Source organism: Daucus carota, chromosome 9, assembly GCF_001625215.2.
Source record: "Daucus carota subsp. sativus chromosome 9, DH1 v3.0, whole genome shotgun sequence".
In the NCBI taxonomy this organism is placed as follows: Eukaryota; Viridiplantae; Streptophyta; class Magnoliopsida; order Apiales; family Apiaceae; genus Daucus; species Daucus carota.
Genome location: NC_030389.2, coordinates 2,091,159 through 2,146,370, shown reverse-complemented (window position 1 = coordinate 2,146,370; position 55,212 = coordinate 2,091,159). Strand labels below are relative to the sequence as shown.

At 34.9% G+C, this 55,212-nt stretch overlaps 6 protein-coding genes across 28 annotated transcripts; 3 read left to right on the top strand and 3 right to left on the bottom strand.

The window, feature by feature from the left end:
- The first annotated feature begins 2,842 nt into the window (after positions 1 to 2,842).
- Positions 2,843 to 3,863, top strand: LOC108200800 (zinc finger protein ZAT10). Its single transcript, XM_017369052.2, has one exon. It carries the CDS (start codon positions 2,932 to 2,934, stop codon positions 3,781 to 3,783), a length of 852 nt encoding a protein of 283 aa, XP_017224541.1. The 5' UTR covers positions 2,843 to 2,931; the 3' UTR covers positions 3,784 to 3,863.
- A 3,456-nt stretch (positions 3,864 to 7,319) lies between these two features.
- Positions 7,320 to 23,347, top strand: LOC108202595 (uncharacterized). Of its 21 annotated transcripts, none has more exons than XM_064084417.1 (10): positions 7,320 to 7,924; positions 7,958 to 7,992; positions 12,677 to 12,817; positions 12,957 to 13,024; positions 13,647 to 14,082; positions 14,260 to 14,458; positions 15,142 to 15,237; positions 15,679 to 15,761; positions 18,313 to 18,515; positions 22,790 to 23,347. In XM_064084417.1, the coding sequence occupies exons 1-3, from the start codon at positions 7,363 to 7,365 to the stop codon at positions 12,713 to 12,715; spliced, it is 636 nt and encodes a 211-aa protein (XP_063940487.1). In that variant the 5' UTR covers positions 7,320 to 7,362; the 3' UTR covers positions 12,716 to 12,817; positions 12,957 to 13,024; positions 13,647 to 14,082; positions 14,260 to 14,458; positions 15,142 to 15,237; positions 15,679 to 15,761; positions 18,313 to 18,515; positions 22,790 to 23,347. The 21 variants fall into 21 exon arrangements, with proteins under 21 accessions (XP_063940487.1, XP_063940488.1, XP_063940486.1 ...); XM_064084418.1 differs by having other exon boundaries at positions 12,638 to 12,817; XM_064084416.1 differs by having other exon boundaries at positions 10,163 to 12,817.
- A 2,697-nt stretch (positions 23,348 to 26,044) lies between these two features.
- LOC108200762 (LOB domain-containing protein 37) lies at positions 26,045 to 27,230 on the top strand. Its single transcript, XM_017369010.2, has 2 exons — positions 26,045 to 26,336; positions 26,637 to 27,230. Exons 1-2 carry the CDS (start codon positions 26,150 to 26,152, stop codon positions 27,080 to 27,082), a joined length of 633 nt encoding a protein of 210 aa, XP_017224499.1. The 5' UTR covers positions 26,045 to 26,149; the 3' UTR covers positions 27,083 to 27,230.
- A 4,413-nt stretch (positions 27,231 to 31,643) lies between these two features.
- LOC108200379 (QWRF motif-containing protein 2) lies at positions 31,644 to 39,954 on the bottom strand. Of its 2 annotated transcripts, XM_017368504.2 has the most exons (7): positions 39,809 to 39,945; positions 38,225 to 39,732; positions 34,957 to 35,076; positions 33,912 to 34,025; positions 33,689 to 33,778; positions 32,131 to 32,238; positions 31,791 to 32,026 (listed from the first exon to the last, which is right to left on the bottom strand). In XM_017368504.2, the coding sequence occupies exons 2-7, from the start codon at positions 39,635 to 39,637 to the stop codon at positions 31,967 to 31,969; spliced, it is 1,905 nt and encodes a 634-aa protein (XP_017223993.1). In that variant the 5' UTR covers positions 39,638 to 39,732; positions 39,809 to 39,945; the 3' UTR covers positions 31,791 to 31,966. The 2 variants fall into 2 exon arrangements, with proteins under 2 accessions (XP_063940935.1, XP_017223993.1); XM_064084865.1 differs by having other exon boundaries at positions 31,644 to 32,026; positions 38,225 to 39,954.
- Positions 39,955 to 42,766: 2,812 nt separating this feature from the next.
- On the bottom strand, positions 42,767 to 45,833 carry LOC108202109 (zinc finger BED domain-containing protein RICESLEEPER 2-like). Of its 2 annotated transcripts, XR_010287483.1 has the most exons (5): positions 45,312 to 45,833; positions 43,599 to 45,033; positions 43,431 to 43,494; positions 43,228 to 43,282; positions 42,769 to 42,996 (listed from the first exon to the last, which is right to left on the bottom strand). XR_010287483.1 is itself a non-coding variant. In XM_064084234.1 (4 exons), coding segments are annotated over exons 2-4 (1,092 nt in total). In that variant the 5' UTR covers positions 44,626 to 45,033; positions 45,312 to 45,833; the 3' UTR covers positions 42,767 to 43,281. The 2 variants fall into 2 exon arrangements, 1 of the variants encoding a protein (XP_063940304.1); XM_064084234.1 differs by having other exon boundaries at positions 42,767 to 43,282.
- A 2,421-nt stretch (positions 45,834 to 48,254) lies between these two features.
- On the bottom strand, positions 48,255 to 50,562 carry LOC108200723 (small ribosomal subunit protein uS14z/uS14y/uS14x-like). The gene is made up of 3 exons (XM_017368969.2): positions 50,401 to 50,562; positions 48,802 to 48,901; positions 48,255 to 48,560 (listed from the first exon to the last, which is right to left on the bottom strand). The coding sequence occupies exons 1-3, from the start codon at positions 50,460 to 50,462 to the stop codon at positions 48,552 to 48,554; spliced, it is 171 nt and encodes a 56-aa protein (XP_017224458.1). The 5' UTR covers positions 50,463 to 50,562; the 3' UTR covers positions 48,255 to 48,551.
- Positions 50,563 to 55,212: the final 4,650 nt, after the last annotated feature.

Sequence of the window (55,212 nt, the reverse complement as noted above, 5' to 3'; positions counted from 1 at the left end):
TCAAAGCAGATGCCCACAAGCCACAAACGGATGCTTCCTCCACATTGCTGAGTAAATTACCATTTTTTTTTTTTTCCGTCAAAAGAAAATACCATTCTTTTGTACAAATTCAACAGCGGTTGATTTTCTTCTTCTCCTAAGAGGTGTTCCACGGAATTATTTCCTTTTTTAAATCAGCGTCGGTTCGATTTGCGCACCCTAACGAATCCAGTTAAACATATTTTCGCTCATACATTCGAGTAGTCTATTCACTCTTGAACTATTCAGGAAATTGAACTCATATTTTCGCTCATATATTCGAGTATGTTAGTCTAATCACTCTTGAACTATTCAGGAAATTGAACTCGTGACCTCAACGTAGCAAATAAAATTTCTATATATTTGAATAATTTTTGTAGAATACTGATTCGACTATAGCCATAAAAACCATGCTTCCCCTTTTTAAAAAATAACAACAATTAAAATTAATAATTCTCGAGCGTCAACTGTATTTAATTGGCGTCATTAATGACATGGTACTTCAACACGTGGATCATTCTGGGTTTAGTTTTCTTTTCCTTGGCAAGCAAGACTAGTTTGGTAGGTATTTTAGCTTATAAATTAAACCAAAAAATATTCCCGTAAATTAAAATTCGATTCTCACACCTTCGCTCCCGACTACCGAGTAATTACATGCATGACCCTGAAGCGCACATGCAAAATTGTGTGCAAATATTCAAAATTCTGTAATTAATAAAAATTAATTTTTCATAAATAAGTTTCTCGAAAAGTCTTCTTTACTTGAGAAGCAATAAAGCACCGGAAGCTTAAGTGTAAAAAATGGTCACGTCAAACAATGCGAACAGCTACCGAACTGTCAAGTACTGTTTAGGCTGTTTTAGGTAAAATGTGCATGCAGATATAAATTAAGTAATATTCTCGAATTTTTTGATATTTTTTCATGTACGCAAAGGAATTATTCCGCTGGATAAGGTTGATGTGTGGGATGAAAAAGGAAAACAGATGTAGAAACTCTTGCTGCCACGTAAAAGAAATGTGGTAGCTTACCTTATAGTCTATTCTTCTGGTATATATCGTGAAGTCGTGACGGAATCAGTATTCCGAACTTATCCAGAAAGAACAAGTAAATTTTTTTTACTCGTTTCGAGTTTTTAATATTTTCTGGTTATAGATCAAGACTGAGATTATTTTTGTTATATTATATTATGAGCCGGCTTGAATTTTTAATATTTTCTAATTTGTATAATAATCTATCTCCGATATGACGATATATATCACAAAATTAACGGTATCAATATTCTGAACTTATCAGAATTAAAATAATTAGTAAAAAAATTTGGTGAGTCGATTTGCATATTTACTATAATTAATCAGGTTATAATTGACAGCTTGAAAATTTGTCCGCCTCAATGCGTATACATGAATTTATAATATTTCTGACTTATCTTATAGTCTATTCTCGGGATATGATGATATATATGTATATCATAAAACTATCGTGACGATATTGATATTCTAGGCTTATCAAAATCAAAATGATAAGAGACAAGTTCGAGTCGGTCTGAGTATTTAATATATAAAAACTATAATCAAGTTTCAAAACTACTATAATTGTTGTGTATATATATTTTTAAAAATCAGTCGAGACTAGACTCTGAATTAATAAAACTAGGCATATATCCAAGTTGGTTAGTTAATTTTCCAAAGATAGTTAGAAACGTGAGTCAATTGTGTGTATTCTATGCAATATGTAGCCATAAATTGAATGGAAAATTTGAAAAACAATTTCTTGTAGAAAGAGTGCGAGTCTATGTAAAACTAGAGATTTATATTGACTTTGAAGAAGTCATGACATTGAATGAAGATGGAGTGAGATCGAGCAAATTAAGCCACCGGTTAACAGCAAATATTAGTTGTGTGTAGACACCCACCACTCCCCCTCCACTTCCCCTCCTACACCCAACTTCACTCCATGACACTAACGTGTACTCAACTCCTACCAATAACCCAAAAAGGATATGCTTATCATATCTACATTATTTATTTTGTTCATATATTTACCGTCCTGTATTCGATTTTCACTCATATGAGATTTAAAAAAGACTATCAATCAAAAATAATAATTTTTAGAAAAAAAATTATGGATTAATTTCAAATTCCGATTTATATTTAACTTGATAATTATTCATGATCAGTTTTGATTTATAAATTTTAGTTTTGATTTATAAATTTTATGATTCTGGCTTTCGAATTTTAAAATGATTCCTAAATTTGTTAATGATGATGATATTTGTATATTAAAGTTCAGTTTTTACTGTACGTGAAGTCGTGAACACACACTAAACATCAAATTTTATAAATTTAAATAAGAGAGCGTTTAAAACGGTTCAAATGATGAATTTAAATGACTAGATTTAAGTTGTTATTACAAATTGTCAGTGTTTGAATGTCATTAATTACAAATAAAATCTAAATTCATACGTTCAAACAAATTATTCGTACAAATTCAAAATTTCAAATAATTCAAGTGCACTGTTACATTAACGGACTCCATTTTTTAATAATGATCAATCCGTAAAAACTACATCTATCAAAATGAGATAATATATAAAATTCATACCGAACAAACAATAGATAAATAGATTAAAATTACTTTTTACCTTTTAGATGCCACGTGTAGAAATGCCAACCTTTGTACTAGTGTATAGTCAAATATAATCTATGAATACATATGTAACACTACCACCGCCTCACCACACGCAACTTCTCTCGCCCCTTCTCGCTTCCTCTTTCAAACACTTGTCCACTCCACATCCTATATATATCTTTCTACCCTTCCTCACTCTCACTCATTCCCATCATTTCTATCCTCTTTCACATCTCTCTCCCTCTAAATCTCTCTCACAAAACTCTCTCTATATTTATCTCCACATGGCTATTGAAGCTCTTAGCTCCCCAACCACACCCACTCCCCCTCCCTCCTTCCACTACAAAACCTTACCAAAAAATCAAAACCCTAGCAAAACAATTGATACTACAAATGATGATAATCACTCTAGTGATCCATGCATGAAGAAGAAACGCACGAAGCGCCCGCGTTACGAGACTCCATCCACCGAAGAGGAGTATCTTGCTCTTTGTCTCATCATGCTAGCCCGCGGCACCACCGACACGGCCTCGATCAACAAGACTGCTGATACGAAGCCGGTCGAAGTGAAACCAAACCAAACATACCCGGTATATCCTGCTGACTCGGGTACCAACCATCAGAGTCAAAATTCTTCCACCGACCACTATGTGCCCTACAAGTGTAGCGTGTGTGACAAGGTGTTCTCGTCTTACCAAGCACTAGGAGGCCACAAAGCAAGCCACCGGAAGCTCGCCGGCGCCGCCGATGACGTGTCGATCATGAACTCCGGGATCCCGCTCTCCTCCGTTTTGACCCCTAGCGGGAGGGCCCACGTGTGTAACATCTGCCACAAGGCTTTCCCGACCGGCCAGGCTCTCGGCGGTCACAAACGCCGCCACTACGACGGAGTCATCGGAAGCGCCGCCGGCAGCGGCGTGACGTCATCCTCGGGAACCGGGTCGATCCACCTCCAAGGACACCACAAGGAAATGGACTTTGACCTGAACTTGCCGGCGGAGCCGGAAGTCGGGGTTCCGATGGAGATCAGCGTTGACTTTGGTCGGAAAAGTCAACTCTCCGGCGAGCAAGAAGCGGAAAGTCCACATCCGGGAAAGAAAGCGAGGTTTTCAAGTGGGTTGGGATTAGGATATTAAATAAGTAGCTTTTTAGGTTTTATTTTAATGCTTGTACATAAAAAAATATTGGTTTATTGGTTTATTTGGTTTCGGATTTAGTCTTTGTTAATTTTATTTGTTTATTCAAATATTCGAATAATAATGTTCATGTATTTAGCTATTTACTGTTTCAATATCAATGCAAACAGAATATGGCATCATGGTCACGGAGATATTTATATTTATTTATAAATATACTTATAAATAAAATATTGTATATTTTTATACACAAATTCGACATGCATGTCTACAGATATTAAAACTCGATTTTGTGTTAATACTAAATCTATTTTATATTGATTAAGACCTAGAATATATATATGTTATACATGAACTTCAATATTTTTATCGATTTTTATCGTTAGCTAATCTGAACTGGATTATTTTTATCGAAATTCGTATACATCGTGTAACTGTTTTATATTAATTTGTTTTTTTATTCATTGTTTATCCATTATTTTTATTGTGTAATTGTTATACGCGAACTTGATTTTATATGAAAATTTGATTTCTATCACCTAACAGTATTCTGTGAACTGTACGTATATGCATAAAAATAATTTATATTGATTAGGACTTAGAATATATAATATATTCAAAATCGATCATTTTTATTGAATTTTATCCTGGGCTAATCTGAGGTCGCAGACATCGTGTAACTGTTATACACGACCTTGATTTTATATGAAAATTTAATTTCATCACCTAATAGTATATATTCTATAATCTTTATATATATGCATAAAAATAATTTACATGAAAACTTGATTTCATGACCTAAATAAGGTATAAATGAGTAAAGATGAACCGAACTCTAGAATGCTCGTGTATCGTTTGTTAAAAAATTAGCGAATTCGAGTTCAAATTTGGATCGAGCCAAAAATATTGTTTGAGGATTGATTCATTAATGAATAATTTTGTTCACGAACGGCTCGCGAACCGCTCACGAACATGTCTCACGAGTTTTTGTTCACGAACCGCTCATAACTTACACTCACGAACATGTCTCACGATTTTTTTCTCACCAACAGCTCATTAATTTTGTTCACGAGCTTGTTTAATAAACTTTGCTAACGAGTTAGCTTATGCTCATAAATTTATTTAAGAGTTTGTTTGTTATTTAATTTAATTAAAAAAATAAATTAAAATTCTAACAATATTTTAATTTATGCTCTAAAAAATCATAAATTCATAATAAATCATTCATTAATAAAACTCCCACATCCATGGACCACGAGCCATGTTCACGAGCAGGGTCGTCTGGGACTTTTTTGAGGCCCTGTGCTGACTTTAAAAATGAGGCCCTTCCAAATAACAGAAGAAAATTTTAATATATTTAAAATAACAAGATATCATAAACAAAATTAGACTACTACAACTGAAAAATTGTTTGTTTACTGAGTAGTTAGACTTAAATATGTAGGTGGCCGTGTGAGATTTACTGCTTGTACAGTATACTAGTTTGTGGGGAGAGAGAAGGAATAAGAAGAGACCTGCATGGCTGGGTGTTGGGAGTTGAGAATTGATTAGTGTTTAAATGAAATAATGGTAAAAATTAAAAAAAGATATTAATATTATATTATATTTATCATGAGTATACTAAAAGATAGAAAGAAATAGTCATAAATTGGGGGTCCTAAATTTTCATGGGCCCTGTGCTGTTGCACTTGTTGCACTCCCTCAAAACCGGCCCTGTTCACGAGCCAAGTTCACGGCCCGAGTTCACGAACCATGTTCCCCGCTAGTTCACGAACTACGCTCACGAGCCAAGTTTACGAACTCATAGTTCGTACTTGTTCGCGAATTATCGAGTCAAACTCCACTGTACTTAAGTTTAGCTCGTTCATAAAACAAATCTTAAAATTACGCTCAAGATCGACTCGTTTATGAATCGAACCGAGCTCGAACCGAATTTTTTTCGCCGAACACCAAACAATTATCCGTTATCGAGCATCAACTCATTTACTGCCTGGACCTAATGATATTCGGTACGCATATACAAATACATGTTTGTTAGATTATTAATGTCACATGCACAATAAATTAAATCCATGTGATTTGAACTTGTTCTATAATTCTAAATGCATGTTAACGTGGGAGCTAACTGATACTGTATTGATCTATAATTATAATCGATCAATCAATCAACCAGAAAGTAATGATCTTAAAATATTTAGTCCACTTTTAGCTCAACTGTTAAGTGTTAACTTCGATGCACTTTACACACCTATCCTTGTAGTTATTGTAAGTGTGTTGGATCCTGATAAGTAGAGTAACTGGCTTTAGATAATTTGAGCTGTTGTTAGTTGTCTCGCATTTTACACATGTCTTTGTATATTATAATATATAATTATGTTGTCTCTAATTTTTCTTATCAATGCTATTTATTTTTAATATTATATAAATATTTAATCAACTTCATCATGAACTAAGGCTGTGTTCACTTGGATGGAATGGAATGAGGGGAGAATGGAATGAAAAACTATATAAAATTTTTATGGAGAAAGAAGAAAGTATGAGCTAATAGTGACTAAATATGAATGAGTTCAATTTATTTGTGTTAAAGATTGTAAAGAAATATGATGTAGAGATGGAATGAGCATTCCTTCCAAAACATGTGGGATAGAATTCTAGTTAAAATAGTATGAATGGAATGATTGAAGGAATGAAAATTGTATACATTTTTTTTTATCAACACTCTTTTTAAGTACAAAATTCATTCCATTCTCCCTCCATTCCATTCACTCCAAGTGAACACAACCTAAGGGTAGCCTGAATCCAACCAAAATTTCCAATTTGATGGTTTTCGTAATCAGGGATGGTCGGGTTGGATGCCGAGTAAATCTAACCAAAATTTCCGATTTTGTCAATTTGAACTTAATAAGAATTGATTTGAAAATACCGATATGTAATGATTGAAGGTCTGTTTGGAGTCAGTTTTATGGAGTGTTATTAAAAATTATTGTGTAGCTAAAAAAGTGCTAGTAAAAATAACTATGCTATAAAAATCAGATTATGATTTGATTTTTTTTATATTTAAGTTGAGTTAGGATATAAATATTTTTTGATATAAAAATCATCGTGTGTTTTTTTTTTTGAAATCAAGTAAATTCACTAGCTGTTATTTTTATTTAATTCATTTGTCCACATAGGCCTTGAATTATAGTTCAGCCTCCATTATTATAATTGAATTTTCCACTAAAAAATAAATATAGAAGAGTTTCGTAAAAGATTTATTTATATTTTTTGATCTTTTATTATCTTAGTGATTTATTTATTTTTTGTTTTCGAGGAGGAGCTTATTTTTTAAATTGTGATATATTCAGCTGCGTAATTTTTACCTTAAATACTCTGTGACTGATAAAATCTTAACATACAAAGAGTCCATATTTAAAATTTAGCCCGGCATCAAATATATGTATACATACACTATTTTATGATTCAAAGCCCAATGGGCCCATACCCTGCAACCCATCTTAAAACCAACCCACTAACCCAGTATATATAAATTCTTCGTTTTGGGGTTTGGATTTGATTAGTTCTCAGAAGCAAGCAAGGATGGGTATGGATGATCCTTATGGTGTTCTAGGGTTACCAAGCGGTGACGAAGGTGCGAAACTTTCGGAGGACGAAATTAAAAAAGCTTATCGAGCGAAGCTTCTGGAATTACATCCAGACAAGAATCCTGATGATCCCAATGCTAATCACAATTTTCTTAATCTCCAGGCTTCCTATGAGATTCTAATTGATAAAAAAGCTAGACTCGATTTTCATCATCGAATCAAGAAACAGATTAAGCGATCGAGGACATCACAACAACAAAATTCTTCGAAGCCTCGTCGGAGGAGGACGGTTGTGGATGAGAAAGAGCGAGCGGCACGGGATGCTCACTCTGCCGCGGAAGCGGCTCGTGACGAGGAGGAATTGATTCGGAGAAGAAATGAGCAAGTAATTGCGAGATTGAAACGTGATTGGTTAGCCAGTAGAGCACCACCGCCTGCAGCAGCATCATCATCGACATTAAACAAAGGGGAAGCGGAAGCGGAAGCGGAAGCGGCTTCAATGCGGTGTCCCTGTGGACATTGTCAGTCTAGCAGAACTAATTCCGGTGGTGATGATGAGTCTAGCAGAACTAATTCCGGTGGTGATGATGGATTTGAGGCACAATGCTTGGCAAAATTCCGCAAGGTCTGAAACTTTTACTTTAATCTTCCTTCAATTTGCTTATTTAGTTGTAATTGAGTAAATTTGCTTGCTATTTCTGCACCTTTTGTTTTCATAGCTTCTTGCAGCATAACAATCTGAGATTGCTTCAATATATGTTTCAGAACGTACATGAACCGACTAGATTGTAATTATTTTACTTAGTTTTCACCCTCATGTTAAAATGAACTTGTTTTTACCTCTCCATTCAATATGCTATATTAGGTGAATTATATATTGATTTAGAGTATATGTAAACATTCAAAAAGTAGCATCCGGACAAACATGTCATAATAAGCCCTCGTGTTCTGATTTGATTTTTTTTGGAGTATATGATTCTGGGGAAGGAATGATTACTCATTCTTTTGAATTAAATTAAGTATAGTTGAAGATACACTTATGGAATGGAGTAAGGGAAACAGATGAAATTTTGCATGGAAGTCCATAAATTAGTTCAGGATATTCTAATCCCATTACATTCCGTTCTTCTCAACCAAACTGTGGGTTGTACTTGACTGATATAAAATAGAGATCCTTTGACTGATATCGACTCTGTGGTTAGGAGGGTTACACTTGATCCTAATCAATCAGATATTCAGATATATCTACACCAAAATTTATGTTGAGCTTGTGCATCTATGAGCCCCAACCAATCATTTTGTAGATTTGCAGTCTACATTGTAAAATGCAGACCGTATGGCAAGGCATATCAATGTAAGAGAACGTGGAAAGCAATGATTTCTCATTTTTGTTTTAGAGATTGGTACATCCTAATAAAAGGCAGATGAATAGAGAAGACTGGGAGATACTATCTTGCCTATTATGTATGAAGTGGCGGGACACGGGAAACGGGAAACAGGAAACGGAAAACCATTTATAAGCACCCTATCCATATCAGAAATTTTGTATTCAGTTGTAATAACTAAGAAAGTATACATTCCTCATGTCCTTGACTACTGTAGAGCAAATTTATATTTCCGTCCTTAACTTTTCGATATTCTTGGTTTCGTTTGTGAGATATCTTCTCTCTAAACTCCAAATCTACTAATAAAACCTTTTATTCGAAGGCGCGTATAGGAGTTTCATGTTTACAGCCACCCTAACATCCATCTGCGTCCACGGGTGACATTGGATTTTTACTCGGTTCAACCTTACTGTTCTGAAAAACTTGTACACATAACTTCATCATCTGTTGACAAGTGTCCAATAGCCATTGTCCTTGAGAACATGCAGGGAAACCATTTAGGGGACTTCAACAATTGTTTTTGTGTATCGTCTTATCATCAAGAGGCCCGTAATCTGTGAGCTATTCGAACGAATTATGGAGTAGGTCTGTGTTAAGAGAAATGGATGATACCAGAATATCTTGGGCTTCTTGGCATTACGAGTTCAGTAAACAGACTCTGTCGTTAATATCCAAGTGGATTCTAGATTTAAGGCCGAATAGAATTAGAAAAGCTGGTAATGCCTTTATCCAAATGCAAATGTTTGCTTAGCCAGAGTCCTTGAATCATCTAAATGATATGCAAATTGTATGTTATAGCCATTTATATAATGTTATTCAGCCAGAATATTAAGGCCCTTTATTTGCGACCAAGTTGGGGAGTATCTACTTTTTACTGGTAACAAGCATTAATATCTGGAGCGATATCTAAGATGAGAGTAAAATGGTCCAAGCTTTTTGTAGCAATGAAAACAAGGGCAAAAAAACCTTTTCATCGACAAATGTGCTGTCTGCTTAGAAAATTGCCAATGTTCATCGACGAATGATTTCCATGAATTCTGCATGTTCTGAAATTGTAGTAGACTATCACACTTTTGTTGTGTCATTAGACACACAAGAAAAAACTTAACAATGTACCTCATGCACTCTTTATTTTTCTTGCCTACTTGCTGCACTCTGATGCTTGCACTTATATGACCCAGGCCTTCAGTTTTCCTGCCTACTTGCTCTGAGTCTGATGATTTAATCATGTCAAAAGAATATATCTACTTCTATATATTAAAAGAGAACTGGGGGCAAAAAGATCAAGGAAAATATATGTGAAATTACACATATGCCCTCAGTTAACATGGAATTTTAAAATTGCCATGCACTGTTACTGCTATTACAGGCACACGAAGCGCTTTAAACGTCCGCCTAATTATTATCTAGGTCATCTGCAGCATACAAGTCTCGGCGAATAGTGATAGGATTGAATAGTAGGAAACAGATTTTTGGATACTGCGTGGCCATTTAGTGAAGTTAGTTTGGTGTGTGGTCAATTGGGAATGGCGCCATTCGACGTTTAAAGAAAAGAATTCGAAGAAAGGTATTTAGCGCTGTTGGAATCTTGGTGTGCATATCAATTGTGTGTGTATATACTGTGACTGAATTTGGTTTTTAGCATATTTCATTAGTTGAACGTTGATAAAGAATTATTTCTATAGGACTGATTTTTATCTTGGCAATCCTTCTTATGCTTTGAATTTATGAATATAGTGTCTCCAAATTTTTTTTTGGCAATTTATATTCTGGAATCCGTAGAACCAATGGATGATTCTGATGCATGTTTCCAGTTTTGCTTTGAGATAATTCTGTTTTAGTGTTCCGTCTATAATTTCTGGTGTATAGTAGTTTTTTGATTCAAGGTTGTTTGCTGTCATTGTTTGATTTCTCAGGACAGAAATAATAAATTAATCCTTTTAATAATTATACATAGATTAATATTTTTTGATGTTAGGAATTAATTTTTTAGTAAAAATATATAGAAATATGAAATATTTTATAAGTAATAAATATAATAATATCCTGTTCAAATTAAAACCTTGCAAGTCTTGGCTGCTAGATATCTCCGCGGTTTCATGAACATCTGTCTTTTAGAATCTATATTGATAGCGACTTAATTGTTTTTCGTGGCACCAATGTAAAACAGTCTATTTAACACCATCTTTTTATTATCTTCGAGGATTGCGTTTGTTGTTACAAAACATTGCACCTCATGTTCTCGAAGGCAGGGATGGGCATTCACCCCGACCCGCTTGACCCCGATCCAATCCCCGCCCCGTTCGGGTCGGGGATTCGGGGAAATTTTCGGGGTCGGGGCGGGGAACGGGGAAAACTTCATAAAAATTTCGGGGATCGGGGCGGGGTCGGGGATTAGTGTCTCCCCGCCCCGATCCCCGACCCCGATTATATATATATATATGTAAATAATAATATATTTATATATATTATACTAAATAAATTAAATAATTAGATATCTTTTATAATAATATTATAATAAAAGGTAATCTTTTTTTATTGATCGAATATTATTATATTATAACAATAATGTATTGTATAATTTTAGAATTGTCATTTATTTATATTATAAATCAATTTTAATATGATTTGATATTAAAAATATGAGATAATATCATTTTGTTAGTACATTATGAGTAAGTAGTTTATTTTTTTTTATTAAAAAGTATATTATATATTATAAAATTATTATTTTTAATTAAAAACTAAAATTCCCCGAATCCCCGCGGGGATCCCCGTTCCCCGTTCGGGGCGGGGATCGGGGAGGAAAGGAATCCCCGTTCGGGGTTCGGGGCGGGGTCGGGGATGGCTATCTAATTCGGGGATCGGGGGCGGGGATAGCACTCCCCGACCCCGAACTGCCCCCGCGCCCATCCCTATCGAAGGGGATTTCATTGATACCGTGCATGTTTACAGTTTTATTTGCCTGGGCAGCAGAATATAGATGCATCGTTTATATGTTGTACAAAGATGATCGAAGGATTAATTGCTGATAGAATATTGTATCTATTTTGTTGTCTCCTTCATGTGCTATTAATTTAATTATGTAAGGCTCTGATCAAGGAAATTCAAGACATAAATAAATTGATTGAACAATATGCTTAGAACAATTAAAGAATGGATTAGATATATAAACTAACTGATCAAATGAGTTCTGAAGTTATTCGCAGAAATAAGAAGTGAACATAAATGATAAGTTCCTTATGATTATATGAGTCTGATGTTTGTAGAACTCAACCAACGTAAAACCTATGCCTGTAAATTTCAAGTGGTGTATAAGATTACAACTGCATTTAAGCTGGAAATGTGAGATCCTGATTAATATGATTAATCTGGTTAAGAGGAAGAATCACACTAAAAACATGTAGCATTAGTTTATGGGATAGCTTGCTCTGATACAGTGACATCCTTGTCACATACTAAAAACAAGTAGCGCTTTTTCCAGATAATGAGCTTTAAGTCCAACCACCAATTGAGTTAACAGAAATATTTTGGGTCCCTTGGATGTCATATATTAATTAATCAAGTCATCTATATTTTTTATCAGAATTTTGACTTTATATGATTTGATATTGAGTTATAGCTTAAATAACTTAGTTGTATTGTATTTCAGCACATGAATCCTCTTTGGTTTACTTTCCTATCACTGCACTATGTCCCTAAATCGCTGCTATCAATATGGTAGTGTCTCCAACTGGATGAAAAACCATGTGATGATCGATAATCCAAAAGCCTTTCATTAATCTGTTTCTTTTTAGAAATGGCATGTCTTGTTTAAGTTGTCCATACTCCATAGGCAGTCTAGGATTTATTTTTTGTAGGTGTGAAATATTTTACAACATGTAGATTGAGGTTTTTCCAAGAATTGGTTGTGCGGTGATCTAGGCACGAGACACCCTTCTTCCCAATGGATGTGACACCTAGAAAACAAGGCAGGCCAAAACTGTTCCTCACAAAAGAGATGGCAGAAGAGTGTAGGACGCTAAAGCATCTACATAATAATACTCAACACTCAACAGAACATGGGTATGTCTTTTAAGTGTATAAATTTATGCAAGAGCAGTGTTTCTCTTCTCTTTTATTAGATCATGTTTGCTGTTTGTTATTAGTTAAGTTATAATGGTATGAATTTAGTGATCCCACCCACAAAATTTATGTCGTGCAGGATGTGCATATCTGGATCCGGAGAAGTTCATAGTGGTCTTAGTTTGTCGCATGGTGGAAACGCTCAAGGTAATTAAAAATTCTTTTGTCTGTCCCCATAATTATAAGTTTCGTGAATTTTAATTTATGGAGGATATTAATTAAAAAGGTTTGGTGGGATGTTGAATCGCACTTCTCGCAATGCAAAACATGAGTATTACCACACGTGTTAGAAAGATACCCAACATCTTAAAATATTTTAGCTTCCTAAGTTTACGTAAATAGTATTTTTTTTTACTAAAAAAATTATATTCAATTAAAACATATATTGCATGTAGAGGATTAAACTGATTAAATAAATTTAGATTCTGCTTAAATTTTAATATATAAATCGGTGGGGCATAAGGTGGTGTCTCAATTCATGAATTACACCAGAGAAGTATTTTGAATTTGTCCTTCTCTTTTTTTTAAAGCTGGGTAATTCACTTCTAGAATACGCGACCGTCCACCATCACTGATGTTAAGAGTGTTAGTGCAAAACTTCTCTTTCGAGCATTGATGCACAGGTGCTTAATGTTATCATTTACCACACATCGTTTCTCCATTAATCATTATATATGTATATCCAGCTTACCTGTCAGAGCATGATTGTCTCCAGATCTCTGTGGTTTGTCTCTTGATTCACTAATTTTTTGCCTGTGGGTGTCTATAGCAATGTCCTGTTCCGGGAGTTTTCTCTTCTATCTACGTGGAGAGTACCAGCAATGCCCGTTGGAGCTCACACCTTTCTTAGTTTACTTGCTGAGCCCTTGAATCAACTTACAGATTCTGCTGAGGGTCATGATGTTTCTGAAAATTTGGAGGAGTTCAATGACTGGTTATGCTGCAAGAGTTTGACGCCTCATATAATTAAGAGCATATATTCTACAAATCATATGTTATATTGTAGTTTGTATTCTTTTACAAAAAAGGCTCTTACGTTATGATTAGAGTGAGTACTACTCATGTGATGCAACTTACCGCAAGTGGCTAAAGATTGATATGGAGAATGCCGAAGTTGCTCCTCACGAATTATCAGGTGAGGAAAAGCAAAGAGCAGTTGTAGCAGCAAAGAGAAACATTAGATTCATCACTGCAGCTGTTACAAAGTGAGTTGCCATACGGCCCATACCATTATGGTGAAAACTTGTAGATAGATTATTGACTGATTTTGTATTGCTGTTCTTGTCCTTTTTATTGTTTGATTTGGCTACAAGTCCTGTGCACGTCCTAAAAATTAGTGTTGTGCAAATAAGGGAGAATGCTTGACTCAGTTCTTGTAACAGGAAGCGGAAATTAATAGTTCTGGCTGAAGATGGTATAGATGAATCACCTGAACCTCTATTTTTCGTGTTACATGCAACTGCAATGCTTTATCGTCCTTCTGGTCAGTGAATGTCTCCAGATCCCACTGTGCGCACTACATTAGTGAGTTGCCTTTACTTTTCAGTGAGTGAGGAATTCGTGCTGAATCGCCAGTTAATGGTATGTTTCTTTATTTCTTCTGCTCATTTTTATCTCATACTGCTTTAGAAAAAATAAATAAATTGTATGCTATTTTCATTGTAGTGAGGTGCTAAAATCTACTTTCTATACATTAAAGGGGACTAAGGGCTAATAAGCCAAAACAATAGGTGTGAAGTTATAGATATAGACTCAGTAAACATGTAACATCATAATTACCATCAGCTGCTGCAAATAGAGGGTTCATTTATATCTGACCAAAGATAATTAATTAGGCTATCTAACATGTAGAGAGACTGGCGATCAAATCAAAATAGTGTGTGCTGACTTGATTTGGTTCGCGACGTCTGTATATGATGCCAGCAAATTCAAAACTTAGGAAGGGAATTGGAGAATCTTATATTATGTGTACTGATACATATACTGATTTGCCACCTCACTCAAGTGTTGGTTAGTAGGTTCAGTGCCACATTTAGTGTTATTGAAGTTTTGTTGAGGAGTAAATAGAGGTAATTTTTTTATATTAAACTTCCAAACTTAAGCACTATTATCACCATATCTTTGAACAAAAGAACATCCTGAAATTGTTCTGATTATTATTTTTTTATAGATTTTTTTTATATTGCATCTCCATAGTCTGAAGAGCTCACAGTAGAAGTCCACTTAACAAAATAACTTTAAATTCTGCCACTCCTTACCTGCAGGCCGCATCTAGTCCTCGACCCCTTCCGCATTGGCTGACACACTTCATCCAGCAATTCCACGACTTTGATTAGTGCGTGGGTAGGGCTGAACAAACGGTACGGTTATTCGAAATAACCGAATACCGAACCGAAATTATTTCGGTTCTAATTCGGTTATGATTTATCAAAGCTATTCGGTATTTTGGTTATTTCGGTTTTTTTACCGAAATTACCGAAATATGTATATATAAATTATATAATATATACATATACATATATATATATATATATAATATAATGAGTTGGGCTCCTTGGAAATCCCTTTTTTTGGAGTGTTTGGAGTCCTATCTATCTACCGTTGGATCACATACTATTGACAAAAAAATTTAATGTTTTCATTTTAAAAAATAAATTCAAATACAAACAGTTGTGTTTTTTACTACTACCGCTATCATTTTGCACGCAAAACACATCAGTCACAATTTGAAAAAGAAAATCACTCCTAATATCCTGCTGTCGATTTCGTAGATAGTGATCAAGATGAAAATTGTTCTGCAGAAAAGAGATTTCTATCTTTCTCTTTCTGGGCTTCTCGAATAAATTTTGAACACAGAATGCTCTGACGGAGATAATGGGTGGAGGTACATACTTTTTTGTTATCCTGTGCTTTGTCATGCACGATTCTGTTTAAAACATTATATTGAATCACGCAATCATCTAATTTGAGAATGCAGAATAAAGATTCTAATGAAGCACATAACCATTTGTGCAGAACAAAACACAAAAGAAGGGAGCAAAATATAGTAACCTTGAACACGCAAAAGAAGGGAGCAAAATACAGTAACTTTGAACATGTCCTGCACACAATTATTCGATAAATGAATATCTAGAGAAACTTTTTCAATATAATAGAAACTGTAAAACTTACCTGAATCGTCTTTATTATTAGACATTAGACACCGGTAATGTAAACAAAAGAAAGCTCGTGTTGTTACGAAGAAGAGATACATACAGTACCAAAAAGATACTACAGATGATACTGATATGGAAGCAATCAAAATTGATGTTGAAGTAATGAAAACACAGTGCTGAACAGAATCAAAACCCAACCTCCTGAACTCCTTATGATTCCAAAAATTACATAGTAGATCTTTTCATATAGTGTCATGATTCTAAAAAGATGAGAAAGCTAAGAAAATTCAATAATAATTTGATGTAAATCGAGAAGGAAATAAAGAAACAGTCACGAAACTAGAAAGGAAGTGAAAATGAATGGAGTAACAAATGGCAGGATAATCTCTCTCCCACAAACTCAGCAAGAAAACAAACAGACGCTACAGTCATGGAAGAGATGAGTGAGCGCTCAATTTGGAAAAATAATTTAATTAATAATTTAAATATTATAAAATTCTAATTAAACTACAATTGTTGAATGTGAGTAAAATGAAGGGCCAGGATTGGGACTCCGAGAACTCCAAAAAAAAGTAGGACTCCAAATAACTTTCGTCAATATTCGGTCAATTTGACCACAAAAAATCAAATAAGACAGATAAATTGGGACGGAGGGAATAAATCATAAACTCAGTTAAAAGAGCTTCTATATACTTTTTGAAAAATTATAATTTAAGTTGATAAATGAGTTAGCTTAAACAAGCGTTGAAAGGGCGTGTGACCCTTGAAGATGGGGTTGAAAACAACGGCCAACACAAACAGAATATACATTAATTTATTGGTTGATACCTCTGCACTCGGAGCTCCAATCTAACTCGTACGCAAAACCCGTCTAATTTAATAATTAACCACCGCAATTATATAAATTGTACCATCTATAGTTAAAACTCGACAAATAGATATCCCGAATCAATTTTATTCAATTATTCACTAGGTTCATGTTCCAGAGAGAACCATTAGAGAGAGAACCATAGAACCTTTACCTTATAAGGCAAGGTTCTGCAGCAGAACTTAAGTATGAGTTAGGGTTCTGCAGCAGAACTTCACATGCAAAAAATGTCAATATCTATGTATTAGATTTTAAAATTATTTTTGAACACACACACAACGATGAAAAAATATGAAAAAAAAACATGTATTTAGATTTAGATCCTAAAAATTTATTTAAAATTTAGGGTTCCGCAGCAGAAACTTAGTGGTTCTATGGTTCTATTTTAAGGACTGGTTCTCTCTTGAGCGCGACTCTTATGGGTCTCACTATTCATATTACATTTTGAAACAACAAAAATATTAGATATTTCGAATTATTTTATCAAAAATATTCTTCAATGGGTGATGTATGGATGATTTATCGTTGAGGTTGATGTGAATATAAACATTTATGTTGGTTTAATAATAGGATATCTGGTTAAAAAAATGTCATGTATAATCTTGGAAAGTTTTGAAATTTTTTAAAGACATAGCATATTTCATCATTGAATAATTATATTATTAAGTATTAAATATTACTAAACTTATAAGTTGAGTATATTAATAACTTCACTACACATAAGGTCAAAATAAAATAATCACCGGAATCACACACAAACTCGACTCGAATTTCAGGATTTACAGTATTTGGAGGGCTTGTAAAATGTCAAATTAGTGTCGGCCAATCCGGATGGTTTCGAATCCATACAAATTTTTAATATTTAAAAGAGTAAATGACAGTTTGCCACTAGTATGTTTCGATTAGTCCCTTTCTATTATTTATTGCAGTTGACATCCCCTATCTTTTTTGGCGCGGCGATTTGCACTTGAAATCTGACTTCCGTCAAAAACCACCGTTAACAAACTTGAATGCAGGGATAGAGATGTAATCTCAGTGTCTATTATGTACAACAGCCACAGATATACATATGTATGTACTATTCATCTGATTTCAAGCACAAATACTAATTAGATAGTAAAACAACATTGAAAACAAAAGCAACACATATACAAGAGCATATGAAAGTTTAATATTCAAAGCCACATAACCATCATAATCAAAGCCATAAAAGCAGCACATGTCTAAATTGTCTGTGCAAAATAGAAACCCACGGCTTTTGCAAATACAACCATACAACCACCAATATTAATATCTGCAACTACCACAAAATAAATCACCATCTACCTCCCATCTCCAAACCAAAGATTGCACCCCCTTGCAGCATCAAGCAGCTTTCTTACCAACGTTCTTCTCCATCTTCCTTCTTGCAGCATCTAAATTTCTTGAAGTAGTAAATGCCTATCCAGAGACTGATTCAACACCTAAAACCTTTCTAGAGGGCGGCTTGTAAGGCTTGCAGATGCCTCTATGTGTAGTCTTTGGCAATTCTGTTGGAGCTGTGATACCTCCATCTGTCTGCTACTCTGGGGCATCATTTGGAGCTGTAATAATTTCAGGATTTGACCTGGTTGAGGTATCATCTTGGCCCTTTTTCACTTCAACATTCTGTAAGAAATTAATTCATCAAAGTAGATGAACATGATTTACGTAGACTACACATTTAAGCATTTGTTGACATGAGATACCTTTTGTTTGCAACTTCTGGCATTGTGTCCAGTGCCTTTACATATACCACATTTTTTGGCTTCTTTAGAACTTGCACCTCCTTGCTCTCCCTTGTTTGTATCATCCACCATCTATCAATATCAATATGTAATAAATGTAAGCAAATTAGAATAAATGCAGATAAATGTGAAATAAAACAAGACCAAGTACTCACCTTTGCTTTGCAAGTCTTTGTATTGTGTCGCTTTTCTTTATAGTAAGTGCAATTCAATGATGTCTGATATCTCTTAAACATAGTTTGATCTGATTCTCTTGTTTCTATGACATCAGTCCTTTTATCTCTGTTCTGTTTTGGTCTGCCTGGAGGCGCTCTCACCTTGGGAGGCAAAATTGGAGTGTTATTTGGTTCCTCCCAAAACTCCTCTCCGTTGATTGGTTCCAAGTAGTGATTATAGACCTTCAAATACCATGCTTTCTGATGGCATTCGTGAACATAATTCATTGGATCTTCTTTTTGAAAAAATATGCAGGCCACTGCATGAAAACACGGTATGCTTGTTAATTGCCATTTTCTGCAAGCACACGTTGAATTCTTCAAATCAACCACTATTTGGTGTCCTCCATCTGTCATGGTGACATGATATTTGTCACCACCATTCCACACTGGCTTAGCCCTAGCTGCCAACTACATTGACCTACAACAAACACAACTCCACGTATTACAAAGGAAATTTACAGAGAAGACTACTTTGCAATTGTACATAAAGTAGTGTAAAGTAGTGTCATAAAGCATTTATACTTACTTGTGCAATTTGTTCAAAGCATTTGTACATAAAGTAGTGTTTCAACCAGTCCTTCACATTTCTTGGTTTCTTTTGATTTTTTCTTCTTTTTCTGCTTTGTTTAGCTAGGTTGGCTGGGTTCTTCTCCATCATCATCCAAGACAACATGAGTGTCTTCAGTGTTTTTAAATAGCCCCTGTCACATACCAATACAATTTCATCAAAAAATTCCATTAAAATAGCACATTTAAATTGAATTAGGAGGATGAGAATTAGCTTACCCTAAGCATTGAGTATCTCTCCTTTTTTCTAGTTCTGAAAGGAGGATTTGGAGGAGGAATTCTCCTTTTTCTCTTCGAAGCAACCTCAACTTCACTCTCAGTAGAATCTATATTAGATTCATCACCATGGAAACTCAGTTTATCAGCTTGATCCACATCAGGATCCTCATTAATCTCCTTAATTTCTTCACATTCCTCCCTAATACAACTAATTCTCTCCACCCTTTGATCAAGTTCTAACTGTGTGAATTAAAATTCATCCCACCCTTCACCTTCTGCCCTCTCTGTTGTATAAAAAACCATACATTTACCATATACCAGTAAATCGACCAACACCTCTAGTTGGTCCTCATTTTCAACCTCCAAAATACCTTGTGAGAGCTTATTTTCAGGTATACATGACCATAAATCATATCTACCTAGCTTCAGTCCTAAATCAGACAACATGGACTCTACATCGAGCATACACAAATGATTCACATGGCGCATATCAAAGTAATCAACATTATTTCTAGTATATTCTTCAAAATTATCAGTGAAAAACCACCATGATGAACTTTAAGTGAAAAGTAAATGGAATCGCCTATAAATTGGGGGAACATAGCAACACGAAACCATAATTAAGACTAATATTAAGCAAGGTATACAACCAAAATCCAGATTATTATTAACATATAGCAAACTCAAAAAACACTACGATTAAGCAAGCAATACAAAACCCATATAACAAATCAATACAAAACCCAAAACTCATATACCAAAATCATCGAAATCCATGAGGTCAAGCCAGTAAACATAAAAAATCCCTAAACGCGACATGCAACCACAAAGAGTAGCACATATAACAAAATCAATGAAAATACGCTTAGATCAGAATATTACTTGCATAGTTTGGTATTTCACAGCCATTTGGTAAAGATGGTTCACGAATGATCGGGGGTGCCACTCCTTCTTCAAGGACTTGTTTCCAATATTCTGCCGGAACTTCAACCCAAGTAATATTAGGGTTCGGATCACCATCTTGCTTCCTTAATCTACCTCACATTTTTGGATTTTGTTCGCTAGGGTTCTACAGAGAGTGTTTGGTTAATAGATAATTTTGTTTGCGCGCTGGTTGTAACACAGGGGGGAAGGGGGGAAGGGGGGAAGGGGGAGAGGGGGTTGGACGAAGGAACATTTATTCTATACGTGAATTTACGTAAATGTCCCTGATTTCGTTAAACTTAACGGTAATTTTTGACAGGAGTCAGTTTTTAAATGCAAATCGCCGCGCCAAAAAAAATAAGGGATGTCAACTGTAAAAAATAATAGAAGGGGACTAGTCTGCAAAAAACCCAATGATGGCAAATTGTCATTTACTCTATTTAAAATATATATATGTAAATCGAAATATACAAACCTGTGCAATAATTGAGCTACCTGCCAACCTTAGGCTGAGGGAGTGTCTAGAACATCACTAATGGCTTACTAATAAACTAAGAAAAGTGTCACGTTAACTATGAAACTGGCATTAACATTAACTAATAAACAATGTTTAGATTTGGTCTTAGACTAATTATTGCATCTTACAAGATTATTGGGTATGCGGGGACTTGTTAATCTCATTACAATACTTAATTATGTGTTTGACGATAGACACTAAGTTTAGTTGACGGATTAATTAACTAAACCAACTTGTTCAAATATGCTAATTTTTGTTTAACTTGCACTCTTTTTTTTTTAAACTAACTGCAATTCATTAAATCAAAGCAGAATCATACTCTCTCTGTTTTTTAATTATATGAAACTTGATTTTTTGCACATATTTTGATACGCTTTGATCGGGTCCTTAAAATTGGATGAGACAGAGGGAGTATTTTTTTTTCCATGAAAGATGGGTTTTTTTATGCTCGAGTAAATAATTTCTCTTTTTCCCAATATTGTTACTCTAAAAATATTAAGTGGACCGCTTCATACACACAACTAGAGTTAAAGCTAAGGTTTTGTTTATCAATTTCCCACAAATTATTGGCCACAATAGTTGATCCGTAAACTATGAGGAAAAGGGTAGTGGGAAGTAATATTAAAAGTGATTAGTGAAAGAATGAGTCATTAAGAAACCAAATTGTGAAGCAAATGAGTCATGTTAATATATTAATGTTCCCATGTTTGAGCCAAAATGTAATGCTGTCTCACCTAACTTTGGCTAATCAGATTCCTGCATTGTGATTTGTGAGAGATCTTGCTTTACATGCTTGCCAAAGGACATTCCACCACACAAAGCACAACACTACAAACATGTATGTACAATTATAAACACACAAAAATGCACCAAGTTTCGTTCTTATCCCTTTCTCACCTTTACTGTCATCTACACCAAAGTTCAAACAAGTGCTCCGATGGAATTTACGTTTAAATTTCAAAGAAGCTGCGTTCTCAAAATAATGTTCATCACCGGAATTTCCTCAGCAGGTCCTCTCCCTGCTGATTACATTTGAGCGATTAATTAATAAACAAAAGTACACCAGTATAACATCGAATTTTGAGTACATATTTTGGAGATTACAGGAGTGCTTAAAAAAAGTTATTCTTATTTAAATTAAAGGTTAGAATTGAGAAGTAAATTAAAATTTATAAATGATTAAATTGTTTGAAAAAGAAATAGAAGTTCGGAAACAAAATCTAATAATTTTAACTTTTTATAAGTGTTTCTGACGTTTTATACAAACAGGTCGTGAAAATTAAAATTTGACGTGTTTCGAAAAGAAGTCAGAAATAGGCATGTCCAAACATGCACTATATTGATTATGTAAGTACCATATTATAAAATACATGTATGTTTATACCAAAAAGGAAATTAAAAAAATATGTGTGTTATGCGTTGAGAGTAGCTCAGTGGTAGAGCTGTCTGTCATTCTCAAGTTAATTTAATATAGAACAAATACTAATGAGTATTCTTAGGCTTATCAAAAAATATACATGTGTTTGTGTTGTTTGAGGTTTTTATATAAATTTTCTCTACCTATAGTAAATGATAAGCGGATTTTATATCCACTTGGAAGCCTTCGGTTCGATTTAAATTGATGATTTGGCCTCAAGTATGTGGAAGTTTTGATGTGTTTTTGTGTTGATGTGTGTAGAACATCTAGATAGAGGAAGAATGAAAGTTTCTAGGCATACACGGAGGTTGGATGGGGAGAAAACAAGCAAGAAGCGGAAAAAATCAGTCGGCGATAGAGTTGACGCCAACCCAAGGGGGGCAGCGCGCCTACGCCCTGGGGTAGCGTGTCGGCGCCCTGAGGGCAGCCTTGGAGCGCGGGGGCAGCCTTGGAGATGCGAAAAATTAGTTTTCAATGCCCGTTTGGATTAGCTGCTGACCTGGTCAACTTAGGGCATTTAAATTTAAAATATTCAAGGAAGAAAAAGGAGAGAATCATTCGAGAGAGCACGTGACGGCTACGGAGAAGATCTAGTTTTCATATTTTCACTTTTGGAATTCTTCGAAGTAGGCGTAATTTTGGATGTTCGTTCAGATTTGTTTCATAACTTTGATTCTCGTATTTTCGTATTGTTTTAGACATATTCCTATCATGTTTACATTCGAGCCCATGATGACGAGAAGTTCGATTATGAACTAATCGTTGTCATGAGATTCTAGCGGATTTTTCTATGGATTTCAGTAGTTAATTTGCCTTATACATTTATGTGATGAATGTTTGATTTCCCCGTATTGGTTATGCTTATTCTTCTTGGATGTGTAGCTAACATCTAAGTTGTTTGTTAATCTTTATTGAAGCGAAATTGTATATCTAGATTTAGAACTTGTCATGCGAGCATAGGTTTATGTATTCGATATACATGATTCGTGGTGTGATTTTAACCATCTTACATCGCCCTATGTAATCTTGATAGATAACTTGTTCGTAAACAGTTATGTTTTCAAATCTTATAGAAATATAGGGTCTAAGCATAATTGGTGTCTGTTCGACTTCTATCTTAATTGTGGATGTGGAATAGTATGGTATATTCGTGTTATCTGATTAGTTATCAACCATCACACAGCGAAAAAAGCATAACTCTGAATGAAGTTAGAATCCCATGTTTTAATTCATATAAGTACTTCGAGTATAATCCTTAGTTAATAATTCGATTTTTATTAGTTAATTTAGATAATCAACAATCAAATTGTTACTTGTCTTAGCAGTGGATAGAAACCATACACTGTTGCATAAGTGCATTCACTGATAAACACTAGTATTTGTGGGAACGGACTTAATTTGATTCTATATTACTTGTGGCCACGTACGCTTGCGTGATTTTATGCGAACAGTAAATTATCCAATAAATAAGCAATATAGCATCAAATAGTACATAAGCATTCGATACATATGATATAACCATAAGGCGGTTGTGTACAGCAGCCTAACAAAGAAGAAGAAATGGGGATAGGGAAGGGGAGAGAAATAGAGAAATAGGGGGCAATAGGACACACGTTAGAGTATTAATTGTGTCTAGTTTTATGTAGATCATGCATTACAACAAGACAATACATTGATTACTAACCAGAAAATTCAAATGTTCATATGTATGAAGTAAATTTGATATTTTGTTTATTCATGTATTATATTATAATACAATCTTTTATATGTTTTAATAATGTTAAAATTAATAAAACTTATAAAGTTATTATTAAATGTCAAATCGGCTCGTTTTAGTTAGAAGACTGATTTCAATTAAAAAATTACTATATATGTGCAAGAGGGCCTCAATTAGAGCTGTTTACGAGCCGAGCCGAGCCCTGCCTAAAAATCAAAGCGCCGAAAAAAAACAAAACGAGTAAAATTTTATCATTGAATGTGACATTCTAAAAAAATTTGTACCGAAATGAATGGAACAGAGGGAGTTCTAATTGTGACGGAAGAAAGTTTAAACGAAAAGAAAAGAAGAAGCGGCGAAAAGATGCCTTCGGTCGAAGAGCAAAAAGGGGAATGGAATTCCGAGGGAAGCATGGGCGGAACCAGCTAGTCGCGGGGACAAGGAGCCGCTCTCTTGTCCAACTCCTTTGGAATTGGAACCCTTAGCACCTCCCTTTTTTCCACACTTTTTCTTTTGTCACTTTCACTCATTCCAGTCCTTATTTTTTTTTCATTCGTCACTTTCAACTCAATCCACCTTCGTTAACTAATGCACCACAATTGTACTATAATATGTTTCTGCACGCCAAATATTTGTAACGAGTCGACTCTGACCTGGATTTGAGGATTGTCCAACTTTTTTTGACTAAAATATGTTTGGGTCGATTAGTTTGGAAATTTTTATGGTTTGATTTTGATTGGGTATCATATTATTTGAAGAAAATATGAAAAACGATAAATAAGAAAGAACCACAACGATTGATCTTTTTATTGACAAATAAAATTTGAGAGCTTCCAAACATGTAGGCCAACTCCAACCATAAATCCAAATTTGGAGCATCAAATGATCTAAATTTAGGGCGAGATTCAAATGCTATTCTAATTGGGTGATCCAAATATAAATTCAAATTCACTCATCCTTATAATATTCATATACTTTGATTTTATATATTTTAAAAAATGATTAACTAATTTCATCATTAATTATATTAATACAATTAATGACCAGACAAAGATAAAATATTACAAAATAATTTGAAAAAGTTAAAACGGTACATAAAAATAAATTTAAAGCATTAAAATATTACATTAAAATACTAATTCTCAGAATTAGTATATTTTTCCCACAAATGCTCAATAAGTGTATTTCGAAATTCAAAATTGGCAATATTTATCTTTGATTTTCTGTAGCGATTGATAAACTGTTGAAATTCTAATTTATAATTAATCGTTGTTTTAATTATATTCAAATCTTAATTAATCTATCTTTAATAACATTAACAAAATTATCAAATAATAAAAATAATAATATTTTAATGTTAAAAAGATTCAGATCAGTGAATAGTAGTGATCCAAATTTGGATCAGTAGACCCAAATTTGGATCATTTTTTAGTCCACCGTTGGAGTGGTTAGGCTTTGATATGTGTCACAAAAAACTAATCAAACAGTTATTACCAACAAGTTTATATTTTAATAAAAAAACAAAATAAATCACTTCTTAAACATAACTGAGAAAAAAAGTGAATCTAAAATATGAGACGTTTTCGATCCGAAACGGTACTGCTGTACCTAGAAATAATAACAAAACGTAATCATCATCATTGTTATAAACAACATTATAAAGGAGCATAAACTATAATTTACCCAAACTCAAAATTTCAAAATTAGATTCCATCTCCACTACACAACCCCACCAATAATTCACTCTTTAACCTTTTCCTCCAATGCATGCATTTGTTTCCTCTATATAATTCCATTCCTTTCTTTCCTTCAAAGCCTCCCCTCAAACCTTCATTCCCTTCTTTTCTTACCAAACCCTAATAAACTCCTCAAATCTCCCCTACCTTCTTGCTTATGTTGTCAACATGAGTTGCAATGGTTGTCGTGTTCTTCGCAAGGGTTGTAATGAAAATTGCATTTTGAGACAGAGCCTCCAAGGGATCGATCACAGCCCTCAAGCTCAAGCTAATGCCACCGTTTTTGTTGCTAAATTCTTTGGCCGCGCGGGCCTCATGTCGTTCCTATCCGCTGTACCCGAGTTGCAACGACCAGGTACACGTTACAGTGTTGTAAAAAACGGTAATCGGAAATATAAGTGGTTTTATGTTATGATACTAGGTTCCAAAGCTCACTAGTGCTTGAATATCTGAGAACCGAAAAAATTGGGTTATTTAGTTTTTTAATTGGTACATGTTCGTTTTTCTATCAAAATTTCATATTTTATTATATTTATGAGATGTCGAGAGTTGGAAATGGGTGATTTATTTTAAAATTTATGATCTGTATTTAAAATAAAATGAATTTATGTACATTATTTTGGATCTGATCTGTTTTATTTTTATTTTTGTGCAGCTTTATTTCAGTCATTGTTATTTGAAGCGTGTGGCCGGACGGTCAACCCGGTCAACGGCGCCGTCGGACTGCTCTGGACCGGGAACTGGCACGTGTGCCAAGCCGCCGTCGAAACCGTGCTCCGCGGCGGCGAACTATCCTCCTCGTCCGAATTTTTCGCCGGAGCTCCGGCGCCGGGAAGTGACGTCATCGACCTGTTCCGATCGTCGTCGCAAGAATTGAACGAATCGGAGAGATATAACTTCGATCATGACGTGGCAAGAGCACATCTGAGCAATCTTGATCTGAGCCTGACGTCAAATTTGCCGGCGGAGATTTTTTCCGGCGGGAGAGCGAAGCGGCGGCCACCTTCCGAGGAGTCCGAAACGACGACGTTTGGGAGTGGAGTTGTGTGTAATAATCAGAGTTTAAGAGGCGAGAGAAAATTATTAAGACTATTTATATGATGAATTAAAAAAGGTGAGGATAATTAAGGAGGTGATTAGTGGATTTTTATTTACCACCGGAAGTAATATTTCACTTTTTATGGGTGAAATGATTTAAAATAATTTTATGAATATCGTTCAGTTTCGTAATTCCGAAACTTGAAAATCATTTTGCAGTGATGAATTTATTTTTTATTCCGGTGAAAGCTATTCTTGCACTGGAAATTGACGATAACCGAATCCAAAATTATTAAAAACATACCGTAATAGTGAGCATTTCAAAACCAAGTCCGCTTGGTGTTTGAGCTTCATTTGAGGTATCAAAAATTTTGAAGGTTCATTATTTTATGATTCATCAAATTTTATTTTTTAATCATGTCAAACTTCATGTCAAACTTCATGTATATAAATCACATCAAAATTTGTGAGCTCATTCTTTCATATTAAAATTTTATTTCTCTATCATTTGAAACTTCATTGATATAAATCATTTTAAAATATATAAAATCATTTTTAAAATATAATCCATAATATTGTTCTATCATATTAATACTTTTTGTTCAATATAAATTGTATATATTAAAAAATGATTTAAACACATAAATTAAAATAAATAAATTCTTATACCTTATTTATATTTAATAATAAATTTTATGTCATCATAGAACAGAGATATGGTAGAAGAAAAAAATAAATATAATAATATTTTATATTCTTAGAAATTATTATTTTAAAACTGTATTAAAACGAGAAAAACATTTTAGAATAGAAATTATATAAAAGTAAATGATAAAGCGAAAAAACCCGAATAATAATACTATATTTCAAGGTAAATCAACATCAGTTAAAAGCAGGCATTGATGTTACCACTCGTAAGAAGAAAATTTACAGTTGGATTTACTCCTGATACGATAGGACGATTGAGAATATATAGTAAAAAATAATAGAGATAGGAAGAGTGTTACTTTCTGCTGTCATTTTCTGTCACAATTAAAATTCAACAACTACCTGCAAAGTTTATACTTCCAAGCTAAATAAAACAAAAGATATTATTATTTAATAATTTAAACTTGCTAGTGATGACCAAACAACATTGTAGACTTGTAGCGATTCGGTTATGTGTATCAACAACCTCAATATTCTTGACCTATTGGCTATTACAATAATCCCTGACTTATTGATAGATACAAACACATACTCACAAGTTGAAACACTAGGCGGTAATATATATACCTGGTACATTTGTCTTTCGAGTAGGGTGGGTCCCATTTAATCCTAATCCGATTTACATCTCGTTGGATTGAAGAATTCATTTCGTTTAACTTCGAAATCGAGAATGAGTTAATGTGCCTCTTTGGCAACACGGACTTCCGACTTTTTCTACAAGAGGTCGACTTATACTCTTCTTGATCTGTTTGTTTAAAAAGTTAGAAGCACTTGTATGAAGTTGAGAATACTGAGACTGTTTGGACAAACTTAACAAGAGTGATTTTGTGCTTAAAGTAAAGATCTTTAAAGAAGTTAATTAAAAGTGAGAAGTAAATAAGCTAATAAAGTGTTTGGAAAAGAAGCAGAAACTCTGAGAGAGAACTTATCATTTTCATCTTTTTAAAAGTACTTCTACTTATTTACGCAAACAGATCAATAAAAGCAGAAGTTAGAAGCAGCTCCTGCTTTTTGAATACAAACATCTCCACTAACTTTTGTTTCAGAACTTCTACTTTTTTCCCAAACAATTTAATCACTCATATTAATTTGATTCGCACTTCTAGTCCTGTTCATTACTTCTAGAAAGAAGCACTGTCTTTAATCTTAATCAAACAGTCTCAATATTTCATAATTTTGGAATTTATGGACTTGGTTTGGAGATTTCCGGATTTTTATGTGAATAAATCATCAAATGAGAATGGTGAAAACAATTATTTGATATATTTTATCTTTGATTAAACTTTTTAGCAGACAAGGAAAATTAAAATATACATTTATTCGTTGTAGAAATGGGGATTCGGATTTAATCGGTGAAGACACAGAAAAATTAGTTGAAGGTTAATTGGTTAATCAAATTGATCCCAGATTTGTCTAGATAATTAATCAAATAATCAAAAATTTTAATCAATTCAACAAGTTACGGACATGGATTAATTAGTGATTAATCATGATTACTTACATATTTTTAAAATAATGATAATATTAAAAAGTAATTGTGGTCCTAAAAATGAACTTCGGTACCGGAAATGATAGGTGTGACTAGGGCTGATTATTCGGTAAAAACCGAACCGAATTACCGAAATAACCGAAATACCGAATAAGCTCAAAAAACATAACCGAATAGTGAACCGAATTAAATTCGGTTATTTTCTCGAACCGAAATTTTTATTTCGGTTAAAACCGAATACCGAAAAAAAAACCGAAATTTATAAAACTAAAAAAAAAAACATGAAATTGTTTGAGTTCCATTGAATTGACACCCAAATCAAAGGTGAGTTGAATTCAATGATTTCAACTGATTTCCCCAAATCAGTTACACCTACCTTAATCGATGAAGATGTATAAGATGCTGCGTGAAGACCGGAGAGAAAGAGGCTCAGTGATGCCATCGAAACCCAGAAGACAAGATTGTGGAAGATGCTGGATGCTAGTGACGAGTGAGGTCTGGTCAGTGAACTCTGGTGAGCGAGTCGGTGTGTTTTAACCTTTAATTGAACAAGAGATAGTATTAAGATGTATTGGAAAAATAAACTTTTATGTATATATATATATATATTTTTTTAATTTTAAATATTTCGGTTATTCGGTTTTTTCGGTTAATTCGGTGAAAAAACCGAAATACCGAAATACACAGAAAACCATAACCGAATTAAGAACCGAAATATTTCGGTTCGGTTAACCGAACCGAAATATTTCGGTAATTTCGGTTCGGTATTCGGTTAACCGAACCGAATGCTCAGCCCTAGGTGTGACCTTAAATCGCTAAAGTCTAAAGGAACAAGGGCTACAGATTAGTAGCAAAATCAGATTGGATACGTAGATGTGAAACTACGGGCTCATTTGTTAAATTTGAACGACAGTTTCTGAATGATTAAATTTCTGGATGATAAAAATTTCTGAACGCTGAATGAATAGATATTGTTTGATAAAAATTTTCTGAATAATAATGTAGATATATTATGTGATATTTAATTATTATTATTTTTGTTAAGAAATTGAATAAATAGTTATGCAATGCTATAATTAAAATCCTTTGTTATAATTAACTTCTTGCAAGAAGATTTAACGAAATTGAATAACATAGTTCCATGATAATATTTATGAGGTTCTTTTGATTAAAATTACTTGTTGTAAAAATGAAAAAATAAATCACGTATTTATATATTTAATTTAAAATAAAATTTTAATGAAAAATAATGCTCAAGCTCTAAATTGAGCAGAAGGAAAGAAAAACTGATGGGCATCGCATCACTCGTGACTGTCCTGGATCATCCAGCTTGCTTTTTATGCTTCTGCCATTCAGCTAAATTTTGGTGTCGTCCAGTAAAATTTTGTGTCGTCCAGCTAAGTATAGTTTGACAAATGATATGAATAGCAGGTGTCGTTCAGTTTGGTACCATTCTCCTGTTAACAAATGAGGCCTGCATAATTAAATTTATATTTTCCTCTTAATTGGTTGTATGCTAATTGTTCGGTAAGAAGAGGTCGAATAGCTAAAGCGCGGGGAATATTTATTTGGGTTAATGATACTATGGGTTTAAATGTTTAATATAGAATTAATACATTTTGTTTAATCCGTGATGGAGATTTACGCCCTGCTCCCGAGTTATAATTAGGGAGAAAAGCAAGTGAAAGTAAAGTAAAGTTACGTAACTTTCACTCCTGTTTGGGCTCCCAAGTTTTTTTTAAAGGAGCAAAACAAGTGAAAGCGGATGCAAATATAACATACTTTCACTTCAAAAATTTCACTCCAAAAATGAAAATGAAAACACTTGCATTCACTTGCTTTCTTTCTTAAAAAAACTCGGAAGCAGGCGGACTTGCGGTTATGCAAATAATTGATTCTGCTGCTCCGTGAAAGCATGAGTGTTGAGGAACTGAAATGCAAATACATGAGTAATTATGTTGAACATTTTGTGTCAAATGGGCTTGACAACTTGGAAGTAAAAAAGGGTTCAAGTCAGCCAGCAATCTAGTTTGGATACTGGTCCAGTCTGTCCAATCATAACTCATTTTAAGTAAGTTGTTTTTTTCAAAACTAGAGAGAGAGAGGGGGAGAGAGAGGGAGGGAGAGATGAGGGAGCGAGAGATTAAAAGTATTTTTATTACTTGGGAGGTTTATTACTTGGGAGATTAAAAGTGAAATATACTAGTCCTATAATCTAGGTAGTAAGTTTGTAGTGTTTAAGGATGTGTATCAAGATTTATTCATATACCATTGATCATTATGAAAATGTGTTTGTATCTAGTTGAGCACCAAATGAAGATTCAATGTTTAGCTCAAAAAGAGTTCAGAATATGCAAGTCTTAGAATATAAGCTTCAACCTTTTGCTGTATTATGCATTTTACCATGTAAACTTCCCACAACTCTACTGATTCGAAAGCCTTGTAAAATAAGTGCAAAATAAGTGCGACCATACTAGTGTCGAGTGTGTGCATGCAAGGTGTTCTTCGATCCCTGTTAACTTAGGAAGCGTCTCTTTCTATACACGCTTTGAACCTTCAGAATTATTCAAGATAAAGCACAGAACAATTACATGGTTAGCAGTCATTCTCATATATGATACATAGAAAACCCACACGATCTACAAAAACTGCAGAATGAAAATCCGTCATTGCTGTAGGACTTCGCTTGTTGTTTCTCTAAGTTGATGATTTCCGTATTTTGTTAGCTTATTTTAACAGTCCTACCCTTGTCAGGTTGTTGGTATATGGTTATGCTGTAACAAATGTGTTCTCAAACTACAGTACTTAACCTGTGTATAAATAAAGAGAAAAAATATATAATTAAAAGAGCACAACCACAAGTAATTAAAAACAAATGTGCCTTCTGAGCGGTGAAGCAGAAGACAACTCTCACCTGCATAGCTGCTAGCACGGACAAGAAATCTTTGCATTGTTCCAGTAAAGCTCGTTCTTTTCCACGCACTTGTGCAAGTTCAGCCACCAAGAAATTCAGTTCCTCCACCTAGATATAACAAGTTGGTTAGAAATCATCTGAGAATATCCAGAACAAGGCTAGGAAATTCAAATTTTTACCTTTTGTTTCTACAAAAAATCAGAAGTACGAAGAAAATAATATTCATGTAACATGATGGTAAGTGAAAATTTTGCAGAATGGAGTAGGATGGAATTTCTAGTATTGTATTCTAAGAAGATAATAAAGCTACAAGATTCGGATGAGACATTCAAAAGCTCCTTTCAGTTATCTTTTCTACTCGATCCAACTTATAATTTGAGGAATATACAGCTCACCCTTTAAGCAGAAACAAGCAATTGCATTATTACCATTAAGGTAAATATGTGAAGATCAGCCAGTATTGAGCGGCTTGATCCAATGATCACTATCTTACCAGTATATGTACTACAAAGAAGAAAGCTTTTGCTAGTTCTAACTGTTTTCTGTACCACAGAAGAACAAACATAAACCTAAAACACCTCCAAGAAGGCAATTGCATCTAGGTTTATTATACGCAGAACGAATTTAACAAATATATGATGACATTCAGAACATAAACTCTGGAAATCCAATTTTAATGCTCCTTGAAACTACTTTTCTTGAAGTTTATACATTGTTAGGTCAAGTGCTTGCAATAATAAAGCTGCATTACAAATGCTACTTGATTTGTATGCAGGAGTTCAATTAACTGAATCACAGGGATTGTGACATATGACACCATGTAGTTGGTCAACGTGCACACCAGAATAACTTTCAAGAAAGATGAAAAACAAACAATACTAGAGATATTTAATATTTGCAATAGCATGTTGGAAGTCAATGTACTACTTGACCGAGACAACAAGATGACCTGTAGGCAATTAGTTGCCAACTAAACCATATATTCTACTGCAAGCTTTTATTGTATGGGGTTGCTAATAAATACATCTAATTCTCTGAACTAAAATACTGAACAAAATTCAAGGAGTAAGAAGGATTTAAGAACGAAGAGTCAACAAAAATAGGGTGTGCACATATTTTGTGATGAAGTTTGTAAAGGAAAGTTGTAAAAAGGAGAATAGAGCATTCCTTCTCAAATCAGTGGTTTTAAGCTCTAGTTTATATTGCTAGGAATCGAATGGAATGCAGTAAGAAATGGAATTATAAACATATGCTGATAATATAGTCAGATTTCATTTACCCCAGCCAAACACAATATTACTACTAAGAACTTGGCAATCTTTTGCTTAGTAGTGCAACTGTGAGTGGAACTTAATGGAAAAACTATGTGTTTAGCTAAAGATAGAGCACAACTGGTCTAAAGACCAAAGTTTGAATTCTTTAATTAGAATTTAATTGACAAATGAAAAGATTTCAACAAAGAACACCAACTAAGAAAAAAATCAAAGGAGTAATGACCTTTAGAAATAATACATTATACATAATTTAATAAAAAAAAAAAACCGAACCACAGGATTACCTTTAACAAAAGTGAGCATATTGAGGACCCCATTGCCTGCATCACATCAACTGCTGAACTAACTGCTTCTTCCATACTATGAATGTCAGCCTGCAACATAAGAACAGTGGGATATCCTCAACATCGTTTATAAATTGTTATATGGCTGACGGCCTGACGTTCACATACAAGATACACTTGATGAAAAAAGAAAGTAAATCTGCAAATTAGAAATTGGCCTTACCAATGCTCCAACAACTGGAAGCCGAAGTGTGCTAGCCTTCAATGCTTCTATTGCTCCAAACAATGAAACAGCGTGGTCTGTATCCAGAGACGCCCAGTCTTCAAGAAACACCATCTGTAGTATCCCCAAGAAAGCATGGTAAATGCAATCAATTTACTTGAATTATCAAAAGAGGTACCAATCAAATAGATATCAAAAGATTCCTGACTACATACTGGGTATATAGAGTCTCGGAAATTTTACAAAATACATAGGCCATGTAATATTTCTCTCATGTATAACTAAGGACAGCTTATAAAATGCTTTATAGGAGTGTTTCCATACGATAAAAAAAATGAAAAAAATAAAATGTATTGATCGACCAAACATGTGTGAAACAGAAAAACAGAAGCTCGTCATGTAAAGTCGCCGTACAAAGCACTGAATCATGAAAAAGAACTCCTTTTCGTGATCATAAATGAACTACAATATTTCACAAAGCCTTAATGTTATTTGGTTGCTAGAAGTCTAAAGTTCAGCCAAATGGATTTATGGGAAAAGGTGAAAACTAGAAATTCCATCTACAAGAGTCGAATGAACGAATAAAGGGCTAGTGGATTGATATATCTAAGCATTAATAGAGATTGTGCAGATTTGTCATGTGGTAATAGAGTTCATGCATCAACAACATAAACATGTAGGCGTCATTTCATTTAAAATACAAGTACAGAAATGCGTGTATAAGACCACAACTTGGACTCTGAAACCTTGGTGCCAATGTTTTGCCACAGAGCTCTATGAATGGACTGAACAGCATCCTCTTAAACCGGTCATTTTTTGAAAAAGTTAGTCTGACAGCCAGCTCTTTATAAACTTTTTCCAGGGACCGTTGTTTAACAAGTATACAAAATTATTTTATAACAAGAAAGCAACAAATTTTTAGAAGCTCGTAAAATGACAAATACAATGATCCTATATTTTTCACACAGAAAAAAAATATTTCTTCTTTTCGGGTTTAAAGAAGACTAATATAGAGCATATAGAGATGCCGGGGAATAATAATTACCTGTCCTTTAAGGATGGAAGCTAATTTTAATTTCTGCTTCAGCAGCCGTAGTCTGTGCCTTCTTTTTGTGACAGAATCACGTAGATCTGAGATTGTTAGCCATGCATTCCATAGGTTTTTCTGGTAAAAGGAAAGGATTGAGTTAGTAAACCACTTGAAATGAATAAAAACTTATGCAACTGAAATACAACAATAGATTTTATAAAAAGTGGTTTCTTTAGGTCTAGAACAGCTACAAGTACTTGATTTAGTTATAAAAGATAAATTTAATCGATGTTACCTTTGTTAATATATCGTAGAAGTTTGATTTGGCTACAAGAACTTAATACTAGTAGAATACAACCACAAGAACTTTTCAAATAGAAGGATCATATTAATCTTGTTTTATCTTTATTCCTGAGACCCTCAACTTGAAACTAGCAAATTTATAAACTACATGACAAAACGACACAAAAAATTTGTGTTTGGAATGGCAGTTTGAGTACAAGCCGCGAAAGCACACAACTGAGATTTCATGTTGTGTTTGAGTTTACCCTTCGGGGACACGACACAACATGACACAAAGTACACGACATATTTAATCAAACAAAATAATAATTCATAAGATATTATAATAAAAATATTTACATTAAATATATTGATATTAATAGTAGAATTTTATATATTAAAAAGATATTAAATCAATTAATATATATAAATTAATTAATTATCAATATTTAGATATGTATGTGTTTGTGTTGTGTGTGTGTTAATACTGTTTTCTTTCATTTCATGTACATTTCGTATACTTTTGTGTCGTGTATAATATCATGTATTTTCATATACACAAAAGTTACGTGTCGTTTCATTTTTTTTGTGTCATGTTCGTATTTGGATTTCAGGTACACAAACCCATTTCATGTTGTGTTTAGGTTTGAATTTCAAGTATAAAACAAGACACGACACGAATTGCCAAGTCTACGGGCTTAACCATTCTTAAACCTCTCCTGTTAAACAACATAATCAGGTATGTGCAATCTACATCAAAAGCAAGGATTTATAGAGCAAAGTTTTAGATTTCCGCTGCCATAGTACTTCATTTACTCCTTGAATTTTATTGATCAATTAACTCAATCAATTGGTAGCAGAAGGATCGCTACAGACTAGGGGTGTGCATCAGAACAGAAATAAAACCGATGTCGATCCAAAACCATAAAAAGCCTGAGAAAAACCAAACCGGTGAACTGGTTCGAATCCGGTTTCTCTAACAGAGCAAATCAGCAAACCATAATAACCAAACCAATTTCATAATTTACATTATATACGTATGTGTATTCTTAGGTATTTAAGCCGATAAAGCCAGCAAGTGCTCCATAAATTTCAGTAATACAAACTTATTCCTTTAATATTGGTAGAGTACAACATGCAAGACAACATAGCTTGGTTCATGTCCCTTGCTAAATTCTACATTCTTAAATTTTTTAATATTTTATTTCTTTATTGATCTTAATTTACTGAGATTATTCTGTAATATGTAAAAGAATGTAGTCTATGAAAGTTGAAAATTATTGCTGAAGAAGCAAAGGCCTAACATATTAGTAAGTCACAAATGTTTGGGGTCTTTGATGTTGATTGTTCTAGTGTCTAGAAAAACCTAACTTTATTTTGTAAAATGTTATTGACTATGATATAAGTTGCACTATATTGTCCTGGCGGTTTTAAATATAAAAACTAACAATGCTTGCCCTTAATACAGACAGTTGGTATAGTCCAATCACTCAGCATCTAAAGTAGAATAACACTAAGGGTAGCAATCCAACAGTTGTAACAAAGGTTATACCATAGATACAAGGAAACGGGTATGCTGCCACGTACCGTGATCTAGATCGTTCGTACCCGATACGGTCGGAAACGCGAACGGAAACGTTCGGGGCCGCGACCCAGATCGCCGGAAGTGACGATCCGCAAGAACACACTTCATTCTTGTTCTGAACAATAGATCCATGTCTATGTCATATGATAAGTAATTTATTTTATCAATAAATGTGTACTTTTATTTGTTATTCAATATCTTTTTCTTTATAAAAAATTATAAATGTATAAATTATCAACTAAAATTGTATATTATAATGGAATTTATATATATGATTATAGAATTCTTTTTAAAAGGACCAATCGTACCCATACGTTCCATCGTACCTATACGTTCCATCGTACCAGATTCACTAAAACTAATGTTCCACGTACCCGATTTCGTTCCCCGTTTCGAATCGAATCCAGTCTTATGTAACTATGGGTTATACTATGACCTGAAGAACTTTCCAAAATACACCCAACTCAGATACATCATAGTATTAAAATTGTATAACAATATATATATTTCGTCATAGAGCTACATATGTAGGATCTACAAGAACACAATGTCTAATGCACAATGAGTAAGTGTATGACCCATGTAGTTCTTGTTCCTTAATTGAGGAAAAAGTGTAAGGCGGATGGAATAAGCTCTTGGAAATATAACCCATTAGCTCTTGCAAAGACGACTGGACCTAACTCAAGAAACTAGTGAAATTTGTATATGCTAAGCCTCCATGGTGCTTTATAAAGAATTTAAGAAGATCCATTAATATCTGGGATACTGGTGTAGTTGTTTGTTTAGTGTTTCTACTTGGATCCGCTCTGAAGTCTTGGACTTCAATAACATACCAAAGTCAGATTAGAAGAAAAGATTGCAACTTCAGCTGAGAAGGCCAGAAGTATTTCTGATTGAATTTAATAGAGTTAAAGAATGCACAAATTGATTAAACTAGGGAACTACAAGTAAGACAAAGTTCTCAGAATTAAAGGATGCAGCCAGTCTAAACTTATTAATACATAATCATATTCGAAACTCATAATGTATAATTGACAATTATAGCATGTTTGATTCTTTGAATATGTATTACTTAATGGAATGTTCCGCAGGGCTACCTGGTTAGTTTGTTTTTTTGCCATTATACAAGAATGTTAACATTATGCCAGTGCCCCTCAGATGTAGCATATTATCAGTCATAAAAAAGCTTCACACAAATTGGCAAGCACTTGTGCACAAGATCCTTTAAGGTATATTTATTCAATGATAACCCTCTGAAGTTAGAGCTACTCTATTCTAAATGGTTCACCCTCATCATTTACCAGGTAAATTAAATTAGCAGAACATAGAGAGGCGGTTTGGTATTATTAATTACAGCAGGTATACAGGTTGAATAAAGAAGATAAAACAAAAGAACGTATACTCTAAATTGCCTACCTCTGCTCTGCGTTTCTGCACCAACAATGTAGCTTCTATCCTAGCATTTACAAAGCGCCACTGCAATTGTCGGTTATACAGAAGCCTCAAGAGATGAGCATCAACTAAACGATTTTCCCCTACTTTCCCCCTTCGGACATCAACACTAAAACTGAGAACTGAGGGTGTTTCAGTGAAATGACTACTAATGGTACTGCTAACTGACTGTCGGACCCGAGATGGACTAATCATCCCCCTTGAAGGCGATGATGCGACAGATGTGATAAGCTTACTTGGTGATGCAGGTCTAATACCTCCTCGATTAGGGGATGCCATTGTGCGTGGTGATGATAACTGACTGTCACTTTGGAACTTTTTTGACTGAATAAACTTTGGCGGGACTCCCAATTTTGAACCAGGACTTGTTGATAATGGTGAACCAGGATCCTGCAACCTCCTCAACCGGCTGTTAGTTTCTTGCCAAAACCTTGCTGATGCAACAATTCCACGAGGCCCGTTACGTCCAAGGGGTACCCCATTGCATTCTTGCATTCCTGAGGTGCTACTTGAAGAAACACTATCTGTATCTGATGTAGTAAGATCAGAAGCCACAGATGAAATATTAAGTGAATTTCGATTTGGTTGTTGTTCAACAACTGACTTTAGAACCTCCGCATTGCCCAAATCAAGACTTAATCTACCATCAAAAGATGCCCTCCTCTCGCCATTCATCGACTGCTGAAGTGCCCTTACAACATTTCCGGATCCAATTAGCTTACTATTTAGGTCACTATTACAATCCGCACTCCTGTATAAAGGATTCGGTTGTCTGCTTCTAGCAGGCCACCTATGCTGGTCAGTTGGTCTAGAATTCTCCACTTGATCTCCGCCACCATCAGGCTTACCCTTCACTGGAGTATTACTCCTCTTCCTTTCCGGTGTACCCTTCCTCACATTACTCTTATTAGGTGAAGCTGGAGTAACTTTAGTCTTACTAATAGGAAGCGAAAATGCCTCCCCTTGAAACGATACAGATAAACTCCTAGTAGAAGTCACCAGCATTTTACTAGCAGCTGAAACTTCACTAACATTCCCTACTTTAGATTCAAGATCCTGCCTAAAGGGTCTCCTCCGGTCCACGGAAACCGACCTTTTAGGCAACACACCAGGACTATGACTACCTGAACTACTTGTACTATTTCTCGAAACCAAAGGAGATGCACACCTTCTCAAAGATGATGTAGAAACTGAAGAACTAGAACTTGAAGGTGAAGGGGTCAAATATCTTGAAGCAACTTGCCTCAATTTAGGTTTTCTAGGGTTAATTCCATTATCTTTCTCAAGGGGCCTTCTTGAATTATCACTAACTGGACTTGCTTTATTGTTTCTTGATGAGTTACTTGAAACTACTTCAGAAATTGTAGCTACCATCATTACTTAAACCACAAAAACACATACAAAAACAGCACAGATTTGAGTACTTACCTCACATTATCATCACAAAATGCACTTACCCATGAGCCCAATCTCTGCAAAAAGCCTGCAAATTCTCAAGATTTTGCAGCAAAACTCAAAATCACTTGATGGGTATTTCAAAGATCTCACCTTTTTCAAAATTCTATGCTTGTAATTTAAGCACACACAAGAGAATGTCAGTGTGTGTGCTTGTGAGTGAGAGAAAGTGACTGCAAATAACACACTATAGATACAAATTTAGGTGAGTATTTGAGGTACTATTATCAATCTTTGGACAAGCTTTACGTTAACTAAATCACCATTTTTATGTATCCTATAATCATAATCATACACTCATAATCATACACTTCAAATACATGTAGATAAATTTTTATATCATTTTCAACAAATATTCTTGAAATGTTTTTTTAAATATATTCAAAAACAAAATTAATTAATCTTTTCTCGAGATTGTTGTATTGTTATTTTAATGTGTTGGGTTTTTTATAGAGAAAAAGTTGATTTTGGACCATTAAAGTAGTTATAACTTGGTTATAAGTAGAGCTTGATGGGAGTGTTACAACTCTAAGTGGGCCCACATGTCAAGTCTTCTCTTAATCAAACTGTGGGGTCATATAATTGACCTGGGTTGGGTCCAAATTTTTTCCATTTTAATCTTGGCATAATAGAAGTTTAGAATCAGAATCCACAAATTATTTTTGGTTTAGTCATAGTAGTGAAATTGTTTTCCAAGTAAAGTCCAAGCATTATTGGGCATGGACCATTTCTCATTGACTTGTGATTGCTTGAGAGGTCATAGAATTATTATTTGTGATCAATATGACACATTTTGTGTGCCACCACCTTTATATATATAATTTTTCTAAAGATTTAGAATTTAAAATTGTGAAGTAGACATGTTCTGAATTTGTTGAATTTTTGATATGAAATCGAATAATAAATTAACTTTTCATGAATAATACAGAATTGATAGAGTTAGAGGTTTTTTGACTGAGCTTATATGCTCAACTTCTCAATTTATAAGTCAAAACAGCTTATTTATATCGTTTATGTAACGAACTTATAAATCAATTTTCGATTTATAATTCACAATTGAAAAATGAAAATCCTAACTTCCATAAATCAGAAGAAGATACATACCTGCAACTGCCTTGTAAGCTGCTAAGATACAACCTAAGGCCTGCCAATTGCTGCTAATAATATATTCCAAGGTACGCACTTTTTCTTATGTCTACGATATATTATTTGATTCATAGGATGGACCCTTAAATTTGATTTTTGTTACTTCTCATGCTAGTTGTACGCATTCTCATTTTTCCAGATTTGACTTTGTTCTTGATTGTTTCTTTAATGTTCTTGCTGAACAATGATTTTTTAATAAGATTCGATATATTAGTGATAACCTCATCGTCTCCTAAAATTTTGTGCAAATATTTGTGTGATATATGTTTCATCTCATTTTACCCATTCACTTCGGAAACAATATAAGAAATATTGGTTACAGGGTAATATAAATTATCCTAAAATTATTTTCAAATTATTTTTCCACATGACTGATTTAATTAGATTATTTATGTGTATACAGACAGAGAGTTTTATATCAAAGGGGCCACTCGTTCTGTCCAAAAATCTCACCTAAACCACCCATTTAAAAACCATATCATGTATACCACTAAATTGAGTATATATATCATTCCGTTTGATGACGTCATGATAATTGACAGAGAACGTTAAGTTTTTAAACTTTCCGTCCCAATTCAAACTTGAGGGGTCGGATTAATGATCTCCCAAATTCATTTTATCCCGAATGAATAGTTTAATTAGGGTTTTTATTCTACTTACACATTTTTATTAGGTTGACGTTGACCCGATTAATCTATTTAATTTATCTTTTTTTTTCTAGACGCCATGTCGGATGCATGACGGAAGCAGTGTTTATGAACACGTCAACTTTGAATTGGGACAGAAAGTTTAAAAACTTAACATTTTCTGTCAATTACCATAACATCATCAAACGGAATGATATAGATACTCAATTTAGTGGTTTAAATGATATGATTTTTTAATGGGTGGTCTAGGTGAGATTTTTGGGCAGAATGAGTGGCCCTTTTGATATAAAACCCATACAGATAGTCCCATTATTTATTAACGTGGGTGTAATTAATCACACATTGCCAAATAGATTTGGAAAAAAAACTTGAAAACAAATTTTGAGGTACTTACTCCCTCTGTCTCGATATATAAGTACCTTCTGACTTTTGACTAGTCAAATTAACTATACTTTGATTGAAATTTATAGATATTATATAACTGAAAATAAAATTAAAAAAATATCATCACAAGGTAAATCAAGTTAATAAGTGGATTTTATATCCACTTGGAACGTCTTCGTTTCGACTTAAATTGATGATTCGGTCTCAAGAATGAGTGGTATTTGGTCCCTGGGGGCGCCCTGGGGGAACCCCGGGAGCGCGCCCGCGCCCTGGAGCGGAGCGCCCGCGCTCTGAGCCAACCCTATGGCGCGCCCGCCTCCCGCGCCGTCTGCGGCGCGCCCGCCCCGCGTCTTGAAAGGAAAAAAGGCCTGTTGTGTCCCAGTTTGAATGGGCTGCTGAACCGGCCCACTTAGGGCACTTAAACATGGATTTTGCAAGGGAAAAGAAGCCCTAATCAGTTAGGAGAGAGCACAAGACGGCTACAAGGAAGAAGGCCTAGTCTACATAGTTTTCTTTGTATTCTTATAAGGATGCGATACTTTTGGATGCTTGTTTCAGATTTGTTCTCTAAACCCTAATACTTTAATATTCTCTTGTAGTATTCAGAACCTTATTCCTATCATGTTTACATTTGAACCCATGATGACTAGGGCTGAGCAAACGGTCGGTTCGGTCGAAAACCGAACCGAACCGAACTAACCGAAAACCGAACTTTCAGATTTTTTGAAACCGAACCGAACCGTAGTTACCATTAAAACCGAACCGAACCGAACCGAAATTACTTCGGTTATTTCGGTTCGGTTCGGTTTAAACCGAACTTTATATAAAAAAAAAAATCAAGCACAGATAGAAAAAAAGCATAAAAAAAAGATACAATTAAAGTCATAAATATTCTGCATAAAGTCATAAACTTCCATAGCAAATAGCAATACAGTAGCCATACTTGAATGTTTAATACAGTAGCAATTCAAGTCTATTACACTTGAATGTTAAATACTTAAACTTAAGTCTTAATGAAAAAAACTAAAAAGTGAAAACATGGCCAGCTGCAACTCCTCTGGTTCTCTTCACCAATGACCAATACATGACATTTCAGAAAATCATCTGCATTTAAAAAACAAAAAAAAGACACATGTATTAATAGGCTGGATGACAGAACAAGTGCTGTGAACAGGGGGATATGAATTGTGTGATGAAGCAAGAACTGGGGAATATATTTATAAATGCCTTGAAGGGTTTGAAATCAATTTTTGGTATACATTAAACTGCTAAACATAACCTGGTATCAATACAAACAAACAGCAGAGCATACAAACCAGAGAGCAGATTCATTACCAAAAACATTGGTCCTCTTCAGGCTTCACCAATCCATGACATTTCACAAATTCATCTGCATTTGAAAAACAAAAAATAAGATGTATTAATTGGCTGGAGCTGGACAGAGTGGACAGAATGCATACAAACCAAAACCAGAGAGCAGCAGAGCATACAAGAAACTAAACGAATAGTAAATAAGCAAAGGCAGTGAATATGATTACCATTCCATGTCCAGGTCTATAGTATTAGCTTGAGCAAACTCCTTTAATGAAAGGGCAGAAAATACTGCAAAATATGTCAAAATCACACATTAATTCAATTGCACATGAAGGCAAACTATCAATTACAAGCCAATGAAATGCAAAATGAAATTTACATATATAATATACCTTCTTCAAATTTCTCAAGATCGTTTATGTCTTCCTCAATAGTTTTTGGACGTTTGGCTCCTCGCAACCAATCTTGAGCACAAATCAAACCCTCCACAATTTTTGGAGTCAAAGAACTCCTATAACAATCAAGAACTCTTCCACCCGTACTAAAAGCGGATTCCGATGCTACGGTAGAAATGGGAATTGCTAGTACATCACGAGCAAGTTGTGAGAGAATGGGAAATCTACTTGAATTAACTTTCCACCATTTCAAAATATCAAACTCATCATCATTTTTTGTAACAAACACACTCTCTCTTAGATAAATATCCAATTCACACTTGGATTCTACTTCTCCACTAGCCATTTTTTGCCTCATGAATCTAGCTCCCAAAGAAGATGCCCGTGAAGATGTTGAATGGAGGCTTGAGGTGTTACTTGAAGGTTGACCTTGTTGATTGGTTTGGGTGGTTTGAGGTTGAGAAGTCCTCTTATATTCCTCAAATAACTCTCTTATCACTAAACTTGTATCATTTGCCAACTTCCAACCAACTTCTTTTCCATATTCCTCACCAAGTGCAAACTCAATAAACTCTAATTTGTATCTAGGATCAACAACAACCGCAACATATATGAGTTTGTTCATTTTATGCACATCACCCCAATATTTGTCATATTTTTCTTTCATTCTCTCACCCATTAAACTCACATCAATATCATCACTCTTCATCCAATCTTTCAATAAATAATTGACCGTGCTAATCTCATGATAGAATATATTAGATGTGACATACAAAGAACCCGAAATTCTAATAGTAAGTTCATAAAAATGAACCAAGATATCAACCATCCTTCTAACATTAGCCCAATCCCAAGTTGTAGGCACCCCATTGGCCTCATTAAGCTCACTAGCAAAGTATGGATCCATGCTTTCAAATAACTCAAATGCTTTTTGAAGTTTTTGAGCAACACTTAGCAAGTGGTTGAGTAGTTTGCATGAAATCCTTAAAACCCTCCCCCTCAACAAACCTAAAAGGAAGTTCATCAATAATGATCATGGAAGCTAATTTGTGTCTAGAAGCTTTTTGATCAAAACGCCATTTTTTAAGAAGATCACTCCCACCTACGGATTGAATAGATAATTGTGTTTGTTTTGATTCACCGCTAAGTGGAAGTTTATTGCACGTTTTAAGGTGAGCACGAAGACTAGAGGTGCCATTCTTACTAGGATCACTATAGTACTCTTTATCACAATAATTGCACCTTGATTTTAGAGAGCCCTCCGCGTCCGTGAACTTTGTGAAATGATCCCACACATCCGACCTCTTATCAATGGGCTTCCTTTTCCTCTTCGCGGAACTTGCTTGAGTTTGAGTATTTGTATTAGCCTCGTTGTCGTTGGAATCCTTCATTTCTATCTCGGGTTGAAGTGGAAGTTGTGACATCTTCAAAACTGAAAAAAGAAAGTGAAATATCATTAAGCATCTGCAAGAACAGGGGCTGAGCACCTACTGATATGTTCAAAATTTAACCATAAACCTAGCCTAATTAAGAAATAAATTAAAAACAACCAAACAAGAATCGAAATAAGATTGAGATTTGAGAATCAAATTAAACACCCATTATCCACATTCCACTGGCCATTGAAGTATCAAAGATTCGAAATAACTAAAAAAGTATCAAACTCGAACTAAACATAATCGAACTAGACTAAGTTAATTATTCAAATACCTGAACTCGGATTTCGGAAGTAGAAGTCTCGACTCTCGACTTTCGAACTTGCAGCTTGAATCGGAACTTGCAATCTGAATCGGAACTTGAAGTCAGGTTGAAGTCGGATTTCAGAAGTAGAAGTAGAAGGTTGTAATGCAATCTGAATCGGAAGTCGGAACTTGAGGTCACGGCGCAAGGCGCGGGCGGTGGGTGATAGCAGATGGGTAGAGTCGTAGAGATTTAGGAATTAGGTCAGAAGAGTTAACGGGTAAGACTTAAGAGTAAATTATCTGTAATGTATATTAATATTATTTATATTATATATTATATATAAATATAATTTTAAAAAATATATATATAAAAACTTCGGTTATTTCGGTTAAACCGAAGTTTTGTTTTTCTGAAACCGGACCGAACCGAACTTTTAGTTCGGTTATAACCGAAAACCGAACTAACCGGAGTTTTCAAAAATTTCAAACCAAACCGAACCGAAATTGTACGGTTCGGTTCGGTTAGTTCGGTTTGGTTCGGTTTTGCTCAGCCCTAATGATGACGACGTTCGATTATGAACTAATCGTTGTCATGGGATTCTAACGGATTTTTCTATGGATTTCAGTAGTTAATTTGCCTTAACTATTTATGTGATGAATATTTGATTTCCTCATATTGGTTGTGCTTATTCTTCTTGGATGCGTAGCTAACATCTAAGTTATTTTGTTAATCTCTATTGAAGCGAAAGTGGATATATAAATTTAGAACTTGCCATGCGAGCATAGGTGTATGTATTCGACATACATGATTTGTGGTGTGATTTTAACCATCTTGCATCGCCTTATGTAAATTTGATGGATAACTTGTTCGTAAACCGTTATGTTTTCAAATCTTATAGACATATAATGTCTAAACATAATTGGTGTTTGTTCAACTTCTATCTGAATTGTGGATGTGGAATAGTAGGATATACGTTTATCGAAAGATAGCGTATATCAGTTTCATGCTATCTGATTAGTTATAAACCATCACATAGCGAAATAAGGCATAACTCTGAATGAAGTAGTTAATGAAGTTAGAATCCCATGTTTTAATTCTCTTAAGCAATTCGAGTTAATTACTTAGTTTATAATTCTTAGTCTAGTAATTCGATTTTAATTAGTTCAATCAAATAACCACCACCAATTTGATACTTTTTAGCAGTGAATAATAGCCATACATTGTTGCATAAGTGCATATTCTGAATACACCAGTCTCTGTGGGAACGAACTTAATTTAAATTCTATATTACTTGTTTGTGCGAACACAAGTCTATTTGAACATGTGACTTTTTATTTTATGATACAACAAATAAATATTTTTAATAGTTGGTCAAAAATTAGTCAATTTGGCTCTTGAAAAAGCAAAAGGAACTTATAAATTGAGACAAAGGGAGTAACATTTTTTATTGGTTATATAATTCTCTTGATATTATTATTATCCATATTTATCGCAGTATTAATTTTGCATGCGAAGTAAATACAGCTTGCAATGAAAATGATAAAAAAGAAGATGGATTTTATAATTTGATTATAAATCTCCTTGCATATAGAGATGAACAATTATTATGACATTTGTGATATAAAATTCTTAAAATTGACATTTTTGTGATAGTTGTTATCTGTAGTTAACGTGTATACAGAAAGTCTTATATAATAGTGTGGTTCAATAATCATATATTATTAACTAAATTTGAGAAGGAAAAAAAAAAAATTCTATCTGCATATACTGAAAGACGTGTAGAGAGCATCACATGCCATAAATTTTATCACATGAAAGAGATGCAAGGAAACAGACAAAACTAAGGCGTGAATGATGAAATGATACAGGGACAAGGTATTTCGATTATATCAAGCAAAAGTTGTTTGTAGTGTCAAATAGACTTGTACCGTTTAATAGTCAAATTTTTTGCTTTGTGGATGATAACATAATAAAATTTTATACTCCTGTTAGGGAGAATATATTAAAAAAAATATAAATAAATTATTGACCAAATATTATTTTATTTACATTTTGATAACCGAGATTTCAAATATACAATAGAAATGAGATATTATTTAACTCATGAAAAGATGAGTAATGGTCATTCTCTTGGAAAGACCTTTTCATAAAATGGGACCATAGACACGTTTATTTGAAATATAAAAGCGTTATCTAGTCATCCTATTATAAAATTGAAATATCAGCCATTAAAATATAAAAACGGATGAAATTCAATCATCTTTTTGAATTCTACTCTTTACAAAGATAACTACTAAAGTTTTAAATTTTAGACCCGATTTCTTATATTTATATTGTTGGTCCCGTCATTGATCGTAGAGATCTTTAGCTACCAGGTTAATGAGGTAATCTACAATATTTTTAACGTGAATTTGAGATATTTCACTGAGGGTGGACAGTCAGAAAACATAACAGTCACAAGTGAACAAATGGTCTGGTTACTATAATAGTCGGTAAAAACTACTGACAAGACGTTATATTCTTATGAAAATGTTTCGTCCAGTGATTAATGAAACATCTAGTACTCCACATACTAACAAAGTGCGACTCCTTTCAATCCAAGTACCATTGCTCTCAACAAATAATTCTTAGCATGCAAACTTAGACTTGCTTATACTCAGACTCAAACTTGTATGTCCCACGGACCTACTCTATCGAAATTGTGAAAACTTGCCAGCAAATTTACGAATAGCTCAATTTGTTTGTTATACTACTAGCAAAAGAAAGATCCGTCTATAACATATGCATCTAAGATGTAAACAGACTACTCAGGGTAGTAATTTGCAATTATGCCCCATTTCAGTGGTAACCTTTTCCCCTCAAGTTTTCAGCAATGGCTTTTAACTAGGTAGTCAAATTCAATTTCATTCCCAAGTCACAAACCCGAGTTGCAAGACTTGCATATCACTAAGTTACTAACACCAAAAGGGGTTCAGTATCAATAAAAAATCTTGTTACACTAGGGTTTCCCCAGACAAGAACCAAATCATAGAACAGATGTTTACAAATCAGAACTAGATGAAGCCAAAAAGACACAAAATAGAGCAACCTTCGAGCTTTTTAGTCATCCAACAATAAATTAAGAGTCTAGAAATACATCATCTCAACAAATATTTGTCTCCAAAAAAACAGAACTATAATTTCATGAAGCAACATTATATAAAATCAACTACCATAATCCCACTTTGACATATCATCTTCAACGTAGATCTGATTGACAATCCATTATTAACGATACTGCAAAAAAAAACAGTTTATCTAAATTAATACCAGGTCAAGTTCACAAATGACAAAAAAAAAAAGTAAATCTAGACAACAGCAATATGCATGTATAATGTATTACATTTACAGTTTGTGCATCAAGTAAAATTAAATTGCACAATAAAAACAACATCAGATACAAATGAAAAGTTATATGTGTATTTAATTAAATGACCAAGTCAAAAAAAAATGACCAAGTTAAAAGAATACTACTCACCTTAACAAAGCCGATCTCCTTGGCATTTGTTTTGAAGCATTGTCTGCAACACATTATCCCATACTTTCTAATAATTCCATGAGGATTCCCACAAACACGGCTGCAAAAAGTCAAAACATAATGTACCATCATTATATCTGTTAAATTTGGAAGGCACAACAGAGCATTATGCAGGTCCTATTGCACTAGTGTGCTTCATTGATTATGAATGTAATGGATATATCCACATACATATATACAATAAACATTAGCACCACCACAATAAATGAAATGCCCGGGACAACAAATTCAAAGAGTCTGGCGACAAAACTAAAAACTTGCTTACACGGCGATAAAATAATTTAAATACTATAGACATTGTACTTCCTTTATTCTTTAACCATTTCAGAAAACAAAATTACCAAACCAAGCATTTAGTTAAAATTATATTTTCTTACATAAGTTAGATCTATATATATAATGATGTGCTCCTGTCTCTCTGCCAATTTTCTTGTCAATCGTATTTTTCCACCACCACTTGTGTGTATGCTGCTACTTGAGTACATGATCAAGCATCAAGACGGCAGCCTACTCAAAAATTGGCAGTGGAAAGAGGCAAAAGAGAGTTGAAGAGTTGACATTAAGGAGCAGGGAGAAAAGAAGGGTCTCACAAATAGAGAGTACAGAATCTTGGAGCAAGGCACATAAATTTGTAAAGCTTTTCATTCAGGGTGTTGGAAACTCAAAAAATTATTTAACATGTAATCACTCCCTAACCCTTCAAAGGGACCTCTGGAAAAGTAAATCAATCCTTCCATCTCAAATTCTTAAGATTTAACCCCTCCATATTAAACCAAGCCCTCCCTAAACACAATGATTTGCCAATAAACGACAACTTTCCATGGGCCAAAAAACATCAACAGCGTAGCATACTCCAGTTCCTAGCATATAATGCCAGTATACATATACACCCATGAACCATTCCCAGCCCAATCCAAAAACAGAGTCTCATTTGCCACAACTTGTAATGTATTATCTAAACTGTGCCAAAACACAACCCCTCCCAACCTAACTCTCAATCCAAAAACATAGTCTAAGGTGCCACAACGGTGGGGAGTATTAGAGTATCTATAATGGGGAACTAGACTGGTACAATTCCATTTAAATAAGACAATGTGCTTGTCTAAATATTTATCTGCAACCTGTATAGATAATTAATGCACAAACGAATACACAAAGTGAGGAATAACTCATTTAATCGAACATTTTCAACACACGTAAGCCGGCTTAATAGATCAAAAACAACCAACATCCTGATTCAAATGGCCCTAATTCAATTGCATTGTCACACACACATACAACTAACCACACTAGTTCCATACCATCACGATCAAACAAAATTCTTACACAAGCATAGCAATTATAAATTCGTTTTTATTTAAAATCACTGTAAAACATTCAATCCATAACAAAACTCTAAATAACATGTGTGTGTTAGAGAGAGAGGGGGGGTAAGTTGGAGGAGAGAGAGAGAGAGAGAGGGGGGGGGAGAGAGGGAGAGCGAGGGAGAGAGAGAGAGGAGAGGGAGAGCGAGGGAGAGAGAGAGAGAGAGAGAGTTACCAAGCTCGAGAGCCTGGACCGTAGGTCTTGGGATGAGCGTTCCATATGTTCGAATGACCCATTTTCAGCTCTCTCTCGCTGTAAGTCTTTCTCGCCGCTGCAAATAGTGAGAGAGATTTCGAGGTTTGGAGTTATGAGAGACTGATTATTTGATATGTAGAGGACACTTAAACCCTAGTTCTATTTGGGCTTACAGCTTATTGGGTTTAGGTAAGTGGATTAAATTGATAAAAAGGCTCAATTGGGCTCAGTTTTAAGAAATTAACTTATGGTGTTGCAGTAGAGATTGTATTCATTTATCAACTTATCAATTCACTATTTTTCTCTATTTTTAAACTTTCCAACTTTAAAAAGATAGGTATTTTAATAAACTTACATCAGTTTTAAACACTTTAAAAAAATTTATGGATTATAATTATAATATCTGTTGTGCCATAAAATCTCCGTGGGCTTATTTCATGGCCCACCATATTGTCTGGGATTTATTTGGGCTTACGCGATTCATTTGGTAGATGACATTGGGCTGCACCATTGCTGGGTGAACTATTGAAGGCATACAAGAAGGATAGGGCCTGCATTGGAAGCATAATGGGGGCTGCCATCGGAATGGGGTTGCACCTGAAGGCGCTTTAGGGGTTACCTCTGCTAGGGGTTATCGCTAGGTGCATTCTGGCTTGCAGCTAAGGGGCTGCAGTTAGGGGATGCCGCTGGCAAGACTTCCGCCGCCTGGGCAGAACGGCAGGCAGACTCCTAGCAGGACTCTTCTTCCTTACTTCTACGAGGACGAGTTGGAGGTGGATTGGGAGTATATTTGCTGTTATTTATCCACGAATTAAAGGATAAATACATCTATTTTGGAGATAATTACAATATGTGGAGATAATTCATGAATAATTCAGATATACATGCAAAATGAAGGCTTCAAGTGACCTACTTGGAGTGCGATTCCGCTAAATAACTACAAGAGAAGGTTGTTTTATCCTAAACTAGAGGGGATAAGAGCTTATCTCTTCGCAGTCCTATTCAAGAACTACATGGGCTTGATCCCTATAAATAGGGTATGTAGGCACCTTGCAAAGGGATCAGATTCGGATTCTAACTCATGAGTTCTACACTCTAAAGAGAGGCACGTGTAACCTTCGTGACGTACCTTTCCGGGCAATTGCGGGACGGAATTCCATAGTTCCGGCCTCGTTGCTTGGTCTTTTACGAGCTCAGACCCTAATCACATTAGTTTTCTTATGTTTTATGTTAACGGTAGCCCCTGAAAGCTAGCCGTATTTTACGTAGTTGTAATAGATATGTCATTCTTATATTATTATCTTGCTAGAAACAAAAAGAATCACACTAGAAATCTATCTCTTAATAGGTACAAATCTTAAACAATTATAAGACTAAAAATCTATCTTTTATAAGTACAAATTTTAAATAAATTACAACACTAAAAATCTATCTCATAATCAATACAAGTCTTAAACTGATCCAAAACACCATACACATATAACTTTCGAGCCTTCGGCTTGCTTTATTATTTCATAAAAAAATTATAATGACGTTAAAATAAAATTTTAAATATATCATTTTGAATATTTTTTTTAACAAAAACCTTCATATAACTCTTTCGAATTCTAACATGTTCTCTTTCAATACAAACACGAATAATTACATAATTTTTTTTAACTCTAATTTGTTACACGACAAATATCTTTTTCTCATACATATGAAGATATATGAAATATGAAAAATATGATTTAAAATTAATTGAATAATAAATTTTCCTATATTAATAACAAAAAAATATTTTTAATAGATAATAAATTGTAAAAACTAAATTTCCGTGAAAAAATATAATCTGTTGGTTAATATAATTTTTTTAAAGTTCAATTCATTAATATTAAAATACTAATAAAATGATGCTAAGATTTAATTTATAAAAAATAAATTACGAATTATATAACCGCCCGGTTAGGAGCCAGTAAATTATAATAATTGAACTAAATCCGAACTTTAACATCCGGATCAATTTTCGATCAAGTTTTCTGAAACTGAGATATTATTCTCCACATATGGCATCGTGGTCTTCACCAACACAACCAAGCTTCAACTTCGTGTACCAACCCGACGGATCCGAATCGGGCTGGGTCGAGGCCCGCACTAACTGTGATCATCTAGGCTCCGTTTCTTCCGATCTGACCCATATTCCCATACCCAACACTCCTTGCAACAGGTACCTCTATACTGGTTACTTATGAATACACACCACCATGTGAAAAGATTTACAAGGCAGAAGCAAGCTTTGGTTATTTTCATTTAACTTTATTTAAAAAATTGACTTTATTATTATATATTTAATTTTCTCCAATATTTCTCCTTAGTCTGCTTCAAATATCATTTTACATTTAAGTGAATATAACAATTAATACATATAAAACTGATTATATATTACAACAGTTCATGGAATATATCTTACATTTTCATCCCTTTAATATGATCTAATATATGTTGTTTCTTTGTACTAGTTATCAATTTCATGAAAACCCAAACACCTATATTCCATTTCTAAAATCAAACATAGATGAATTTAAACAAAATCATCTTCGTCAAACTAGCTCATACAATACAGGATGGAGGGAGTATAAGTTAAGCAAATATTCTTGTACACGATTTTCATTTTTGCAACAATATAAAAGGTCATTTTCACAACTGTTAACAGGAGAAACTGGTTAACAACAGATGTGGGTATCTGAGTGATTACAGGAAGGAACAGCGAATAACACGGGACGGGAAGTGATGGATGATGTAGCTGATCTTGTGTTTGATCCTCGAGAGAAAGAGAGAAAGTATTCTCAGGTGTTTCTCAGCAAGAATCAGATAATGAGCACAAGAGGCCTACGTACCCTTATTTATAGGGGTTCAAACTATCACGTAGTTCTTGCGGGCCAAACTTCTTAGCACGGGCTAAGTGTGTCGAGGTCCGTAGGACCTTGAGGGCCGCCGTCAGAAGAGGCCCGTACTCGCATGGCCTAGGCCCATATCGCAAGAGGCTGTCATGGAACGGGTCGAGATGTAGATAATGATCCAATAAGCGGAGGTGAAGACCTCGAGATCCATACTCGTGGGCCCAACGGGTCCAGGCACGAGCCTTCACGTCTTCATCATCTTCTATAAGGTGAGGGAGCCCGTTCTTCCTCTATGGGGCGAGGAAGCCCATTCATCATCTTACGGGGTGATGTAACCCGAAGTAGAGGGCGTAGCCCTGATAATGAGAGCCCAAGGGACTTAGTAGAATAGAGCACGCGACCTCTCCGATGAGGCCACCTTGTAGATGAGAGGATGAGGCCTAGAGGCCTAGCTGGAGAGTGAGCCCCAAAAGAATGACCCCTAGGCTAGTAGTCTTCATCTATGATGACCCCCGAGGGGCATGAGGCCACAAGGTGGTGAGGCATTTGGCTTGTCGATATATCTTCATGATGACCCCTAGAGGCCCTCCTTAAGTCTTCATAAATATTCTAAGTAGTGGGAGCTCATCAATGAGGCACCCTGCTATTAGGACAATGAGCCCGAAGGAGTTAGTCCAACCAGGTTGTTGAGCCCAGTATCTTTGGCCCAATCTCTTCCTTCCGTTATGAACTAGACAATCTTCATAAATAGAGGGGGACATGCCCACCTTGGTGATCCATATGTGCCTTTGGGCCTGCCGAGGCCCATGCTAATTTTTGGGCATAACAACTACCCCCCGATTCTTGCTCGTCATTAGGGATGCGAGGAAGAAACTTCAGCGAGGTCTTCAACATATGGGGAGGTATGCGTTTGACGAGGCCTGGAAAAGCGACCCTCAACGATAAAGAGCCGTTTCTTATCGACCCTGGCACTGACTGAGACAAGCGACCCTAGGTCATGCGAGGCCCCTCCTAGCGACCCCCCTGGGTGCGAGGCCGGACGGGGCGACCCTTCATGGGTGCGAGGCCGGACGTAGCGACCCCTTTGTAAGTGTGGGGCAGAACGATGCGAGCCCGACGGTGCGAGGCCCCACATGTCATAACTGTTGGACAACTGGCAGAGGGAACTGATGGGGTGGCCAATGAGGACGTGCCACGTGTCCAAGCTGTCTTTCTCTCTCCTCCGTCTATAAATATGGCAATGATTTGTAATCATTTGTCATTTCCCGACAATCTCGAAACACTACTCCTCGCATCCGAACTGGCTCGCATTAGAGTGTTTACTCGATACGCGACCCGCAGTCCATCTTCTCCAGCGAAGCGACCCCTCAATCTTCAACTTCATCTTCACCGGATCCAAATAGTAAGTGCTCGCTTCTGCACCTTTTCCAATTTATGGCTATGTCATATATTCTTTTATCTGCTACGTGTTCCTTATATCATTACGGCTCGTGGGTGCGGTCTTCCTCGCTATTAGACTGAGGGCCCTCGCGCCGCGACCCCTGCTATGTCATAGTGCATAGGGCCGAAGCGGGTGTGATGTGAGGACACTAGTCTTCTATTCTTCATTGTTTTCTTAAAGGCACACACTTAATCACCGTCTCTTCGCAGATGTCTGAGAGCGACGCGAGCCGGATTCCATCACCCGTGCTTTCTCCTCTAGTTCACCGTCCTCGCGACCGGCGAGGCTCCTCAGGCCCTCAAGGAGAAAATGAGGCCCCAGGATCCTCCCATCAGGCTCTCTATCCCGAGGAGCCCTTAAGCGAGGTGGCCATCCGAGAAGTTACTCTGTTGGAGTCCTCGATGCAGAGTGGCTCGAGTGAGTTTCACTTATATTTTGACAAGTCCTGGTCCCATGAGGATTTCCATTCTT

Coding starts and splice junctions, on each gene's coding strand:
- LOC108200800 (XM_017369052.2), top strand. CDS start 2,932: ATGGCTATTGAAGCTCTTAGCTCCCCAACCACACCCACTCCCCCTCCC.
- LOC108202595 (XM_064084409.1), top strand. CDS start 7,363: ATGGGTATGGATGATCCTTATGGTGTTCTAGGGTTACCAAGCGGTGAC. Junction 7,993..10,162: donor GCTTGGCAAAATTCCGCAAG/GTCTGAAACTTT, acceptor ATTATTATCTAG/GTCATCTGCAGCATACAAGT.
- LOC108200762 (XM_017369010.2), top strand. CDS start 26,150: ATGAGTTGCAATGGTTGTCGTGTTCTTCGCAAGGGTTGTAATGAAAAT. Junction 26,337..26,636: donor ACCCGAGTTGCAACGACCAG/GTACACGTTACA, acceptor ATTTTTGTGCAG/CTTTATTTCAGTCATTGTTA.
- LOC108200379 (XM_064084865.1), bottom strand. CDS start 39,637: ATGATGGTAGCTACAATTTCTGAAGTAGTTTCAAGTAACTCATCAAGA. Junction 35,077..38,224: donor TGCAGAAACGCAGAGCAGAG/GTAGGCAATTTA, acceptor TCCTTTTACCAG/AAAAACCTATGGAATGCATG. Junction 32,027..32,130: donor CCGTGCTAGCAGCTATGCAG/GTGAGAGTTGTC, acceptor ATTTATACACAG/GTTAAGTACTGTAGTTTGAG.
- LOC108202109 (XM_064084234.1), bottom strand. CDS start 44,625: ATGAACTTCCTTTTAGGTTTGTTGAGGGGGAGGGTTTTAAGGATTTCA. Junction 43,495..43,598: donor TCTTGAGAAATTTGAAGAAG/GTATATTATATA, acceptor CATATTTTGCAG/TATTTTCTGCCCTTTCATTA.
- LOC108200723 (XM_017368969.2), bottom strand. CDS start 50,462: ATGGGTCATTCGAACATATGGAACGCTCATCCCAAGACCTACGGTCCA. Junction 48,902..50,400: donor GGTCCAGGCTCTCGAGCTTG/GTAACTCTCTCT, acceptor GACTTTTTGCAG/CCGTGTTTGTGGGAATCCTC.